At 43.5% G+C, this 60,948-nt stretch overlaps 1 protein-coding gene across 1 annotated transcript; it reads right to left on the minus strand.

Annotated features, from left to right (window-relative positions):
* Nucleotides 1-31,910: 31,910 nt before the first annotated feature.
* SPATA18 (spermatogenesis associated 18) lies at nucleotides 31,911-57,269 on the minus strand. Its single transcript, XM_066632912.1, has 13 exons — nucleotides 57,183-57,269; nucleotides 54,419-54,524; nucleotides 53,017-53,132; nucleotides 51,506-51,624; nucleotides 48,060-48,155; nucleotides 44,921-45,055; nucleotides 42,920-43,157; nucleotides 41,635-41,793; nucleotides 39,589-39,764; nucleotides 37,053-37,176; nucleotides 34,969-35,151; nucleotides 33,257-33,302; nucleotides 31,911-31,975 (listed from the first exon to the last, which is right to left on the minus strand). Exons 1-13 carry the CDS (start codon nucleotides 57,267-57,269, stop codon nucleotides 31,911-31,913), a joined length of 1,650 nt encoding a protein of 549 aa, XP_066489009.1.
* Between the last annotated feature and the right edge of the window lie 3,679 nt (nucleotides 57,270-60,948).

A 60,948-nucleotide genomic window follows, 5' to 3' on the forward strand; every position in this document is an offset into this window, starting at 1 on the left:
TGTTTTCAGATAGCGTGTGCTACCCCCCCACGCCAACTTCATTTATATTCACCAAATTAATGGACTGAAGCAAAGAACCACAGAAATTAATCCCAATATTAGACTGAAGGTCTTTCAAAGAATGGAGTATTATTGTTAGAGGACAGCCAGAGTCTCCCTTCTGTTTATTGACACAGTATAATTTAATACTGTCTCCTGCCCTCTAATTGACCCCCAGCTCCTTCAAGTTCTCTATCCGTGTTTGTGTTCTATAATTGGATTACTGGTAAAATCTGTACATTCACTGAACCACAGTGTCACCGTTATTGCTTAACAGGAGGACTGAGGAAAAATGGGTCAGGTCCATACAAAAATTCCAGAGCCAATTTTTGTCTCCTGCTGTTACTCAGTTGACTGCATAGCTTGAGGGCCAACAGAGGCAACACAGATGTTCATATATAATAGCTGCGGCTGCCACCTTGCTTTGGACCACCAATCTCCTCTTATCGAGCAGAAGCATTCCTACATGCAATTATTATTATTATTATTATTATTATTATTATTATTATTATTATTATTATTATTATTAACAGTATTTATATACCACTTTTCAACAAAAAGTTCACAAAGCGGTTTAAAGAGAAAAATCAAATAACTAATGGCTTCCTGTCCCAAAAGGCCTCACGATCTAAAAAGTTGCAAAAGAACACCAGTAGACAGCCACAGGAAAAGACACTGCTGGGGTGAGGAGGGCCAGTTACTCTCCCCCTGCTAAATAAAAGAGGAGCACCCACTTGAAAAAGTGCTTCCTACGCTCTCAGACTCCAAGCATTTGACATAAACCTCCAGGTCACTACTGCAAGCAATCCTCAGGATTTTAATGGGGCTTCCAGGAATTTTCAACATTACATCATATTGAAAATTCATCTCCAGGGGCTGCTGCAGCATCTGGCTTTTCTACAGTACTGTGGCAGAGGCAGCAGCAGCTGTGGCACTAGTGTGGGGTGGCACTCTAGGCTGCACCACCAGTCTCCAGGAATAGCTTGAGTCAGAGTTGGCAATCCTTCACAAGAGGGTCCTGCCCCCCCAATTTGGCTGTGGCCCTTCTCTGTGGAGTCCTTAGCATCATGGTTAATTTGGAAAATGTAGATACATGTAGTTGTTCAAGCATTCCTGTCTTTCAGCATAATTGGTAGCATATACATTTTTTAAAGGACGCTATGGAATTGCGTCTTGAAATCTGCTCCACAGGCCTGCATTGTTCCAAGCGAGGAGCATTCCCTTAAAGTGCAGGAAAGTTAACCCATCTTCCCTATTCATGAGCTTCAGGGACATAGATTTAGATCAAATTACACAAAGCAAGTTAGGAAAATTATGCCTAAATGTGTTATTGCAGGTTCAGCCTAGCAAGATTTGTCTGTCTTTGGAGCCTACGAGCCCTAAATTCCAGCCCCCCTGCTCTGACAATCAATTCATTGCTTCCCTTCTGGCTGTTCACTCCAAGAAGCCACAGCTGAAACAATATTTTCACAGAAATTATTCAAATCACTTTCTGTATAATCCAGATGATAGAAAGTCCTGTATACTTTCGTCGAATTAGTTCCCAGTGTAGCTTCCATTTTCATGATGCTTCAGATGAAGGCTCATTGTCTATGAAAGCTCATGTTACAATAAATTTGTCCTGCTGCAATTGTAAGTATCCTTAAGAGGAAGGAAGTTCCACTGAATCTGATGGAAAAGAGGAACAGAGCTGGGTATAATGTAGACCACCGCATGCTGATAACATCTCCCCTCAAACCTCCAGGAGATCTTACTCAGTATTAGAGCAGTTTAATAAATAGATCAAATAGCATCAAGGACAAAACACAGCTCTGAGGCCACCATAATATAATTACCGCAGGGCAGAGCAAGAGTTCCCGATCATTGCCACCTTCTGGAAATTGCCATCAAGGTAGTTGTTGGAGGAATCTCTTAAAACTGGTTTCCTCCTTTAGGTGGGGGAAGCAGAGTAGCTTCAGCAGCAGACCCCCCCCCCCTCTTGCTGGGAATCAACCCAGGGAGCCTCCCACACCCGGCTGACTGCTAATCAAGAAAGACAAACAACATTGGCTGGTTGAAGTTGCAAAGGAGAGTCATTTACTCACAATTCATTGGAAGTAAGGTTACAGCATCTGATTGAGATCAGAGGTACTCTAACTTAAAAGATAACAAGGCCCTGAAGCTGCCTTGTCCTGCATGTGCCATGTGGTCAAGATGGCGTCACCAGCAGAGCCCTGCTGCGTGGCATCTTGTCTGCTCAGTGGTCGTGAGGAAGAGAGAAAGAGAGGAGCAAAGGGAAGGTTAAATAGGGTCTGGGGCCACGCCCCCACATAGGTCATCCAAAGGGGACAGGTAGGGTCACTGGGCTATGGCTTAACCCTTTCAATGGACAGTATCCTGCCACCTGTGGAAGCAGACGGAGTTGTACCAACTCCAACAGTAGTATCATGTGCTCCCCTCAAGCAGTGAGAAATTCCAGGAGACGTATTACCCAAGTTGACTTTCTTTGGAGGAGCTCATTGGAGACTTACCATATCTTATGAGACTTATGTCATAAATCTCATAAGACTTATGAGACTTATGAGACTTATGTCAGACTTATGAGACTTATGTCAGAATGCCAGATGCAAGGGAGGGCACCAGGATGAGGTCTCTTGTTATCTGGTGTGCTCCCTGGGGCATTTGGTGGGCCGCTGTGAGATACAGGAAGCTGGACTAGATGGGCCTATGGCCTGATCCAGTGGGGCTGTTCTTATGTTCTTATGTTCTTATCTTTGTAATATTTGGTTTATTTAGAAATACACTATCCCCCCCCCCTTTATTCATGGGCTCTGTATCCATGGATTTGAATATTTGCGAATGCCAAGCTGGAGGGCCTCAGAGGAGCTCCCAAACAGTACTGGAGGGTCTTCTGGTTTGCCAGAGCTCCAGCAAACTGGAAGCACCTTTCAGTCGCTTCTGAGGAGGCCAGGCATGACCTCTGGAGAGCCAAGGGCAGTTCTCAGACAAGTAATTGCAGCACCTCACCCCCCCCCCCACACACACACAGAGTTTTCATTATCTGCAGAATTTGATGGCCCACTGTATGCAAGTTGAGCATCAGGTAGAAACATGCACTCTTTTGCAAGTCAGAAACAGAGCATATCAGATTCTTAAAGAGCGTTTCCACATCCAATAAGACACTTCTGTCCCTCAATTTATTCATTTCGTTTTCACACCCAGTCTGTCTCCAGAACTGCTTGTCTGTCCCAAGGTGCTTACAGTTTTTTTTATCTTTCTCCCTCCCCCCCTCCCCCCCCTATCAGCTAGAGTTGGAGAGGATGAGCAATCTTTGATAGTTTCTCCATATTCCAGGGAAATCTCCCATTGAAGAAACATCAATTGACCATTAAGAAATATTAGCTCTTTTGTTATTTTAGCTATTCAGAATATTAGCTATTCTGAACTGGCATTGTCATTGGACAAAACCTAGTTCCAGATCCATTCACAACAGACCCCAATTTTGTAATAATAGTAAAGTGGAGCACAGTGGACTAAGTGGTCCCCAGTTCTTCTCCCACACTGGCTGTCCAGAAGGGTACCATGGTCGATGGCACTGAAAGTCCAGGATAATTAATTAATTAATTTCTGCCCTGCTTTACCTCCCTGAAGGGCATTCACAGACTGCACTCCCCCCACCCCAATCTTTCTTTCAACTTAGGTAATCCTTACCAGGTCCAGGTAGAAATAAATCTAGATCATTGGCGTCACTGAAGAGTGTCTGGGGTTGCCTGGCAAACACCTGTTTGAGCACTATGATCCACATTTGTTACTGTCAAGTAGCTGTTATAGTTCTTAGACCTACGGAGAGTTCCTTAGGAATTGTTTCATGACAGCCACCTTCAAGGCAGCCAGTACCATTCCCTCTAGCATTAATTACTGTCTGGATCAGCCCCCTTCTGTTAAAGTTAAGCCAAGGTGGGAAAAGACAGGGCAGATAGATGGTAGATTGCACTCATCCCAAATAATTTGTCCACATCCTCTGGCCTCAGCAACCAAAACTCAACCAACAGCATTTGACTAGATCAGGGGTGCTCAATAGGTGGATCGCGATCTACCGGTAGATTGCGAGGCAAAATGAGTAGATCACGGAGTGCCGACCCCCCCTTCAGGTGCCTCTGGGAGGAAACGCCGGGAGTAAGGCCCATTGTACTCAATGGGGCTTACTCCCAGGTAAGTGTGGCTAGGATTGCAGCCTCACAGCCTAATCCTAGGCATGTCTACGCAGGAGTAAGTCCTGTTATACTCAGTGGGGCTCAAGGTACACCAACATACATTGTACATATAAATGTTATATGTTATGATGGCGCAAACATTGTAAAAAAATCTCTGGTAGATCTCCGGGCCTTGCTGGGTTTCAAAGTAGCTCTCGAGCCAAAAAAGTGTGAGCACCCCTGGACTAGATGGTGCTGTGTACTGTATCTACTAACTGTATTGTAGACCAGTGCTTCTCAAAGTGTGGTCCATGGACCAGTTGCCTGTCTGGGAGTCACTGGCTGCCTGTCTGTGGAATGTCTCCTGGTGCTTCCTTCTTCCTGAGCCTCCTGAGCCTTGCTGCACAACTTGGACATACACCAACTCTGACAAAAGGGTGATCCATGACAGTGGATCCTTTGAGTAGCATTGCTGTAGACAAAATGGCATTCACATAATTATGGAATTATGTGTAATTTTGTCTTCCAAGTTCCTTTGGAGCAGTTAACCCCATTCCAATGGGCTTGGCAAGCTGGTTGATGTAGATTCTGCTCCTAGACTGGATCTCATTTGCCAAATTTATGCAATACTGCTTCCTGAGTCTTGTGGAAACTGGAGCCCAACAAAGTCCCACTTCTGGACTGAATTATACTGTCAGACCCCCATGTTCTTGGTGGCCAATGCTTGAAAACTGATACTGAATTTAATGGTGATTTTACACACTGCAAAGAGGTGGGAATATAAAAGAAAGCATGAGGAACTCACACTTCGCCCTTTGTTATTTGCTTCTAGCAAAATATGTGAAAGAAAACTTTTGACTCCCCCCTGCAGAAAGACACGTGAACTGTCCTACATCTGTGTTCCCCTCTCCCCCACTTCTGCATAACACACGAAGCCTCCCTATGTTTTCATTTCATTTAGATTTGTCTGCAATACAACAGACATATATTACAGTGAATAAAAATAGTTCTGTGCATCCACAAAATTGAGGTTTGTACTGCAGGATCAGCAGCTATTACAGGAAAGGAACTCGCTGGTTAATCAGGGCCCATCTCCATACAGCACAATTGAGATACATATTTAAATAGTTGAGAACTGTCTCTAGAGGTTCTTCCCTGCACTTCAGTAGCCAAAATAATGAAATCTGAACTGTGGGTTCCCTATGGCTATTTCCTCCTTGGGTAAACATCTCTTGGACTGATCAGGATTCATCAAGAAGGTCACTTGGGCCCCCTTGCTGTGGGTAATTCATGCTGGAATAAGAAATTATCACCAGCTCCAATCAACATGTTCTTAATATTGTGCTTGCCCTGCAGTCTGAATGGGCTGGCTCACAGCCAGCTTGCCTTTGCTCTGAGCAATGCCTCTTCCAAAGGCAGCAGGAGATTTCTGACCACATTAACATCTTTTCATGCTCTTTTTGCCTGGATTTGCTGAGATGCTAAATATGCATCTTTCTCTGCATCCTCCAGTCTCCTGTTGGGTCACTTATCTCTTACAATCAAGACTCCACACTCAAGAGATTCCCCATGGGGAGCAATTATCTTGAAGGACCTGACTTACAAAAATATTGAGCAAGAACCTCTGTATCAAACAGACTCCCATTTGTCATTTTGCCGACCTCACGTATTGCTGAGGCCTGACTCACGTCTTGGCCTCCCTATAAACTTCCTGTTGTTATCTTGCCTTCCTTTCTTAACAAACAGACCAATTCTATCCAGCCCATAGCAAATAGCACTGCTGCCAGAGCACACACTGCATGCTATGGGGGTGACCAGATGTTTTCTTACCCATCTCACCACAGGCTGCCTGGCTGCCATTGGCCACCAGTTGCTTTGCTGGTGACAGTGGGTGGGGAGTGGGAGGCGGGGCTGGGATCCAGCAGTTATGCTGGATCCCAACCCCCATTCCCAGGAGGCATGGAGCAGTTTCAAGTCGCTCCGCTCTCCTCAGACTTGTGCCACCTCAAGAGGTGGCACAAGTTCAAGGAGACCCATAGGCGCAAGCAGCCCTTACCCAGAGGTAAGGGGAAATGTTTCCCCTTGCCTCTGGCTGAGCCGCTTGTGGCCACAATCCTGCGCAGGATACAGTGCAAGCCTCTTGGCTTGCCTGTTCCAGCGCAGGATAGGATTGCGCCCTAAAACAGTTTTCCTCTTTCTCTTCTGCTACAGTGCTTCTTTGGAGTATTTATATATTCCCTAGCTGAAATACAGAAGGACTGTGTCATTAAAACACCACAATTGTTCAGAGGTGTGTTTCTCTCTCTCTCTCTCTCTCTCTCTCTCACACACACACACACACACACACACACACACACAATGCAGGTATTACAGGGCTCCTGTACTGGAGGGGTTTCTCAAGATGAGGACTGATCCAGAGATATCTCAGTATGAAGAGCAGGGCTATTTGTTCCATACAGTAAGAAGAAATGTAGCAGGCACATTGTAGTTAATTTTAAATATGAAGGTTTTTTTCACCTTATCTAAAGATGCCATGCATACATCTGAGTCATGCCCAGCCCTGTATCTCAAGTCATAATAAGCCCATAAAGAGAGAATATGTGCAGCTAATGGAAAGCAAATGTCTGTTTTTGGCGTAGCCTCTGGCTAACGTCATTGCTAAAGAAATCAAGAAGTTGCTGTAATGAGAGAGCCAGCCCAGTGGAACAAACTGACTGCTCTCTGTTCTGCCTTGGTCTTAACTATCTGAGTGCTTCTCTGATATACAACATATGCTCTAAGCAACCTTATCTTAACAGCTCAGACACAAGAAAAGCCCACAGCGAAAATAATGCTCATATTCACAAAGGCATATATGGAAGGAAGCTCAGAATTTTAAAAACTCTAATAGATTGGAGGTTTCAATTAAACAGTGTTTTAATTAGGAGATATCTAAGCATGTTTAATTTTGAAGGGGGGGGAGTTTGCTGGCTCCTAGACTGATCTTTAAAAAAAGCAGTTCAAATGAATTGTTTGGAGGGGGATTTTTGTTTTGTTACAGTTTGGTTTTAAGTGGTATAATAGTTTTATAAATTTTTTGTTTATTTTTTAGTTTTCTTGTTTTAAGTGGCATCGCAATGCATTCTGGGGCAACCTTGGGAGGAGCCAGTAACTTCCGCACACTCCAGAAGTGGGTATTTCAAGTCTAAAAATAGTGCTGGATGCTGGGAAATGGCATGGTTTGACCATGTGGAGGCAGAATAAATCATTTTGGCACTTTTGTGTTTTTAAATGCTTTTAAAGTGGATCCTGGTATCCACAGGCAAGCATCATGAGTTATATCTGCACATGCCAGTCCTGCAGATACCAAGGTCGCACTGCATGTATATTTATATTGGGACACAAATGTCTGGGATGGAAAAAGAACAAATGCCAGATTATTTATATATCTGAGAAGAAATGGGAAACTAAGATCTCTAACCGATTTCTTCTGGAAAATAAACATATTTGTCTCTTAGTAAATTAAATCCCAGTAAATCCTTCCACACCTCCTAGTGCCATCTTGGATTAAAGCTTCTCAAACTTAGATAATTCTTTTATACAGAAAATAATATGTCTTACCTGAAAGTGCTTGTACATGGGATCTTGGTGTGGTCATATTTTGCTTTCTGGTTCTGGTACTGCAACTGTTCTCATTGATAGCTAAATTCCAGGGAGTTAAAAGATTACACAATTTCCATCCATCTATACCCCCCACAAAATATCCATAGTAAGAATTTGCTCTTTGTAACACCAAGAGGTAAATGGGGAGGATGCCATGCTCAAGTTAGGTTTTATTTAAGCCCAATACACAAGGCTTTTAAAAATACTTGTAGGCATAAACTTTATCTAAGGCTTCCTTCTTGTGAAGACACAGTGTGCATCTCAATGAGGCATGCAATGTGTTTCAACAACATCTTAAAATAGTTCTTTGGTTACAGGAGTCTGCCAAGGCCAGAATGAATACTTAGATTTGGAGCACCTAGACCTCCATTTTTGTCATTAATAGGTAGTTAACAAGGAAAACCCACAACTTCTAAATAAAGGATTATTATTTTTTTTTAAAGCCTTAAACAGTGGCTGGAAGTGGACAAGAACATTATCTTAGGTGAGATATTCATTTTTATGGTAGCAATTTTACCCGGCCAATATGATTTAGGATCCAACCAAATGTAATGTGAGAAATCTATGATTAAAAATCCCCATTTCTTTTCTTTCTCCAAAAGCAGCCACAAAGGACCCTGGTTCAGATCAGGACTAAGGCATAGATTGGGTTAGCCTATTGCCCCCCTGCTGATTTCTTGAGTTGCCCCCCCCTTATGCTACTATTAGCTGTGGAGGAGGAAACACACAGGCACAAGAAGCTCCGTTTAAGTCAGGGAATTGGTGTGATAGCAGAGGCTTTGACTCCTTCTGTTCCATAGCTGCAAATCAGGATATCTCCATGGCTGCTTCTGAAGGAAGGAAGGAAAACAGGGATCTCCCAGTGCCAAATTCAGATTGCTTGGGACCCTTGGGCAAAGTCCTGAACCACACCTGTCAAGGCAACCTTTCCCATCCACCCTCTGATCTGATGGTACATTGACACTGCTAGCGGTACTAAGTGTTCAGGGGACAGCCTGGTCAAGTAGGGCCTCTGATGGGTGTGAGCCATCAGCAGCTCAGCCAGCATCTAACCTGACCAATCTCAGATGCCACCCCTGGGAGTTCCAATCATAGAAGATCATGTCTTGTGTGGCCTTTAATCTTAAATTATGTGTCAAACCTAGTTCAAATTTTTTATGATTAATAACAGCAATATTACTAACTTAAGTGGGCTCTTAGGTGGCGAAGAAGTTTCTTTCTTTTTTTAGTCTTTCAATTTGTTTCATTCAGTTGCTCATTTATGTTGTTCCTATATCTGCTCTCTGTTGCATTATTGCTGTAGTTGGTTTAAAAATTTGTGTTAATATAGTTTATTGTTATGTTCTTGTAAACCACCTTGGTGGTCCTTTTATTGGGAACTAAGGTGGCCTGGATGTTTCAAAAATAAATAAATAAAACAATCTCCAGACATCTGTATTCTCAACGTTCATTTTATACCCAGAGATTATATTTTGTACCTGGAAATGTATCTCATTGTCCCTTAACTCTGCCTTGTAAACCCTATCCAGGTGCTGTCTTAACAGCTGTCTTAGATCATCTCTCCAGCAAAATTCATCACATGCCCTACAGAAAAAAGCTCTAAAAGTAATTCTCTTACATAGGACCTGCATTTCCTTCCCACTATGATACAGGTTCCCATGTGCAACATGTTGATTTATGTTAGAGATGTCAAGAGATCATTTCTGACTCTGCTTCCTGTAGGAGACTCGATGGGAAATGTAGCTGCCCGCATTATAGATATCCAGTTGTTTTATCTGCAGGGCAACGAAATTATCCACTGGCGTCTAACCTTCGGTATATGTTTCCTTCTGTTTTGTGCCGCAGTGTTTAATGCTTCTTGTACCCCATGAATCGCATCCTAAGATCAATACATCTTCTGAAAATTCAGAAATTCCGCTTGCTTTGTCAGAAATTTCATGACTGGAAATATCCATTATTTGAACACTTTAAAAAGTTGCCATGTAAAGTTATGTTTTTAAAGCAATTGCTCTTCTTTAGAAGTTGCAGCCTAGTTCAAAAAGTGACTCATGGCAGATGACACAAACTTTGCTTTTCTTGGAGTCAATGCACTGGACCTTTTGCAGCTGTTTCATATATGTTAAAACCAATCTGGTTGAAACCACAAATTGTCTCACAACATGAACATGTTCCTGGTTCTGGCAGCGAGCCAGTGAATGAGGTTGGAGGCAACAACAATAGGAGCCAAGGAACATGACAAGACCTTGGGTTTTTGGAACTGTGTAGAATTGTATGTTCATCTCCTGGGAATAACTGGCAATGGGAAGGCCTTGCATGAAGGACTAAACTGTTTGCAAACTGCAAATTCACAGAATATAAATCACCTTTGGCATTTTTAGTTGCCCTCAGTATAAGTTTAGTGTTTGTGGGAAGACTGACATTCCTAAAGTAACATAACTACATTTGAGCACCTGAGCAAGCACTGAATGTCAATGTACTACCACATGTAGATCCATTGCTGTAGTGTAGACATTCTGGTCACAGTTTATTTCAGTTTCTTGTAAACATACTTATGAAGTATTTGTTGTAGTAAGCTACATTTAGCCTCAACTTTCAGTAAATTATATCCTGGTTAATAATAATAATAATAATAATAATAATAATAATAATAATAATAATAATAATAATAATAATAATAAAGGTATTTATATACCTTCTTGGTCTTTATTCAAGACTTTATTCAAGGTGGTTTACATAGGCAGGCTTATTTAAATCCCTGTAGGGATTTTTACAATTGAAAGAAGGTTCTATCTTTCAAGAACCACAACAATTCAGATGTTTCATTCTGATCTGGTTTCACATTCTGGCCTCCATCCTCCCACGCTCAGAGCAGATGGAATAGCTCGGCTTCAGCTTGTCAGCTGCTTCAAGGTCGCACGGTGCCGGTGGTCTCGAACTGGCGACCTTGTGGATGTTATCTTCAGGCAAATGGAGGCTCTACCCTCTAGACCAGACCTCCTGCCTTCTTTAAATGTTTAAATGTTTGCCTTGTTCTTTAAAGTTTGTCTTTAAGACCTTCTTTAAATGTTTGCCTTGTTCTTTAAAGTTTGTCTACAGAAAACCTAAGGATAAAAAAGACATGAACCACCTCAGATCTCAAACCAATCCTGTAAAGAATTTATGGGCTGCTCCAGGTAAGTTAAGTACTGTGAAGTCTTATTTTTCAATACGAGTGAGCTAGGCATATGCTTTAACCCTCCCATTGAAACCAGTTGGATAACCTAAATGTGTTTGACTATAATAAAGTCCTATCTTGTCCAAAGTCCTATCTTGTATGTGGATAAACTATAATTGTGATAAATTATTATTACAATGCCCAGCACACATTTTGGTGCCTTAAAAGTTAGACCGATTCTTGGATATATTTGAGGCACTGATTCCAAAAATGGCAAAAATTTGCCCTATCATAGGGGTGGCCAACCTTTCAATGGTAGGGCTCCTAAACCTTTAACAATTGTGTAAAAGAGGAATTGTGTAAAAATTCCCTCCTCTACATAAGAACATAAGAACAGCCCCACTGGATCAGGCCATAGGCCCATGTAGTCCAGCTTCCTGTATCTCACAGCGGCCCACCAAATGCCCCAGGGAGCACACCAGATAACAAGAGACCTCATCCTGGTGCTCTCCCCTACATCTGGCATTCTGACTTAACCCATTCCTAAAATCAGGAGGTTGCGCATACACATCATGGCTTGTACCCCATAATGGATTTTTCCTCCAGAAACTTGTCCAATCCCCTTTTAAAGGCGTCCAGGCTAGACGCCATCACCACATCCTGTGGCAAGGAGTTCCACAGACCGACCACGCGCTGAGTAAAGAAATATTTTCTTTTGTCTGTCCTAACCCGCCCAACACTCAATTTTAGTGGATGTCCCCTGGTTCTGGTATTATGTGAGAGTGTAAAGAGCATCTCCCTATCCACTCTGTCCATCCCCTGCATAATTTTGTATGTCTCAATCATGTCCCCCCTCAAGCGTCTCTTTTCTAGGCTGAAGAGGCCCAAACGCCATAGCCTTTCCTCATAAGGAAGGTGCCCCAGCCCCGTAATCATCTTAGTCGCTCTCTTTTGCACCTTTTCCATTTCCACTATGTCTTTTTTGAGATGCGGTGACCAGAACTGGACACAATACTCCAGGTGTGGCCTTACCATCGATTTGTACAACGGCATTATAATACTAACCGTTTTGTTCTCAATACCCTTCCTAATGATCCCAAGCATAGAATTGGCCTTCTTCACTGCCACCGCACATTGGGTCGACACTTTCAGCGACCTGTCCACCACCACCCCAAGATCTCTCTCCTGATCTGTCACAGACAGCTCAGAACCCATCAGCCTATATCTAAAGTTTTGATTTTTTGCCCCAATGTGCATGACTTTACACTTACTGACATTGAAGCGCATCTGCCATTTTGCTGCCCATTCTGCCAGTCTGGAGAGATCCTTCTGGAGCTCCTCACAATCACTTCTGGTCTTTACCACTCGGAAAAGTTTGGTGTCGTCTGCAAACTTAGCCACTTCACTGCTCAACCCTGTCTCCAGGTCATTTATGAAGAGGTTGAAAAGCACCGGTCCCAGGACAGATCCTTGGGGCACACCGCTTTTCACCTCTCTCCATTGTGAAAATTGCCCATTGACACCCACTCTCTGCTTCCTGGCCTCCAACCAGTTCTCAATCCACGAGAGGACCTGTCCTCTAATTCCCTGACTGTGGAGTTTTTTCAGTAGCCTTTGGTGAGGGACCGTGTCAAACGCCTTCTGAAAGTCCAGATATATAATGTCCACAGGTTCTCCCGCATCCACATGCCTGTTGACCTTTTCAAAGAATTCTATAAGGTTCGTGAGGCAAGACTTACCCTTACAGAAGCCATGCTGACTCTCCCTCAGCAAGGCCTGTTCGTCTATGTGTTTTGAGATCCTATCTTTGATGAGGCATTCCACCATCTTACCCGGTATGGATGTTAGGCTGACCGGCCTATAGTTTCCCGGGTCCCCCCTCTTTCCCTTTTTAAAAATAGGCGTGACATTTGCTATCCTCCAATCTTCTGGCACTGTGGCCGTTTTGAGGGACAAGTTGCATACCTTAGTCAAGAGATCTGCAACTTCATTCTTCAATTCCTTAATAACCCTTGGGTGTATGCCATCAGGGCCCGGTGACTTATTGATCTTTAATTTATCAATGAGGTCTGAAACATCTTCTCTTTTAACCTCTATCTGATTTAACTCCTCGGTTAGGAGGGGCCGTTTGGGCAGCGGTATCTGCCCGAGGTCTTCTGCCGTGAAGACAGATGCAAAGAACTCATTTAATTTCTCTGCCATCTCTAAGTCTCCTTTTATCTCCCCTTTCCCTCCCTCACCATCCAGAGGGCCAACCACTTCTCTGGCGGGTTTCCTGCTTCTAACATATTTGAAGAAGCTTTTATTATTCCCCTTAATGTTGCTGGCCATGCGTTCCTCATAGTCTCGCTTGGCCTCCCCTATCACCTTCTTACATTTCTTTTGCCACAGTTTATGTTCCTTTTTATTCTCTTCATTAGGGCAAGACTTCCATTTACGGAAGGAAGCTTCCTTGCCCTTCACAGCCTCTCTAACTTGGCTGGTTAGCCATGCGGGCACTCTCCTGGATTTAGTGGAACCCTTCTTTCTTTGCGGTATACACCTCTGCTGGGCCTCTATTACTGTTGTTTTAAGCAGCCTCCATGCACTCTGGAGAGACTGGACTCTTTTTACCCTCCCTTTCAACCTCCTTCTAACCAGCCTCCTCATTTGAGGGAAGTCCGCCCGTCGGAAGTCAAGGGTTTTTGTTAGAGATTTGCCTGGTATTCTTCCCCCAACGTGCACAATTTTTAAAAGTCCAGGAGCCGTAAATTGAAAGGTTGGCCACACATGCCCTATCAGCTCACTCATAAAATATTTTATACAATATACAATTAAATTTCTGCACATCAGCATCTAAGCTGGGTATGCTATATCTCCAAAACTAGAGCAGATTCACAGGTGTTCAAGGTGCTCTTCAAGGTGTTTTGGAATTCCATCAAGGACACTAATCACCACTGATTACTTTGATCTTATTCCACCACAATCTTTGAATTTCTATTTGTAAGTTCATGTATTTTGTTATTTTTTCCATTTCTTTTTTTTCTACTCTACTGCCACCTGATACAGGCTGAGCCTCATTATTTGCGTGGGTTCCGCTCCAAGCACTCACATGGATGGCAAAAAACACACTATAGCAAATCAATTTAAAAAACAAAGTTTCTTTGCTCCAGTGATTTAAAAACAGCCTTGCTGACCTTTGTGATGTAAGACAAGAGTCATTAAGAAGACAATACATCAATCAGTCCTCCTCCAAGCGCTTACAAAGGCGCTTCACTCAGCCCCTCCCTTCACCAATGCAAAGTGATCACCTTTCTTTCGAGTGCTCAAAGGGAGGGGTCCGCTGCAGAGAGAAGGATTGATGGTTTGTCAGCCAGCTGCCCTCTCTCTCTCATTAAGGAGGCTATTGTTAAAGGACTGTTCAGTTTTTTAAACTGATTTTAAAGGGATGCATTTTCCCCTTCTCCAGGGATCAGCACATTCCTTCTCATTTGCAGGGGCCATTCGTGTTGAGTCAAATTCATGTATAAAAAATCCATGTATAAATAGGCTGGACCTGTATTCCTATATTGATTATTTTGACTTTCTTCTTTCTTCTTGACTTTATAATCATCATCATCCAATTTTCACACAGTCATATTGTTTTTGACTGGATTTTGTAGATATCCATCCAGCAAGTCCTTCCCAACGGCTTATTATTATTATTATTATTTTGCATTTGGAAATGTTGAAAAGTGTGAACACGTCATTACAATGGTAGAATTTTAGCTATACCTGCCTGTTGCAGTGCAACATCATTATGAGCAGATGTTGCCTTCAAAGAAAGAAGTAAAAGGGAGATGAGTGATTTTTAACATTCAGCTTCTCATTGCATTCGCACACTGCCGCATAGATCCATATCTGCATCTCCAACACAACTTGCTTTGACTGCTGTGACAATTCAAATAAGTTTCAAATGGTTTGGCCTTTGCTGTGTCCTGCAGCTGAAAAGGCTTGGCAAGAAATCAGTGGAAACACGGAGTATTTTAATTTTCTTCCTCACGTTTGCCTCTTGCCTTTTCATTCTTTTGGCAAAAATACCTTGGTCTTTGCAAAAGGCACAGTATAAAATGAAACCTAACTCCATTATTTATGTTCTGGCAACCAGCAGGAATTCTTTTACTCTCTCAAAATTATGCTGCATATAGCATTCTTTCATTATAAGAGGTGCAAAGGAGGCAGATTTTTTGCACAAAGAGAGCCCAATCTTAAACTTTGCGTGCCGGCTCATGGCCAGCGCGCACTGTCGCAAATGTGCCATAAGGCATGTTTGCGGGTCTTAGCACCGGTGCTCCACTGGCTGGCACTGGACTAGCACCGGGCGAGCACTGGAGCTCCGCTGCTCAGCAGTCGCACAGATCACCGAGAAGTGGAGAGGTAGGTGGAGGCGTGGGGGGAAGCGGGGAGGAGGCATTTAGGTGCGGGGAGAGGCAGATGGAGTGCGGGGATAAAGTGTTTCGGAGGGATGGAGTGGGGCAGGAGGGAGGCGGGACCAGTGGAGCTTTACTCCACCAGATTCAGAGCCTCTGTGTCAGGCTGGCCACCCAAACACGGAGGCTCTTGATTCTATGCCAACCTTTTGGTTGCCATACAAACAAGCAGCCCCATTGCGGGTCTACTCACTTTAACCAAGGGAAGGGAACAAAAGTCCCCTTCGCCCGAGGAGCCACTAGCGGATGCCTGGAGCATGCAGGATGTGGCAGCAGCCATTTTCGGTGCCACTGCAGCCCTGAGCGCCGGGCAGCTCAGGATTGGGCTGAGAGTGACCTAAAGAACGTCATGGCTTCCTGTCATTTTTGTCGTCCATTTCTAAACAATTGATGTAGACCTAAAATACTCTTCTTCTCTCAAATTTTCAAAAACTTTTTTATATGTGTCAGGATAAGCATGAAATGATTATCTATAAAGGGCATATCTAAAGATCACTCTAGACAAATATCAAAATTATGCAACTATCATGTTTGTAAATGCCTTCTGGATTGTACAGGCTGATTTATCTATCTGCTTTAGATATTTAGCAGAAATTGCAAAACACATTGGGAGTTCCCAGCATTATGCTAATTCAGTGGCATTACTAGGAGGGTGTGGGCTGCACATGGTGAAGCGCATGGAGGGCAACACCTCTACTGGCCACAATTTTTAAAATCTTGGTATTTTCAAATAATACCATCATGTATTATATATTCTATGTGTAGAATTCAATATGTGATTTCATGCCGAATGCAATGAAACAAACCGTGCGGAAATATCTCAATTCCATCAAAAGTTATAGCCAAAAAAATCAGTGCAGGCAGGGCAACGGTGCATCACCACATCCACCGCCCCAAGCATTGCCCCACCCATTGCATGGGACGAGGTCCATCATGGGAATGTTGTGCTGGCCTCCTGCACCAAGTGACACTAATCCTAGTGATGCCACTGCCCAAGTCTCCTGTTTTGTTGAAAAGGACTGCAGGGGAAGGAGCAAAGTAAGTGGCTGTGTGCTTGTTTCTGAGTGTTTTTGTGAGGGGGACAGCACACAGCTGCATGGTGTCAACAGGTCAAGGGCAGCAGAAGGCACTGGATCTGGTTGGGCCATCCTTGCATCTGATTTATATCCCTCTCTTTCCATTTGTTTAGAGATGCCACAGTGTTTTTTCTTCTTCATATTAATTATCCTGCCCTATACAATCATCATCATCATCATCATCATCATCATCTGGGGCAGGCTTCTCAAAACTCCAGTCCAGGGGCCAGATCTGTAGTTTGAGGATAGCCTTCAGCTTCATGAGCAGAGCTTAAAATTCCACCTTCACGCAGCTCATCTTTGGAGTATATCTGAGCTCCAGAATGCCCTGGACAGTCGTGTCTGTCCAGATGTCTTGTTGCATAATCTTCTGAGACACCGGGTAACAGACACGATTACCCAGAGCATCCCAGTTCCTAGATCTACTCCAAAGACGAGCCATGTGGAGGTGGAACGGTAAACTGCGATTCAAACAGGGACTGCATTTTCAAAACACAGTGGTCATGAGTTTGGTTACCACTGATTTGGGGGCACAAAAAAAGTCAAATGAACTTCATGTGACATTGTATATGAAAAAAAATATTAAAAAAGGAAAAAAGAGCTCAGATCTTCATGTAGTGGTGATTCTGACTGTGGATCTCTGTCCAAGAAGTAAACAGATGTTTAACTCTTGGTCCTGGAATGCTTTTGCAGCAGCTACCACCGCCAATGTCCAAATAAAACAAAGCCTTATAAACTGCCTAAGAGATGTTCACACCAGGTGTTTTCTCAGCATATGTCCGGGGACATCACATTTTCTATGCGTGAATGTGCTTAATTTCCATTGTTTTACTTCTATCATTGTTTGTTCACCATTTATAGGATTTTCTGCAATTGGCTTGAGTATGCTGCATAGACTGGGTATGTGTGAAAAACACACACTTATACACCTACCCCATATAACTTATTTTTAGCCTTATCCAAACTCATTTGACTTCCCTCAAAATGCTGACCTTCAAACCTTGCAAATTCAGGCTTATTCCAACTACATTTAATAAACAAACCAGTTATCAAAATGACAACACCTGTGTATTGCCATAGCTGCCCAGAACAACTCTGATGTTGAGTGGGAGGGGCTGCCTACATGGCATGTTGTCGCGTCTGCAGTACTTACTGCACTGCCCCCCCATAGCTACACCACTGCAAAAATGAACCCCTAGATTTGCTTCAAATTATGTTTCAAACCAAATTTCAATGTCTACTCTATAAATGTGAAGCCACATGCAACATTTTGCAAGCAAACACATTTAGGCCCACACACACATTTGGGCCCAAGGCATCCTCATTGAACTTATGTGCACAACATAGCCCGGTGGTTGCATAAAAATGTATACAACTCCAAACACCTGGCCTTTTGACAGATGCTTAATCCAGCAAGTCCTATATTTGCGTCATGATATGCTTGGTATACAATTTCTGAAAAGCCTACCTTCTACAGTTAATGGGCCAGCATGATACAGTCTTTAGGGTCCAGGTGGAGAAATGGTCTCCATTCAACTTACAGTATATAATAGATCTCCCAAGTATTCATGGAACTAGAAATGCAACAGGGAGTCTGCTTCTGAAACACTGCCAATCTATTAAGATGCATCAGACAGCCTTTCAAATGCAAAGCAACTACTTGCATACCTCGTCATTAAGATGTTAATGATGCACATTCATAGAAAAGGGATTCAAGTTTAATTCCACTCTTTCAGGCTGAAGGTCTGCACCCTGATAGAGAAAGCATTTCTTTTCCATCCTTTTCAACTCAATGAGGTCTTTATTTGTTTAACAAAAAAAGGAGGGAACAATCTTGATTTCTCACTTTATTCTGTATTGGGGAATGGTAAGGAAAATTATTTGTGTATATATACAAACACACACTAGTTAGCTATCACCTTCAGTGCCCACAGTAATTTCCAAAGTAACATAATAGTCCTTTTCTAATTTATTTTTGATTACTGAAATTGGAAATTCAGAAATCCCCTGTAAATATCAGTGAAACTGGACAGAGTTCAGGAGCCAAACTTATTTTCCATAAGATCGCAGTCCCAAAAAGAATTGAAGCTTTCATTTCAGTGAGGTGAGATCCTGAGCTGCCCAAGGCGCCCAGCTTCGGCGGCACCAAAAACGGCTGCAACCGCATCCTGTGTGCCTCGGGCTGTGTAGGGCGCAAAGCCCTACATGAGCAGACAGGATCCGGTAGAGCGGCGGATCCGGTAGAGCGGCGCTCCAACTGACCCGCCTCTCTGCCTCCCTGCTCTTTCCCCATCACACCACCTCCCCGCCCTCTCTCTGCCCTCCGCCTGCCTCCCCCCTCCCCGGAACACCTCCTCACCGCCCCCCTCACCGCCCCCACTTACCGTGCCACGTCTCGGTGGTCCGTGAGGCTTTACGGCACATTTGCGACAGTGTGTTCACTGAGCGTTGAGCACTGAGCTCAGGATTGGGCTCTCATTCTGTGACATGGAAGGTTCATGATTGGAGCTCCCAATATCATGTCTTCCCAGAAGCACCCTATAAAGCCCTAAATTTGGACCAGGTTGGTGGGAGGGGTTGTAACTCTCCCCTGCCTCATCCCATGTCACAGCCTTAATCCAAATTGCCGCACACACAGAGCAGCTATGCAAAGAGAAAAACATACAGGCTCAATACAAGTGAAATGAAAACCCAATCCAGTTGGGAGAATTTTGAATGATATCTGACCAATTGCCAATATGTGTGCTCGTTCTCAAATAAGAGTTCTTTCAACATGTCTCAGAGAAAATAATCTTGGATCCATTAGTACTAAATTGTAGGTCCCCAAAGAAAGGGTTACATTGCTACAATGTGACACAAATGGTGCCCTGGCACACAACAGGCTTGTGTAGATCATTTCAAAGGATTTTTTAGAAGTTAAACCCTTTGATGTATGAACAGCAAGGAAACGGGTGATCTCTGAACCAGAGCTCCTTAAAGAGCAATGAGCTCAAAATCTTCTTTTACAACAATTATCCCCAACTGAAATGAAGACCATTTCATGTACTGCTGTGGCTCATATCCATACCTTGCTAACCTTGACTATTCCAACTCTTCTCTCTCCATCTTCTGTTTATCATGCCAGACTTTAAATGTCTAACATCTTGGGAAAAGGGACTTGTCTGATGAAAAGCATTGTTTGCATTGATGATGCTGTATTCTCCTTATCTCATATTTTTGAAAAGTCTAAATGCACATAACTGCACTTGCTCACATTCATCCCTTATCTTCCTTTCTACTCCCATCCCTCCTGTATCTGAACATGGAAGTAGAAAGGATGCCAGCATTTACAACTCCCTTACTGTCAACTCCTTGGGGGCAGGAACTTGTCTATTTGCTTACACACATATAGTACAAGTATACAATCATACATACACACAGAAGCCCTGTGGAGAACAAAAAAGGTGACACGGTGAATGAGTACAGACATAACATGTTTTTTTCTCAGTCTGGCTGTCTTCCTCCACTGCCTTACTGCTTGATATGTAGAGGAGGAGAGTTGGTGGTAAGGCCACACCTGGAGTATTGTGTCCAGTTCTGGTCGACACATCTCAAAAAGGTGCAAAAGAGAGCGACTAAGATGATTACTGGGCTGGGGCACCTTCCTTATGAGGAAAGGCTATGGCGTTTGGGCCTCTTCAGCCTAGAAAAGAGACACCTGAGGGGGGACATGATTGAGACATACCAAATTATGCAGGGGATTGACAGAGTGGATAGAGAGATGCTCTTTACACTCTCACATAACACCAGAACCAGGGGACATCCACTAAAATTGAGTGTTGGGAGAGTTAGGACACACAAAATAAAATATTTCTTTACTCAGCGTGTGGTTGGTCTGTGGAACTCCTTGCCACAGGATGTGGTGATGGCATCTGGCCTGGACGCCTTTAAAAGGGAATTGGACAAGTTTCTGGAGGAAAAATCCATTACGGGTTACAAGCCATTATGTGTATGTGCAACCTCCTGATTTTAGCAATGGGCTATGTCAGAATGCCAGATGCAAGGGAGGGCACCAGGATGCAGGTTATCTGGTGTGCTCCCTGGGGCATTTGGTGGGCCGCTGTGAGATACAGGAAGCTGGACTAGATGGGCCTATGGCCTGATCCAGTGGGGCTGTTCTTATGCTTTAAATGTCCAAGAGAGTGAGCCCCATAGCACAGTACTACCTCCCCATGCTATGATGCAGCAGTGCCAACACAGCACCAACTCTATCCCATGGGGGAGTTTCACCTTTCGTTCTGCCAGACTCCAATCCAAGCCTCACTTATGCCCACTTTAAGCTAATTAGCTCCCCCTTTGTTCCCAACAATGGCCCCAGTTCTCTACAGCAGTACTGCTAGACTCCACCACCAGGGTAACTTGCCTATTTAAACTCCCAGTTCCTAAGGCAGCAGTCCTTCCAGGTATAGCAGCACACCTCAGCACTCCGCAGCCTATTCAAGTAATTCATTAGTCAGTGAACCAGATAATCAGTCCAAACTGTCCAGTAAGTCATTAGCCAGTCCATTGGTTGGTCAGCAGAGTCGTGGGTCAGTTCGTGAGTCAATAGCCAGAAAGTCAATTAGTCAGAAGGTCAGTCCACAAGGCAGAGCCATAAGTCAACAATCCAGTAGGTTCAAAGCCACAAAGTGAGTGAGTGAGTGAGTGAGTGAGTGAGTGAGTGAGTGAGTGAGTGAGTGCGTGGCGTGGCGTGGCGTGGCGTGGCGTGGCGTGGCGTGGCGTGGCGTGGCTCTCTCCACTACAGCCCACAAACCCTTCCTGCCTCAGGTGCTCCTTATATTCCTAAGGACCCTATTGCCTCTAGTGGCTGCAGCTGGGCAGCACACCCTTTGCTGAGAGCGCAGGCCTTAACTCTTAAAGGGGCTACTGCTGACACCACATCTACCTCCAATACACCTTCCTTTGTTCCCTTGCCCAGGGTAAGCCCCTGCTAGTTGGTGCAAGTCCGCATCGACCTGTGAAGGCAAATTGAGTCCAGGAAGGGGGTTTGGCTTCAGTGGATGTCATTGCCACTGAACCTACCCATTTCCTGATCTCATCAGCATCCAGAGTCCACTGGCCTGCACCCAGCTGCTCACTACTTGTGGCAGCACATGGGCTGGCCGCCATCACAAGCAGCAAGCGGCCGGATGCTCACGTCATGAGTTTCAGGGAAAGGGAAGAAAATTGTGGTACCTGTTTTGGTTGGGAGGAAAGTGGGGGCTTTGGCCAGGAGTGCTTCATGCACCAAGCGGGTAACACCTAATAACACTGCCTCAGGCATCACCCAGGCTTGAGCTGGAACTATAAAAAGCTTAAACAAACCAGGATTGAACCATGGTTTCAGATCCTAATTTGTTATCTAACTGTGGTTTAGGATAAACTACAGTTTCCTGGGCTCCTACATAATGCAGACCTGTGGTTGGTTGAAACAAAAAGCAAAAGGTTTCACTTTCCTCTTCCCATATGTGAAAAAGGAGAAGGGGGGGAAGAGCACGAGCATGAGGGGCTCTCCCAAATTCACCATGTAGCAGAGAAGGAAAAATAAGCAGCTTGATGCTACAGACATTCTGACACCAGGGGCAATCTAGCATTGCTGCCTCAGCATCACGGCCCTAGATCACTAAGCTCCACATCACTTTTAATCCCACCACAAAAGTTGGAAAGTTGTTCGGTAGATAGAGGGCTCAGTGCATAGTACTTTGGGGCCTTGAGCAGTTCTTGCCCAGACAGAGGATTAGATTCAAAATTCCTATCCAAAACTCAAGCAATGTCAGGGACCTGTCAGAGTGCATTGGCTTGGCTCCCAAACATTTTAGCGTTTTCCAACAAGAGGGAATAATGGAGAAAAACAAAATCTGGGTTTGTTGTTGCAACATCAATGTCTAACAAAAAAAGAGGGCCAGTGAGTCAAATTTCTATGCTGGTGGCTGCTCATTGTTTAGCTTGGTGTTTTGCAGCTCAATATACTGTATGCTCATTAGTCTACTCCACATAGGAACAAGTATGGTTTTGATTAGACTCGTAGCAAGCTGTCAGAAATGCAGACTCTGCCAAATAATCCCTTGTGGGTTAACTTGGGAGAGCCCATAAACTGTCTGCTGCCTGCCACAATTAAGATCAGAAGGAGACTTGAATCTCAAAGCTGCCAGTATTTGTGTACTTGATATGTTTGAGACCAGTCACAGAGAGATGTGGGGCCAAGTTCTTGTTCCTATACACGTTCCATGCCACCTGAATGTGTCCTAGGGATCCAATGAGATCTTCCTACAATCACAACGCTATCCCATGAGCAAGATATAAAGATACCTCACTGACATTGCTACCACTACTACAGAGTCCAGATCAGCTGTAGTATAGCCCTTTGTTCTTTAACTTGTGAGTTAGGACCCAAATGGGGACACTAAGCTTCATGGGGGGGGGGGTGCAGCAAAGTCTGTGCAAGAGAGGGCTTGAATCCAATCCAATAATGGTGCTGCTTTATCAAAACTGAATTCTTGATATAATCCTGCACAGCCTCTTCTTGCTATCTTGCCCTGTAGCTCCTAAGTTTGGCCCTACTCAGGCTGCTATCTCACAGGGTTGTTGTGAAGACACAAGAGGTAGGGGAAATGTGGCAGATGAGGGTGGCGGGTTGGCTGATTGGGTCCTGGAAGGGGCAGGATTGGTGGTGGATCCAAAGTCTCATACTGTTTGTTTGTTTGGGTCGAGGCACAAAAAAGACCACTGCTATAGTCCACTATAGGAACAAGTCAGTCTTGTGTGCTTCATGCTGTGAGAGCAGTTCCCAGTCTAGTAAAGGCATCCATGTGTTGAAGCCTCATTTCTTCCTCACTGAATCAGAGTGATGGATTTCTGCAAACCAGCAAGCCCATTGCGTAACAGGTTTCCAAAGTCTAAACCCAACCTGAGCCACATATAGTTCAATGTGTATGAACGAGAGAACTCCCCTTTAGAGTCTTTTTCATTTCTATTATTTGTGGAAGCCTTGATTTTAAAACTGAAATAAATACATTATTGTTCTTTTCATTATTTCAGAGAGCCAGGAAATTCAGTTTCCTTTTCAGCTGAGCTAACAACAGGTTCTAAAATGACTTTAAATTAAAAGACCACACAAAACACCCTTATTTTGGGGGAGGGAGGAGCCAACAGTGAACGAACAGACATGTCTCCAGGGGCTCCTGTGAGACAGTTTGTTTTTCTCCAAAAACTGCAGATCTGAAGAGGATCTAAATCAGGGGTGCTCAATAAACTCTGGTAGATCTCCGGGCCTTGCTGGGTTTCAAAGTAGCTCTTGAGCCAAAAAAGTGTGAGCACCCCTGATCTAAATGATCTTGTCAGGAGAGACAAGATTAGCTACAGTGCAAGATACCTGGGAGACTGAAAGCCCAACCGGGGGGGGGGGGCTTTCTTCTCAGGAGAAATCTAACCATTAGAGGCAGCAATGGGGGAGGTGTAGTGATCTGCAATTAAGCAGCTGGATCATGCTGAGATACGTATGAAAGAGAAAAGCGTGAAGTTCAAGCTGGAAATTTAGATAAGTGTTAATATTGTCCCCGGTTCTGATTGACTGATTTGGCTAAAAGCCCTGGATATAGTGGAGGCGTTAATGAGAGACTTTTTAAGGATTTTGGAAGTGCTCTTTCTATTTGTAGTGGAACAAATCAGTGGTGGACTATAAATACAATTACAATTTTGTTGTGGATTAAAATTCAGAATTATCTTTGGACATAATTCTTATTACATCTGGGAAAGTTTTGTCTTCTTTGTACCAGAATATTAGAAACTGTAAAATTGTTTTTTTTTTATCCTTCTTCTCTCTTCACTAACCACAATGGTTCCCCTGGGGGCTGGGGATAAGAATAGGCCCTCAATTTGGCTGTACTTGTCGTAAGAGGCGACTAAACAGCCACTGGATAGATGGGACTCGTCAGCCTGGGAAGGCAGCTCATCTGAGAGAAGGAAAACTCTGATCCCAAACCTCCACTGCCTTGTGGCTACATCCAGTTATGGAAAAGGCTTCAGGAGTCAACCTCGAGGCAAAATCCGGAGCCAGAGTCCCTGAGGCAGTTCATGGTTGAACACAGTCACGTTCTGGCAAATCCTGTGAGGCTGCTGGAACCAACCGTATTGGCTTCTGCCTTTCCATTGGACTATTTCAGCAACGTGGGGAGGGGGGATTTGCTGCATGGGAAACAATCTATCCTCCATATCTACCTTACCCAGGCTTTGCGCACTAGAGAGGACACTCTGTTCCAGAACCACCATTCAGAGCGCAATACCGTGGTCTTCCAAGACTGAAGGACGCCAACAACAAAAAACCACAATGGAATGTGAGATACAAGAGGAATTTATGGAATGTGCGGTTAGCAGAACCATATTGAAATGGTGGAAGTAAGGAGAATAATAATAATAGTGGATTAGAGAGTAATTGCAAGATGGAATCAGTTTCAGAAATTTGGATACAAAAAGTGTTGACAAACATGGAGAGATTGCTTGCAATGGGACGACAGCGGCTGAGTTGGTATTTGCAGATTCTAGCTGGTTTGGAGACTCTCTCCCAACCGATAGATGTGTGCAAGGAGGAATTGGGAGACGTGAAGAAACAAGCAGAAGATGAACAAGGGTGTAAGAAAGTGGAAAGGGTGATGGTGAGGGACGGAACAACCATCAGAAGGGTGGACACGGCAAGAAATTTACAGGATGAAGAGGAGGTGCTGATGGAGATCAAAATAGATAAGATGGACAGAGTAACATGGATGCACAAAATACAAAATTTATTGAATAAAATAAAATTGAATATTAATGAGTAATTGAATCAGCTGAGGATTGATAGAAAGTCAATATTTAGAAAGTATATTATGGGAAGTCTGAAATTTTTTATATATGGTATAAGAAATGTATAAATGATTAGAAGAGGTAGAAGTAGATGGAAGAACTGTTTTATATGTGGTTATTATTTTATATATATAAATAAACAGAATATATATATTCTGGTTTATATATAAAACCAGAATGGAATATAGTAAAGAATTGATCACAAGAGATTGTTGATTTTGTTATATTCTAATAATTAGACTATTTTGCTTTAATATTAATGAGTAATTGAAGTTAGTTTATGTCTGTTAGAAAGTGAATATTTAGAAAATATAGTATAGGGTATTAGGAAGAATTTATCATATATGATGTAAATAAAAGGATAAATTAATAAGAGGTAGAAGTAAATGAATAAGCAGATTAGGAGGTATAGTATGATTAATTAGTAATGGTATATGGTATTTAGCACTCTTAAATGTATATGTTTGTATGTCTGTGTGTGTTCTATAAAAAAAAATTTAATAAATATTTAATTTAAAAAAAAAACACCCTTATTTTGGATTGTTATAAATTGTTAGAATGATCCTGGCCAGTTCCACATTTCTTAACTCTACAGCAAAGTCAATGCGTACAAAGAATGATCTGTCCCTTATCTACTGGTGGCATTTTATTAATTATTCTCAAGGCTGATGTGGTTTTGGATGTGCATTTTAATTAGAAAGGACACTTGCCAGCAGCTGTTTCTCTTAGGCAACCTTTGTCATTCACTGAACTCTTCATTTCTTTTATCAAATTGCAAGGCACGTGTGCCTGTCTTTGAAAGAAAAGGATGAGAATAATGTCTTTTTTCTAGTACTGGCAGCAGCTGGGGAAGGAAGCTCGCCTGTGAAAATGTCATGTCCTGGGTTCATTCGTATGTCCCAGATGAGTTTGGCTGTTTAAATGAACTACAGTATATGCTTTAGTTATGCTTGGTAACTAGGCTGGCTGCCTTTGGGTATATTGAGAATAAGTACCAGTGAGATTGAACTAAAGAAGATATGAAGGTTTAAAAAAAACGCTCCCCCCCCCCCGAAAAAAGAACTCCACGTCACATGATCCAATACAAAGTGTTGTCCTCTAACTATTGCGATGTGAAGGTTTTCACGCTCTGGTGCCAAAATTATACAGGTGAGACCTCTTTATCTGCAGTTTCGGCACCCGTAGATTTGACTCAGCGCAAGTGCTGGACCCACACTTCTGGTCACATCTGAAGGTCCTTTGATGGCCCCCACTCGCGGATTCCATTATCTATGGCATTTGGTATTTGTGGGGGGGATGGATCCCCCATAGATACTGAGGGCCAACCTTCTGTTGGCCTGCAATTTTATGTATGTATTTAATGTGTGTATTTTATGTATCTATTACTCTTATGCTGATTGCTGAAAGGCAGAAATGTTCTCCAAAACAGAACTTCTTAATGAGCGACATCATTCAGAGAGCTGATGTAGCCTAGTGCTGAAAAGACTGAGCTCTAAAGCCCTGACCCACAGTTTGGGAACCACTGTTTTATAGGGTTGCTGCAGGAACATGTGTGAAGCACTTTGCACATTCAGGAAGCACAATATAAGTATTAAGTATTTTTTGTGAAGTGTTTTTAACTTTTTTAAATTGTGTTTTTAATTATGTTTATGTTGTTTGTATTCTTATATTTATTGTTGTAAGCCGCCTTGGGTCCTTTCTGGAAGAAAGGCGGGATATAAATGTAGTAAATAAATAAATAATAAAGTATTATTCAAAAAGTGAGAGGGTGGGCATGCATTGCTCTTGAAGGTGTTACAGCTGTACCAGAAGGTTCTCACCTCATTTCTTAAGGTTGCCTTTCAAAATAGTCACTTCTCTGTTTGAGAATACTTGGGAGTTCTGCACAGTTGTCTACATCTTTGTCTACCCTGTGCACAGTTCACCATTTAATACTCATTTCATGGGATTTAAGCAGCATGGCTTTTGCAAGACTGCTGCTCTTTGACTATCTTCAAATATTTATTATCCTCTGAAATATTTGAAATTGACTGTTGATATATTTGTTTTTAAAATATTTGCTGATGCCTTGAACAAGAGTGCCATCTTGTGGAAGCTGCTCTTTCTACATTTTTTTTTCCTCTAGGTACCTATTAAGACCCATTAAGGGCCTGTTTCACACATGACACTGACCGAAGTTTCTTTTCGGGGCTATGTTTTTATGGATACATGCAAACATTTTAAGTATGATCCATCTCTTCCACGTGCAGGTGCATGCATGGGAGTAAATCAACACATGACTCAACATCTCCACCACATGCACACGTGCATTGCAGTGCTTTCAAAGGGTAACCTGTGCATATCTCTCATGTAAGCATACAGCTAGCCCTCTCCTCCCAAGCACCCACCCTGCAAGAGAAATATCACAGCATACCTAATGGAATCAGACTGCATCGTTATTTTTCTTATTTGTCACAATTTCAAAATCCATCAATAAAAATTTTCTGTCAGAGCTGTCAAATGTTGGTGTAAATGTTTTAATACTAAAATAAAACAAAGCAATGCATTCTCAGAATAAAATCAGATACCCAAATACATCCAAAACTGTTCACAATATGTCTTTTAATATTGTCCCACAACTTAAGTAGAAATGTTCACAATCTTTTCCCTTTGGTTATGAAACAATGTACAGGTTTCTTGTCTGTGAGGCGCAGTTCACAGAACACAGTACAATGTAAACATACAATATTAGCACTCTGTTCAAATGGTGTGTGGCAAGATACCTGCAAACAAGATATGGGTTTTCCAACATCCCTTGATAAAAATAGGTAATTTACACACAAGCTAAGAAAACAATCCTGCAATTTAGACACCAATCCAAAATACATGACATGCAGTACATAAGTAAACTGAGGTCGCAATCCTAACCCCTTATGTCAGTGCTTTCCAGTACTGGCATAGCGGTGCCAATGGGACATGTGCTGCATCCTGCAGTTGGATGTCACTCAAGGAGGCCTCCTCAAAGTAGGGGAATGTTTGTTCCCTTACCTCAGAGCTGCATTGCCCTTATGTCAGTGCTGGAAAGCACTGACATAAGGGGTTAGGATTGCGCCCTTAGGTAAACCATTTTTGATGACACATTTACAGCACTGAGATTCTGAAGGATCTTTGAAAAGCTGCCAGAATATTGTTATTATTGCAGTTGGCATGTCAATAGATCCAAAATAAGGAATATTGTTACAGCTTTTGGACACTTCCACAAAAATCTACATTTCCACTACAGTAGTGCAGCTATTATTTCAAAAATCTATTGTTAATTAAGTTTGTACTGCTCGTATTACTGCCCTTTTGCCAGAGAAACAACTCTGTGAGGTAGGCCAGGCTGAGGGTTGATGACTTGCCTGGGTTTAGCTAACCAACTATCTCCAAGGCTGAGCAAACCTTTGAGCTCCATCTTCTCACTCCATGTCCCAGCCTCTTTTCACAATATAATGTCAGTTGCATCCTCTTGTGCTGTTTCAGGCCTTTTAAAGATATAGGCAATGATTTCTGGGACAACACCTGGCAACTACATCCAAATGGATACACAGGACCCAATAACAATTCCACATCTGGGTTTCTATCAGCACCTATTTATATGGGTAGCCACTTTGGCAGACTTCATCAGTCAGGGATGATTACATAGTCCAGGAGATTGGAATTTGTTTCAAATTTTTTTTAAAAAAAATCAGCTTTGAAAGTGCTGATGTGCAGGATCTGTTGATCGCTTACATGTTTATATACCTGTTCACAATGAATTTCACACACGTACACACAATCATTGGTAGAAATGAGGATCCAATTTACATCTCTTGCATTCTAAACAGAATTATACAGAGCATGAAATGCTCTGAATGAGCCCAGTATATTAGCATTATCACTCTAATCACAAATAACACTGCATTGGAAAATCACATAGCATAAGTTTCACTGATCATATTCATTTGTAGCCCTTAACAGCTGCTTTAATAAACAATACAATAATAAACAGCATGCACTTAGATCAAGTGTTTTTATGTTCTTATGTTCTTATATTGGTGGTAGGGGGAGGGCGGGGTGAGGGAGGAACAGGAAGGGATGGAACTGGCGGGGCCCTGCTCCACCAGATCCTGTACTCCTTGTCAGGTTGAAAAGCCCAACACAGAGGTCTTCCAGTCTGCACTAACAAAGCAGCCAGTGCAGAATGCAGGAGACCCATTGCAGGCCAGGTGATCTTAGTCAGGGGAACAAAAGTCCCCCTCCCCAAGGAGGCCTCCAGCAGCCTTGGCAGTGCCAATGGATGCAGCTGTAGCCATTCTGGTGCTGCTGCACCTTGCGGAGCCACCAGGGATAAGAATGGGCTGCCCATCTGCAATCTTATACACCCTTTCCTGGGAATAAGCCCCAATGAATACAATAGAATTTATTGCTGTGTAGACATGCTGGTGGTCACCCTGAGTAGACAGCACTGTTGGTCATTATACATAGTTAAGGTGCACTTCACACATTCCTTTTTTTTAGGTGTACACCTAGAACTTTTTTCCCAAATATACACCAACAGATGTAACATATAAATGAACACAAAAGGTTTTGGAAACATGTATCATACAGATACATTAGAGATGCAGTATTGTCTGCAGCTCACTATCAACTGAATACTCAGTAACAAGCTCAGGTTGGTTGCCATGTAAAGTGTAAATTGCAACTCTTTTAGAGAACAGTGCATACTTCATAATGTCTGACTCATCTTTAATTCCACTAGGATCTGCCTCCCTAATTAAAACAAATATTAAATGAATTTCAATGGATATGTCAAATAAATATAAAAGAACACTGCTGATAGTGTATCCCTAGCAAGTTTATCACCGTCTGATATGGTTCTCATGAAAAATGACTTCCTGCAAGAAGAATATTTTTTTACAAGGATAGAAGAGTTGTCCTATATCTTTGTAATGAACATGTTGGAGCCATATAATTTTGACTAAATTTCTTCATAATGAAACAAAGTTCATTCTCTTTCCCCTACACATTTTGAATTTATGTTTGGCACATACATTTGGCCTCCAACTTGAAGCATCCACATTCATTCTTAGAAAGCCTAATTATCACTGGTTATCACTGCTTTAATAAAAGACAATTTAGACAGTCAGAACAATAAAATGTTACATGTGGTGAACTTTATCTTTAAATACATTTATGCTCCATGTTTAAAAAAAAGAACAACCAAACCTCCCCATACTTAGAAAAACTAGCACCTCCAGGAGAAAAGTGACAGCATGATCCCTCCCTAATTATCTGGAGACAACTGCTAATAAAAAGTAATTCCAAGATCTGCTGAAGCACCAGGTTCAGGATCAGAAGTGAGACACTGGCCTCATTAGACTGATCTGATCCAAGTGGACCAATCCTATTGTCCTATGTAAAAGAACATGGCCCCAAACAGTCACTTGTGTTGCTTGTACTTAAGGCTGGTCCTACAGATGAGGTATAAAGGAGAACAAAAATCAGATCACTTGGAAGACAAACATGCTGAAAGCACCAAGTGTTATCACCAAAAAACAGCTCAGCAGGAATATGGACTTCCGAGATCAGAATAACTGATGTTAAATCAAAACCAAAGCCTGAAAAAGTTGTGCTTTTGTGATTGTGTTTAGATGTAGCAGAGCATTTTTAAGTCTCACTGAGACTTTAAAATGTTTAATTTCAGCTGGATTCTGTACTAAATAAGCACTATGACTACTTATTGTAATATTACCTATTGTAATCCTATCCTACTCCTCCCGCCCAATTTGTACAACCACGCCAAACATAGGCATGCTGTATCCACTGGGGTCGGGGCACATTGGGAGTCCTCAGCAGGGAAAGGGGATTTATATCCCCTTATCCTGCATAAGCCTCCTGACCTGTGATGGATCTCATTGGACCTAGCCAGTGATTTTGCTGCCACAAGGAGAAAAAGAGGGCAGGGAGACTGTGGAAAGGGAAACAGGATCAGGCATGCACCATCACCATTGGATCTGCCCCTTCCCACAGCTTCCTTGCCCCCATCAAGCCCAATCCCCACCCTGTTTCACCCTCTTCCTGTCCCTGCTGCTGCCTTATCTGCTCTGGCAGGTGTAGCCAGCTCCAGGAACAGACCTGGAGCACTCGTGCAGCAGTACTTGTAAAATGACTGCCAATGTCAGTAGCCATTTTGCGACAGTATAAATCTCTTCCGCTGTTGCAAAGCGCTATGTAGAACAGCCCAATCTTATGCAGGATTGGGTTGTCAGTGTCTTGTAGTGCTCAGGACATAACAAGATGGCAAAGTGTCAGATAATGGTAAGCCTGTTGGCACCCTGTTTCTTGCATCAGTAACTAGTTTCTTAAAAGAGTTGCTCTAAGAGTTCTGTAAATGGTTTTTTTTAATCAAATGAATATAATCTGTAAATACTTATGCAATTTTTTAAAATCAAATTTGTTTCACTTATTCCTAAAATTAAAAAAAAAACTAAAATTATAAAAAACACACAGCATCGATCCAGATTCACTCTCCATTCTGAGTGACTCGAAACAGTTTTTCACATTGTTTCAAATAAGGTTTGAGGTATTCTTGGAATAGAAGAAGGCACGACAGAAGTGAATTGATGCAGGTGGACAGAATGAAAAAACCATATCCAGTTAACTTAAATTCCTATTGGAGAAAAATATATATTTCAGCATATACTGTAACTTTTTTACTTCTGAATTGAAGTTGGCACTGCATTTATGAACTGTATACATAAATTGATCCAACTAATCAATCAAGACTAGTAGAAACAGTAGTATTAACTTTGGAATTGGCTTCTTTCAGCAAGTTGGGCCATATGATAGTAAATGGCTATAATCCAGCATGCAATTAATGGCCCAAACCTTTCAGGGCCTTAGGCCGCCAGAATGAATGATGATTTCCTAACCCAAGTCCATGCAGACTTGTGCCAGCAAAATCGCTGGTGCAGATCCAAGTAGACCCAGCGGGTCAGCATGGGCTAATCCCAAGAAGGCAGCCAGGGCCTGAAACTCCCCTGCAGGATACAGCATATGCCCTGTCAGTGCGGTTTCATCACTGCACGGGGAGTTGTGTAGGACTGGGCTATAACTGCACTGAAATTATTAATTTCCATGGACTTAAGTGTGTTTAGTTCTATGCTGGATTGCAGCTGTTTGACATCCTTCACTGTCATCTTCATCAGCAGCACCCCAAGGGTGAGACAACTGTTGCGGTTTGCATTGAGCAGTCAGCAGTCTGGGGTTGAGCAGTCCCTGCAGCCTGCCATGGACTGAGCTGCTTCGAGTTGCTTCCTGCTTGCTTTTAGCAAGTGGGAAATGAATCCAAAGGCTGTGAGCCTACCTCCTACTCCCATACCTTTCTCCTTCATATGGTATCTCTGTTTAAACAAAAGAGGAGTGCAGGGTATAAGGTAGGAGGTAGGCTCTCTGCCTTTTGGGGGTGGAAGTGGCGTCCCCTTCTGCCATCACTGATCTCCATAAAAACAGAATTACTAAAGGCTGAATTTGTTGTGGTGTAGTATAACTACAACGATAAAGGGTGTTGTGATCTGTGACAATTTGGATGAAGTGAGATCAAAGAATACTGTAAGGCAAGACAGAAGCCTTATATTTTTATTCATTTTAAGCAGGTTTCACCCTGCCATCAATAAAACCCCCTTCTCTAACAACACTTTTATTAAAATAAAAATGAAATGAAAGTCCCTAACATTAAGCAAAAATAATGGAAGAGCAATGTGGTCTTAAAGAAAAAAGAACAACCTGCAAATTGTTATAGTATCTGTTTACTTGATAATTCAAGCATTTAAAGCCATGATTGTCTAAGTTCTGAACACGCCCACTTACTTGGGCTTCCACTCCTTAACGGGGAAGGGCTGCGACTTCGAGATGGCTAAAAGACAAACAGAAAAGAGAAAATTTAATGGGTTGATTCCTCTTGACTCATTTGATCCAGAGAGGCATCTCACTTAAGTATATGTACCATTTATGCCACCATAAAAAGGACAAAGTTCACCATAAAAAGGACAAAGTTCCAAACAACACAGTCCTGGAACAAGCTGCAATCCCTAGCATGTATGCACCGCTGAAACAGAGATGCCTGCGTTGGCTCGGTCATGTCGTGAAAATGGATGATGGCCAGATCCCAAAGGATCTCCTCTATGGAGAACTTGTGCAGGGAAAGCGCCCTACAGGTAGACCACAGCTGCAATACAAGGACATCTGCAAGAGGGATCTGAAGGCCTTAGGAATGGACCTCAACAGGTGGGAAACCCTGGCCTCTGAGCAGCCCGCTTGGGGGCAGGCTGTGCAGCATGGCCTCTTCCAGTTTGAAGAGAAACTTGGCCAACAGACTGAGGCAAAGAGGCAAAGAAGGAAGGCCCATAGCCAGGGAGACACACCAGGGATAGACTGCACTTGCTCCCAGTGTAGAAGGGATTGTCACTCCTGAATCGGCCTTTTCAGCCACACTAGACACTGTTCCAGAACCACCATTCAGAGCGCGATACCATAGTCTTTCGAGACTGAAGGTTGCCAACTGAACTGAGCTATGCCACCATACTAGTATAAGATGGGGTAACTTAGGATTCCTTCTCAAATGAGGCTGTCAGAATGTAAGACACTGCAGTGTGGTTTCTTTCCACACGTCAGTGGTAGTGTGAGAAGCCTCTAGCCACATAGGAGAAGCCAGTATTGCAGCTTGCTCCTATGTCAACATGACCCTGGGGCTCAGTGGTTCCCAACCTATAGGAGTCCATGGACCACTGAGGCAAAAACTGGAATCATTGTGGGCCACATGCAACCCTCCCAGCCCACTGCACAAAGAAAATACAATTAAAATTGGTAGTCCATGGGAAAGTATATGATGTATATATCCAAGTATTCCCTTTCGAGCCCAATCCTATCACCACCACCCCCCAACGCTGATGCAGATGCACCAGAAACAGACACAGTGTATCCAACGGGGGGGGGGGGTGGCAGATCAAGAGGCTTCAGCAGGGAAAGGGAATTTAAATCCCCTTACACCTCTGTAAGCCTCCTGACCTGCAATGGGTCTCCTCAGACCTGCACCATTGATTTCACTGGCACAAGTCTGATGAGAGAAAGACAGCGGGGAGTCTGCAGAAAAGGGGGATCAGATCTGGCGCACACCATTGCTGCCATATCCACCCCCTTCTGCAGCTCCAGCAATGGATCTGGAGTTTTGCCAGCTTGCATGGCAATGCCCCTAAAATTGGTGTCAACCAAGGTCTCTTCTGCCATCACAAATCCCTACGTACAACAGCCCAGTGCCTACCTGGCACATTCACAGCATGAAGAGGGAAGGGATAGTACTGCTTGTCTCTTAAGGAAGCCAGTGCGCAACATGTTCCTCATTCATGCACATATGAATTGCTACCACATTGGGAATTCTGACCAGCACACAGATCAATTTACTGTATAACCATGGTCGCTCACTGAACAAAAGGCTGCCACTTATATTTACATAGCTTTACCCTGCTGAGACCACCCACATTGGTTGCCAGTTTTTAATCTAAATGCTGTCTTTAGTGCAATACCTGGGTTGACATTTTATCATGAATTACTACATTAATCAGGTCATTTGACTTTACCAAATGTAGGGAACGGCCCAGACTATGAGACGGAGGGCTCAAGCTGCGGCTACGGCTACGGCTGTGTCTGCAATTGTGACTCCTGCTACGGCTTCGGCTTTGGCTTCTTCCTCTACTCCTCTGAGACCACTGCAACAAAATATATAATATGACACAGGCCTATATTAAGCCAGGGGCATCCAATAAGGTTGCATTATATGACAGAAGGGTAGCTATGTGAGTGACAAGGCTCGATTACAAGAATCTGTTATTTTCCTAAATGATGGCCCCAGTTGCAAAAACTACATGGAGCACACTGGGAAGTTCTTCTGAACAAGCTCCCTTGAAGTTTCAGCTCTCAGTTGAAATGCCACAGAAATTCCAAATTCTATAAGGCAGTAAAATAATCCATATTTTTCAAAAGAGAAAAGAAGTCATTTAAGCATATTCTTGATTCAGTCTTTCCAAGGACAGTTCTGTGAGGAGGAAGACAAGATGCAAGTTGATTTTCAGTGCCCTAATCTAGAACCAGTGGTGTATATCTGCCTGGTGTACATCCACTTGCCATTACTGTAAGATTCTTATTCTTATTGTTTTGTATTGATTTAGTGGAGATGCTTTATGCAGTTTTAATTTTGTTACAGCCAAATTCTATTCAGGAGTTCCACTGTAGCAAAATGCCTGCCAATGATGTGCACAATACTCCATCAGTGGCCATTTTGGGAGCACTGCCACAAGAGGTGGTAGCACGGCCCAGACGACCCGTTGGTGGATCTCTCCAGGCATGCTGGAGGACTGCTCTTTGGCCAGAGAGAAGCATGATGCCCAAGCACAGGGCCAGCCCATCCATGAAGCCAACTGAAGCAACTGCCCTAGGCAATTGCTTGGAGGGGGCACTCATCTCTGTCTTCCTCCATGGCATCTCCTTCTCCTTCCATTCTTTGGATTGGAAAAGGAAAAGGGGGACAGAGAGGAAGAAGAAATGTGGGAGAAGAGTGTCAAGCTAGAACAGGGGTGCCCAAACCCCGGCCCTGGGGCCACTTGCGGCCCTCGAGGCCTCTCAATGCAGCCCTTGGGGAGCCCCCAGTCTCCAATGAGCCTCTGGCCCTCCAGAGATTTGTTGGAGCCCACACTGGCCCAACGCAACTGCTGTCAGCGTGAGGGCGACTGTTTAACGTCTCGCATGAGCTGTGGATGAGGGCTCCCTCCACTGCTTGTTTCACATCTGTGATGCAGTAGTGGCAGAAAAGGAAAGGCCAGCCTTGCTTTGTGCAAGGCCTTTTATAGGCCTTGAGCTATTGAAAGACCTTCATTCATTCATATAAGTTCGTCTTTAATATATTCATTTATGTAAACTTATGTAAATTTATTCAAATTTTAAATGTAAATTAATTCTTTTTTCCCCCGGCCCCCCGACACAGCGTCAGAGAGATGATGTGGCCCTCCTGCCAAAAATTTTGGACACCCCTGAGCTAGAACATTGGAGAGTGGGAGGAGTAGAGGCTGCCACATCATTGGATAAAGGGGGGCACCATCTGCATGCCAATGCAGATGTCAGGAAGTCTTTGGACAGCCTTGTCCAAGGACATCAGCAGGTGTGCAGACTGCTCCATTCAAAGAAGCTTCTCTGGGTTAGGGGCTACAGGTTGCATCCTAAGAATTGTTTGGTTCACGGAAGGAGTTCCATTCACACAGAGGGAGATGTGCTTGTTTGTATATAGGAGCAACAAAAACAGCTCCTGAGGACCCACTGGAACAGACTTTGGGGAGGGCAAAAGGGGCTGCAGCAGGAAAGGGTGATCATTGAAAATTACCCCTCCCTATTTGTGCAAATGGAATTTCTTCTGTGAACAGAGGAAGTTCTTAGGAGTCCTTAGCTAAAGGGGGGGTGGCACAGTAAATACAGCAGGCACTGCAATGTGCCATGTAAGCAGCCCCTCCCCCTCGCCATCGGAGCCATTGGGGCAGCGACAGCAACGTGTCTAGCTCTAACTACACTTCTACTTAGAATACAACCATAAGTGTTCTTGATGTTCAAGAAGAGCCCTTACCAGAGCACCTCTTCTTGTGACTGCTTCTCCCTTCACAATGACAGAATCATCTTCCATCAGAGCAGGCCACACATGATAGGCCACCAGGGGAGCTGTGAAGTCAGAGTCATAGCTGCGACGGTACCTAATCCCACACAAAGAAGATTCACTTACAACTAAGTTAGTAGTCCACGAGCCACAGATTCCAGAATATTTATTCATCTGTCACAATTGTAACCCGTGCTTCTTCCAAGCAACTCAGAACTCAAGACGTTGTCTGGTTTTATCCTAATGACCATGTAATATGGTAAGGATAAGAGACAATCCAATGCGCTTCATAACTGACTGGGGACTTGAAGCCAGATCTCTGGACTACGTCCAACACTCTGTCGCCTACACACATAGCATACTTACCTGTCACAAAAGCAACACTGACAGAAACACCATTTACTTCTACTCCTTTAAGTTAACAAAATCTGCTGGGGCTTATAATGTCATTCCTCTGCAAAAAGTGAAAATGTGAGAGTAACATTAGCTCTCCACCGCAACACCTGACATGCAGCCAAGATTGCCTCTTCTTCTATGTTTCATTGTGAATGTTAAAACAGATGACAACTGTCTGTTTCAAACATTATCCATGCACAGCTTGTACACCACAAGGACATACAGTGCTTTTGAACAGGGTTAAACCAAGCTGCTATGAAAGAAATCCTTCAGCATCATTAAACAAGCTTTACATTCACAGACTGAGAATGCATTCCAGATGGCTGAAGTGCAGCTGAACATCCTGAAGGGATCCCACAATGATGATTCCAACAGTCCACCTTGCACCAAGGACCAATGTAGGGGAAGACCTGGATCATTTTCTTGCTGACTTTGGTTTCTTTTTTATGTTTTGAGTATACTGTTGCTTCTTTTGCTGCAAATGTTGAGTTTCAGCTATTTTAATTTGCTGGAAGCAGCCTCTTGAGCTGCTTTTGCAAGGAAGGCACCATGCAAGCTTTTAAAGATAAAAATATATACTCATACATATAATATAAATAATACAGTATATATATATATATATATATATATATATATATATATATATATATATATATATATATATATATATATATCTCAACATATCACCTGCTCAAAGCAGCAGAAATCTGTATCAAAGTCTATGTACTTTTACATAGGTGGCCCCTTGAAAGACAACAAATGTTTTCAGTAAAATAAATGAATCTTTCTTAACTATGGAAAAACATTAGTCGTAGAACTTCTTCATGTCCCTTGAGTGACAAAGGGACCAGAGCACTTACAACCACTTGCCATGCTGGCACCAAGTTCTGGGAGGTCCTTTGGCAAAGCCCTGCCTTGGGATCCCCATGCCGCTCTGGTGTGCACACATGCCCCCCCCCCCCCGTGAGGAAGGAAGTAGGAACTGGGCAAGCTACGGGAGGGGGATAGGTAGTGGTAGCTGCAATAGCAGTAAGCTTGATCCTTGCCTGTTCCTTGACCAGGAAGAGAACCACAACTGTTATGGTCTTCTCCTTCCCTCCTTTTCACTCACAGAGGATGTGGGCAAGCAGAGGAAAGGGCCACCACCATCATCTTTTCCTCCTATCCTTCTCTGTGCACATGGAAGAGGAGGTGGGCGTCTTTGTTGCCACCATCACCTCTCTTCTCTTCCTCCATTTCTAAACTGAAGTGGACAAGGCAGGTATGCGCATGTGCACCTCCTGAGTAGGAACTGCTGCATAATGGAGAGGGTTGGCATCAGGGGGTCTTTTTCAGGTGCCATTTTCCCTTAGGATGGATTTGTTTCCTGAACAGTGTTCACTGCGGTGTGCATGGGCCGCTATTGGTAAAATGTGTATGAAATAACAATGAAAAATAACACTCAAAATTTATATTGTTTGCATTATAATTGTACATTAATGTGTACAATTTAATATTGGATAAACAGTCCACTCCTAACTAAGTGACGGGCCAACAGAACATCTATTCAGCCAACGTGCCGGGCCTTTATGCTGTCGCAAAAGTGCTGTAAAGTGCTTTGTGATCATGTGAAGGCTATGGATGCCTGCAGGAAGACCAGAGCCTTCCCACTGACGCTGGTGCTTCCAGAGACACCTACCAGACAAGATAAATCCAGGGCAGGGGGAGAGAGAGGGCAGGGGGAAGGGGTGAAACAGGGCAGAGGAGGGTGGCGAAGGGGGAGGGGTGAGTGGATCTGAGCTGGGAGGGAGTGGGATCACTGGTGCTGCTGCAAGCTGTATCCTATCCCCCCTCCTGAACCTGAGCTGCCAACAGGTCTAAGTGGACCCATTGTGGCTGCTGGGGCTTATGCTGACAAGACTTCCAGAAGCTGAAATTCCCCTGCAGAATACAGCATAACCCACACCGGCATCACTGCATTGGCAAAGGGCAAAGGACAGGGCTGTTAACCAAGCATGTACAAATCAAACTTACAAGATAGCCTCAACTTTGGTCTAAATAGACTATCATGCCTTTTGCGCTCCTCATTCTTGCGTTAGAAATACAAGACTACATATTTCAGCATTTCTCTTACTTGTACTCGCTAAAAAGTTCTCCATCTGTACCAAATGAAATATCTAGTGGAGGATCCAAAGTCTGCATTGAAAAGGCCAAGCGGCACAACTCTCGTATTAAACCACTGATTATGATAAAATCAACTTCTGGTGGGAAGGAAATCTTAGGATTGATGTTCATTGAACGAATGACTTCCTGAAAGTAAATGGAACATAATGTTATTTCCTAGAAAAAATAAACCATGAAATCAGAAAAACTTCTGCAAGTAGATACGCATGGAAGCCATTTTGGTTTTTTGGTTTTTGAGTCCATTCCACGCATGTCTTGTGGAAGAACCCCTTGCATGACTGCAATGCTCTTTCTCCTTACAGAAACTTCCAACTGTGTTCCGTGCCATTTTAGGATATAACCCAATGTCTGTGATTTTGAGTGATGCATCTCTGCTTTCCATGCTTCTGCTATTCCTAATCATTCTAAAGCAGTGTTTCCCAAACTCCTACAAGGGAGTTGGGAGCACTGTAAGTGTGTGCAGGGGAGGCGAGAAGGCAGTGACACGATCTCCAGGACTGCACTGCTGCCAGAGGGGGGGAGGTTTCCAATTTACCAGATGCAGGGCTCTTTAAAAAAAAAAACTTGATTGAAAGCCACTTCCTGTTCTCGATTGAAAACTGGAAGTGACCTTCAATCAATCTTTTTTTTTACTATTACAGAGGCTTGGGGAGCCCTGCAGAAGCATCTGCAGAGCTCCCCACACACCCCCAGAGGCCAGCACTTAATCTGTTAAATTGAAAAAACCTTCCTCCCCCCCCCCCATTCCCAGCACAATCCTGGGGATCGTATTACTGCCTCCCCCCCCTCCCCATCCCTTAAGGGGTTAGAGTTATGTGCTTCCCAGGCTGATGGGTCTAGAACCACTGTTCTAAAGGTTAACTTAAAATGCAATCCTATGCATATTTACTCAGAAATAAGCCCCAATGAATTCAGTGGGATTTGCTTCTGAACCAACATGCGTAACAGCGAACTATAATTTTCTTAAATTACTATTCTTCTTTTCTGCAATGACTCAGCAGTCTCTTGGGTTACATTGGCATATAAACATTCATAATAGCAATTCAGATACCAAATAAAAAGTTGCAAATACCAGGAAGGAAAGCTAGTCCTCCCTTAGTACTTCTCCAGCATCTCCAATACTTCTCCAGCAGTATGAATGGCCCAGCCCAGGGACTGATAGATTCAGTTGGTTGTCAGAACACCCTGGGGAATTTGACAGCTGATGCAAACCTTCCTATCAGAGACCTGGTTGACCAATGGCATGAAAAGCTCTTCCAGGACCTTGGTATAGTAGCAATTAGGTGACTTCTCCCAGGTTGTCCATCTCAAGTCTCCCTTGGTTTACCTGGGAGCACCAGAGGATGAAACAGCAAGGAGTAGAAGTGGATGAAACCTCACTTCCATTCCAACAAGTTGTTGTTCTGTTGAGTTGTTTATGCCACTGGTTGTGCCACAACTTTTGCTTTTTCCTGCTCGCTTATTGAGAGCTTGAAGGCTTTTATATATTATTCTATCCCTGTGTTAAATAGCTTCTTAGTTTCTATTTGTTATTAATGCATTCATTCTTTACTTTTATCTTACTGGGGATTTTATGTTGCTGCCATTTAAAGCAACAGAATTTTATTTATGTCACTTTCATGTTATGTCTGTGATTTTAGTCAATTGACTAGGTCAATTTTCCAATGTGTTTAGTAAGTAGCCTTGGGTACCTTGGCAGGGAGATGCCACATCAATATTAAAATAAACAGTACACAACTATATCACTGTATAAGAAAGCTTATTGAATGGCAAAGTTACAATAAGATTGCAAACCAATGCACGCAATTGAACAAACTGAGATTTCTGAGTAGTCATGCATACAAATGCGCTATAAAGCATTTCATTGTCTTGTTTTACATTTAAAAAAATGTATTGCTTTTTAGAAGGATTAGCTTCTGGTCCATCCAAATTTAGATATTCAAGTTTCACTAAGTAAGCAGGATATTGACAGAGCATAGTGTATTTTCAGACTTACGCTGACACTGGACTGAACATCATACAGATCTTCCTGGCGAATAATGTAGTCCATGACCATGTCTTCAAGTGATTCAGTTCCTGAGTAATTTAGGGACAGAGTCTTTCGAACACGCATTTTGAACTGTCTGAAGGCCATCTTTGCGGCATGGAAAGACTCCTGAAAATGATCAAACAGATATTTAAATTTAGCAGTTCAGGAGAAATGGAGGACATTTATTTCCAGATTACAAAATTCACAGGTTAGTTCATGCTGCCAGATGTGGAAGTTTGTCTACACTACCATTCTTATATAGTACCCACCTATTCCAGCTCCAGTAATTAGTACTTGAGATCTTCTGTCATTGCTCCCTAAACCTAAAATGTTACAGCAACATACCAGTCTATAATACCAGTCTATCACCATTTGAACACTATGTTTTATGGTGAAGGGCTGACCCAACTATTGCAAATCCTCAGCATAAGCACTTACATACAGCCTTTAAATCAGACTAATAATCATATTAGATCAGCTATTTTCAACCAACCATGGCACATTGGTGTGTTGTGAATGAGCTGCAGGTGCCATGGGAGTTTGGGGGATGGTAATTTATTAGTAGGGCCGTTGGGTGATGTGAGCCCTCCATCTGCAGCGTGATGTGCCTTGTCAATTTTCAAAAAATAGTGTGCCTTGACAATTTTAGCACCTTGTCAATGTGTGAGAGGGAAAGGGTTGAAAATTGCTGTATTTTACTTCTGTGCTGTACAATACATCTGTAACGGGGGAAAAAAAACACTTTCAGTTTGAACATCAAGCCTTAAAGGTCAAACTACATGTTACATTAAGCCCAGCATTCAGAGACATTCAGGGGATTAACACTTTCCCCTTGTGCTGCTTTCCTGCTGAAAATTGCTTCCCAAAGTTGGTAATTTGTTGCAAATAGCACCGTTGGGAGTCAACAGCTGCTTTGAAGCGTAATTTTCAAACAGAAAAATAGCAGAGAGGGAAAGTGGTAAACTCTCCTCTATACACATGTTGCATCTCAAGCCTCCCGTCCCCCCGTGCAGCCACCATGAATATTTTCCAACACAATGAGACCCTTGCTTCTTCTGTGAAGTCAATTTTGAACAACAGGATTAGTATAATGTGTAGTTTGGCTCTTGGTCCAAAAAATTCCAAGGCTGGAGAAAAGTTATTGAACAAGAATATGATAGCTCTGGCTAACATAAGAATAAGACATTTATTTACAAATGACTAGAGTATGAGCATGAGTGACACCAAAAGAAAACAGTATTATATTTCGTACCACAATGGCAACATAGATGATTCTCTGCACCATTTCCAGATCGTCAACATAACTCCTCAAGAGAGACTGAGCATCCAAGCGTTCCTGAGCATAAATGTCACTGAAACGTTCCACAAGGCGAGCATGACGAGAAGCATTTGTGAGTCTTGCTCGGCCAGGAGAGAAACTTCTCATTGGAAGTGGACTAGGTGATCTACTGTGGATCGACCTTGGGGAAGGAGATCTACTTCGTGCAAGCCTACAACAGAATTGCAAAACAGTGTGACAGAACAGGGTCTTTATGAAATTTTGCTCTAGACTGTTCTTAAAAACTACAATTTTAAAGAATAGAACTCTTGGAAGCATTATCAACAATGCAAATTCTGATGATGATGAATACTGTCTTTGTTTATGTAACTCCACTGTAAAGCACTATCTACACTGATGGGTCAAATTAGGATTAATGAGGTACCCATCTTAAAGTACAATCCTAACAACGTGCTTTCATGACTATTCCAGAGTTGGGGAGGCTGGTGCAAGGATATGTACCAGCCTTCCCATACCAGATCCCAGCCTGGTGGAGTGAGGTTCATGCCAGCTGAGGGCAATCAGCATGGGGGGGGGGGATGTTTGGAGAGGGTGGCAGGAGGGTGGGGGCAGGGGAGGGCGAAGGGGCAGGACCAACCATAGGTGACTTAGGATGGATCCTAACCCACCTCCCAGCCAACCTGATGCAGGCTGCTCAGATTTGCACCAGTGATCTTGCTGGCATGGAACTGAATAGCCCATGGGGTGGCTAGGGCATTACTCAGAGTAAGGGAATAAATATCCCCTTACTCCAAGTTGTGCAGCAGCCATATCCTATCCTGCACTGGATACAGCGCAAGCCACTTGGCCAACCTCTTACAGTCAGGGGCAGATCCAGTGTTTGTGTTTCGGGGGGGGGGGCATGAGCACTACCTTAACTCCAGAGCTCAGGACAACCAGGTCAGTAGACCTGGGCACCTGATTGAACTTTGGTCTCTGTGGCTGAGGTTTCCTGTGCAGGTAGACCTGGGATCCCACCCAGATGTACATCTGTTCCAGGCCTGATACACCTGCAGGTGTATCTTCACTGCTAAGCCAGCTACAGAGCTGGCATAAATCTGAGGAGTTCCATTAGGGACCATGTGGCAGCCAGGAAGGTACATGAAGTTTTTCTTTTTTTACCTTTCCAGGCTGGGCTGGTCCCCAATCAGCACAAAGGATGCAGGGGTTACTGCACGGTGGTCCTGCATTATGTACACCAGTAGAAGACAGGATTGGGCCATGTGAAATCCTAAGCATGTCTCTTCAGAAGTAAGCGCCATTGAATTTAATAGGACTCTCAGGTAAGTGTATATAGAATTTCAGCCAGAGATACCTGTTAAAGCAGTGGGCCTCTGATATTTAGTGCTCAATCCTATAGTTCCCCTCCTACCAATGCATCCAAGCCAAAACAGGCTGCACTGCATCCAATTTGGGGGGGGCGGAGGATAACAGAGGTCTCCTCTGAGCAAGGCTCAGCTGAGCCTACTGCACAATGAAATCACTGGCACAAGTCTGGGTGAGTCTGGGTCAGAGGATTGGGACTAGGAAGGGGGATTTGGCAGGCACTGCCACCAAGTCCACCTCCTTCCTAGACTAAATCCTCTCACCCCCTGCCCCCATCGCTACCCAGTTCTGCCCATCCCCACTGCCGCCCACCACCCTGTTCTTCCTGCCACCCTACCTGCATTGGTGGGTCTTCGTGGGTTCATCAGTGCTTGGAGGAAGTCTCCAGCCTCCCCACTAATGCTCCAGCAGCAAGTGACTCCACCTGGTGCCAGCAGCTTATCTGTGACAGCTATAAGGCAGTCTACACTGGTGGAACGCTTGTTCCACCAGCATACGAGCCCAATAGTATTGTGCTGTTAGCTATATAAATTACTTTGTGAACTTTTTTGGTTAAAAAACAGCATACAAATATTTGAAAGAATAACAGTAGCTGAAGATAGCCCCTACCTGCTTTGAAGAACAGACTTTTGAGCACCAAGGACAGCAATTTCCTCCTTCAGTACTTGAACCTGCCGCTCATAGTCACTCAACCGCTCCAGACTCCTCAAAGCACAATCCTCTTTTGCCTGTGAAGCCTTTAGACTTAAGCACATAGAATAAATCTGATCAAAAAAAGACATTTCTATCACATGCAATACCCTGCTTTTAAGTAACACTAACAAAACAGTAAATGCTAATACCCAGGGAGAGTTCCAGTTACTGATATAGTAATATCCCCAGTACCACTGGGAAATCCACCCCTAAAAAGGCCAGCACCACTTGGATGTTATTGAAGGAAACTGGAGTTACTGTAATAGGTTACAATAGCTGTCAATCACTCCAGGACTAAGTATGTTGTAACAAACAGCATGAAAGGAGGCAGTATTATCTGAGATTTAGGGGAGGGCACCAGGAGGCAGGTTGTGTCTGTTGTCTGGTGTGCTCCCTGGGGCATTTGGTGGGCCACTGTGAGATACAGGAAGTTGGACTAGATGGGCCTATGGCCTGATCCAGTGGGGCTGTTCTTAGGTTCTTATGAGGTATCAATGCCCACAATAAAGAGAGTGAAGTGACATTTGTCCTAGTCATGCAAATTGCATACATTTATATTTTTCTTAGTTTTACTCCTTCGTCAGCGACAAGCTATGTGAAATTTTTAAGTCCTTCTGTTATAAATTAAGCTGTTATAAATTAATTCTGTTACAAATTAACTCTTATTCCTTCAGATATGAATATGCATCATGGTCTAAGGCCTGGGGGTCCTTTGCAGCCCTCAGGGATCCCCAATCTGGTCTAGAGGGAGCCTCCAGTCTCCAATGAGTTTCTGGCCCTCTGGAGACTTGTAGGAGCCCATGTTGGCCTAACATGACTGCTCTCAGCGCAAGTCGACTCAGTCGACTGGGTGAAATATCCATGGAACACAATTGTGTGTCAAACTTCAATACGCTGTCAGCTCCTTGACAGCTACAGTTTCAATTAGCTACAGTATCAGTTTTGCTGAAAGCATGGTTAAAAAAGTCCATCACACACTGGATCTCTTTACACAATCCACTTCTATAGTGGCTCCTTTACACAGAGCAGTGGTTCCCAAACTTTTTTGACTGGCTGCTCCCTTGACCTACTGGACCATTGGCTGTGGCTCCCCATTAGGGCTACAATCCTATATTGTATAGGGCAGCAGATTTTTCACAAGGATTCTGCAGCTTCCCTTACTGGTTTCTGCAGCTCCCCAGGGAGGAACAGCTTACGGTTCAGGAACCACTGACATAGAGACTTTTAAGTCTTTTTCAGTTACTTTTCACTGGATAATGGAAGAAAAAAAATCAGAGAATGCACAAGCAAACCATCACAGTAAAAGTCAATCTGAAAATATCACTCTGCTGGAAGTCAGAAGAATTTTCTGCTGCAGAAAACAGAGTTTGCCAGGATATAATATAATGGATAGATTAAAGGGGAAATCCAGCTCTGAGGATTGGGTAGTAGAAATCATCTTGTCCTAAACTAATATCTCAATATCCTCAACAGTCATTATGAACACTGGCTCACCTTACTGTCTAGGGCAGTGGTTCTCACACTTTTCGCACTGGGACCCACTTTTTAGAACGAAAATCTGTCAGGACCCACTGGAAGTGATGTAATGACCGGAAGTGACATCATCAAGCAGGTAAATTTTTAACAATCCTAGGCTGCAAACTTACACACACTTACCCAGGAGTAAGTTCCATTTACTATCATATACACAGCAGCCTGTTAAAAGAACAGATCTGCAACATTTCCCCAAATGCAGTCATATACCATGATAGCATCAAGTCTAATATATTAAAAATTAAAATATTAAAATGAGTGGGGACCCACCTGAAATTGGCTCGCGACCCACCTAGTGGGCCCCGACCCACAGTTTGAGAAACACTGGTCTAGGGAAACTAAGAACCCAATCCTATGCAAGTGTACTCAGAAGTAAGTCCCGTTATAGTCAATGGAGCTTACTCCCAGGTTAGTGTGGGTAGGATTGCAGCCATAGGGCACAATCCCAACCCCTTACGTCAGTGCTTTTCAGCACTGGCATAGCTGTGCCAATGGGACGTGTGCTGCATCCTGCAGTTGGGTGTCACTCACGGAGGGCTCCTCAAAGTAAGGAAATGTTTGTTCCCTTATCTTGGAGCTGCATTGCCCTTATGTCAGTGTTGGAAAGCACTGACATAAGGGGTTAGGATTGCGCCCTTAATCACAATGATCATGTTATGCATTTGTCAGGAAAAGAGCCTAGAAATATAAATTGGAAGTGTCATCCAGTTTAAGGACAATACTGAAAGAAATGCCTCACTCAGCACAGATGTGAATTTGAAGACTAACATAGGAGACAACTAACAAAATAATTCCAAGTCACACAACACAAGGCCTGTCTAATTGCCGATTCTCTACACAAATCAGCACCACCACCAAACAGTCATGAGAATATATCTCATTTCTCATGCAGGCCAATCATGCTTCAAGAACAGCAAAATAAAACACTTAAAAAGACTGGGCTGTTCTATCAACACTCAGTGTCAATCAGATGATGGCTAGGCTGTATTTTGCAATGCAAATATATGTACAGTAATGGGGTATTCTGAAAACAAATTCTCTCTAAATGCTTGACCTGCATGAAGATCGTGGACACAGCTCCACTATACACAAGTAGATATGGCTTCTTCCGAGAATTCTGATTTCTGATAATGCTGAGAATTCTTGCTTGGGGGATTCTTGGGGGGAAATCACTGCAATTTAATCAGTTTTGCAATGGAGATATCCCTTCCATAACTCCTGGAAAGGATTCTCTCTCTCTCTCTCTCTCTCTCTCTCTCTCTCTCTCTCTCTCTCTCTCTCTCTCTGTGTGTGTGTGTGTGTGTGTGTGTGTGTGTGTGTGTGTGAACTGAAGTAACAGATCACTAGCAAGTTACTTTACATTTTCGGAAACTGGTGAGAGAGAGAGACTGATGTTTGGAGCACAAAGAACAGTAAATAATTTACATTACACAAAATGAACAAAGCAAAAAGATAAATCCAAAGCCAATTTTGCTGGCTACCTTTTAGCCATAAATAGCCCTGCATAACACAGTTTTCTTACTCTGTTTTCAGTTGAATAATTTCATCCTCTGCTGCCAAAAGAGTGGTGGCTGATTTGGTCTTTGTGTCTTCAAGAGCCAACTTGGCTTCTGCAAGACTGCAAGAGAAATCAATTCCTAGGGATACCTAGACAAGTAGGAATTCTCCTAGCATGGTAAGTGAAACAGGTTGCATGGTATCTTAGGCTAGTTTTTGCTAAAGGAAAGAAAAGGAAGTGCCTTCATCAATAAGTATCTTGTCAAAGGCTGCAATGCATTTATTTGGGAATAAGTCACACTGAACTCAGTGGAACTAACTTCTAAGAAGACATGCATAAGACTGCACTGAAAGCCACACAAATAGAGCTAAAAATATCAATAAACATCAAATCTTCCTCTTCTCTTCCAAACCCAGGGCCACTTCATGTGTTATATACCTTCATGTGTTTCATACCTGGTGCCATGCTTGGTATCAGGAGTCACCCATATTGGGCACCTGCCAAGGGCCATGCACACCAGTTCAATACCTGTGGCAGTGGCAGCTCCAATGCACCATGAAGGGTGGAACCACTATAAGACTTTGCTGCAGGGTCCAAAACATCCTGGCACTAGCACTGCTTGGAGCATCTCTAAATACATGGAGGTACAAGTGCTGTAATTTCTGAACAGACATGCACTTGTAGAAATCATAGCTTTCAATGTCAAAGTATACACAGAAAGGGCTTCACTCCACATGGCTATTCACTGGCATTTTGCTGGCAGAAGCCACAACTGTGCATATGCTGTTTTCATATAGTCTTTAATTACAGAATTCAGGTCCCAAGATTTTAAAAAAAGGCACATGTTTTATTCAGACCATCTGGTCCACTGGCATCAGCTCTCCCAGGTCTTATGCAGAAGTTATGCAGTCCTGCTCCTGGAAATCCTTTCACTGAAAGAACTAAGCTAAGATATTTGATGCAAAGAAAGTGCTCAACTATTGAGCCATGGGGCATCCAAAGATCTGACGCTGAAATTTCCTTAAATGTGAATTTCTCTCACAGTTCGGTAGCCAAATCTACCATCCCACATGGCAATGCTGTGGCACCAATGTAGCAGCCGCGGTATCCCATGGGGGAGTTTCTGCCTCTGGAGGCCTCCTCAGGATAAAAAATTGTTCTTTTGACCTGGCGAAGGCCCATACTGGTCCAACAGGTTTACCTGGACCTGCGCCAGTGAAAATGCTAGTGCAAGTTCATGTTGACTGATGAAGGCAGATCAGGCGTGGGAAGGGGGTAAGAATTAGGCAGGCACTGCTGCTGGCAAAACAGACCCTTTAGTGGAAGTGATTTGCCCTCCTTCCCACCTCCATCACCACCCTGTTCCAGCCACTCCACCCATTCTGCCCTCTCCCCAGTTCCCTCCTGGCCCTTATGCAGCCTTACCTGAGGCAGCAGGCACCTGAGGTCCATCAATGTGCAGACCTGGCCACTCGCCTCTTCCAGCACCAGAATGCGCTCTCCAGCAGAGTCGCATTTGCGACAGCTGCAAAGTGCATTATGCTGGTGAAGTATGTGTTCCTCCTGCATGACACACCTTTAGGATTGGGCGCACCATCTAACTACACTGTTAATGCATTCCACCCACTGACACCTCAATGACAGAAAATTTTCATATGAATAATTATCAGCCTGACTTCCACCCCATCGTTAACCATGCGTTAACGATGATAGATTACCAACACCTTCTTCATACAGGTCTTAACAAAGAAAGGAAACCAAATTCTTCTGTGCTGTTATGATAACCCATTGCTATTGCCTTGTACGTGAGTGTTAAAACTAGTGGAATAACATACAGAAACATTGTGGTCAAAAGTTATTAAAGTTAACAGATGCTAACCCATAACATAAGTTCAAAGGTTATTGCAGTATTTCTTCATATAGTGAAGTGATTGACATTTATCTACAGACTCAAAAGCTGAAAAAGTCACTATGTAGATGAATGTTCTATACACAACAATATAGAAAATAGTAAGTAAAACGCTGCTTATAAAAGTTGCTTGATAGTAACAAAGTTTGGAACAATCATTTCTAGTGTCGTGAAAGAATGAATGATCTCAAATGATGTCAGTAAAGAAAGTGTAAGGATATGCTGTGCTCCTCGGTTGTGGTTTTAGGATTCATTGGTAACAGTGGTGGGCATGGAGAGAGTCAGGGGGGCAAATGCCCCAAGCACTGTGCCCTTGCGGTATTACAGACCACTCTGAAATCTCCTGAGGCTTCCCACGCGGTCTTAAACACCTGGAAGGACTGCTTAATATCATTTCAGAAACCTCAGAATGCATTGGAAAATCGCGTCAATATCACATCGGAAATGTGTATTGCCACGCAAGGCTCTGCTGCACTGGGTAAGTATGGGGACAGCATGGTGCAGGGGGGCAGCGGCATCACAGACCTTTGCCCGGGGCTAGTCAAGGGCCAAGTCTGCTACTAATTGGTATCACTGATGTGCCCACTGTTGATATATGAGGAAATAAAGGTGTTTTCAGATGCCTTCTAATCTTGGACTTGCACACAATATTGTCCAAGCTCCTCAGTCAACATTAAAGAATAATTATATGATCCTATGATAGCTAAAGGTGTTTGAAAATGGTGTTATTTACCTTACTCAGAAGTAAGCCCATTGTGTTCAGGAAGATGGGCAGCCCAATTCTGAGCTGCCCGTCATGTAGGGCTGCTGTGGTGCCAAAATGGCTGCTGCATGCCGGGCAGCTACCGGTGGCTCCTCAGGGGAAGGGAACATTTGTTCCCCTCCCCTGGGTAAGGGAAGCAGCCCCGCAATGGGGCTACTTGATTCTGTGGCAGCTCTTTAGCCAGTGCAGAATCAAGGAGTCTTGCGTTGGGACACGCAGATCCAGGTCCAGCAGAGCAGAACTCTGCTTGTTCTACCCCCCTCCCACTCCACTCCCTCCCCTATCACGTCTTCCCCCCACCCTCTGCATGCCCCAGAACTCCTCCTTCCACCTCCTCCCACCCCATCTTATCTCTCTGCCACCCGGCACTTTGCATGGAGCACCAGGCAGCAGACTACGGGCCCAGTGCTGGAGCTTGCCCAGCATGGGCTTGCGCTGGGCTAGTTCTGGAGATGGGACTGCGGTACGGCTCGCAAATGTGCCTTACAGCATGTTTGCAACAGTGCACACCAGCAGTAAACCAGCACGCATGGGTCTGGATTGGGCCCTTGGGCAGTAAATCTATCAAAACATCATCAAAAACAAACACCTCTATAGCACATATTGCCATATATATTATAGTTTATATTGCCATAAGCAATTCATAATCACTTGGTGGTTAACTTATAAATTTTAAAGGCTACGTAGTTTGTCGCATTCTCTCTTTTTTCCCCCAAACAGAATTAAACATTCTTAAAACTCTTATAGAAACATGGCAAAAGGGAAGAATTATTGATGAAAAACTGTTAATTGTCCTACTCTTGCTGGACAAGACTGAGCTGTAAACGAGTGGCATTCAGTTCTTTCTCCAGTTGTTGTATTTCATGGTTCTGGCTGCTGGCCAATTCCCTCAGCTGTCTCTCTTTCTCCAGGGACACCTACAGTGAGGTATAAATAAATAAAGTTTGAAAGCTTATCATTTTGAGTCAGAATATTTTGCTAAGCAGTTCAGTTTCAGAAATGCTGCAGATATCCTCAGCTGATTTTAAATAAAGATGAATACAATGAAACGTTTTGTTTTGTGAGTTTTAAGTCTGCCACACATTGATTTCAGCATGCGCCCCATTAGAATACATATTTAATAGTTCCTCCTCTTTCCTTGGCTTCATATTTTTTGTTTTGCCTAGTTCATGAAGGGCATTCCATATCTCAGATTGTTTTGCTGCTCTACTCTGTATCTTTTCCCCTTGTGTTAAATACTACATTAGGTAGGATGCTTAGAACATTAGGAATACTCAAAGTGTACTGAGTACAAAGTGTACAGAAACACTTTATTATTCTGAATGCAGATAGGAATCTCTTTCACCCTGACGCGCTAACTTTCTACATGCAAGGAGTTTGTGGTGTGGGCTAGGGAATCATCCATTTGTGCAATCTTCCAACACGCAATCCTCCAACAGCTATCCATGTGCTTTACTAGACAGCACAATCCTATGCATGTCTGTTCCGAAGCAAATCCCATTTATTTCAATGGGATTTACTATCTGGTAAATGTGTATAGGATCGCAGCCTGTGTCAATCAGCTCCGATTTCATTTCCAGAGCACATCTTTCTCTCAAATACTTTATTTTGCTAATTTCTCTCTGAAAACCAGCCACTCAACCAAAATGCAACACAGCCACAGGTACCAACTGTGGCAGCTTTCTACAAGCAAACAGGAGATGTTAGTTTCTGAGAAAAGTATTTGCATTAATTGCTGAAAGCATGCTATTAAAAGTGCTTTACTGGCCAAGTCACATGAGAGTTTTGATCAAATGACATTTTCTGTTTTGTTTGCAATATGTTACCTTGAGTGCTGGGATGTGTACATGATGTGCATGTGCAGGACATAGTTCTGCATTCTAAGTTTGAATTCCAGCTCAAACCTGATACTGATCAAAGAACTGGGGAGGAAAATGTCAAATATATTGTGATATCTGCCTTGAAGGTTGAGATACCAGAATGAATATTCTGGTATTCACATTCAAGACACAATTCCACATTTCAAGACTCTCTCCACCCACACCTCTTTCCAAGGGTAGCAGGAAAGACACCGTAATATAAACATGGACATAAACACAATGGACATACCTCCCATAAACAAGGACATACCACAATGAATGTACATTTACAACATTATTCTCCTATTGCACATCAACTTGACCCTGTGCATACATCTTCATGGACAGTGGAGGAAAAAAATGCATGCACTGTCATGCACTATCTGAAGCAAAGCCTCTTAAACTGTATGATTTACTAGCTACTTCAAGATAAATAAATGTTTATCGTACCTGAAAAGGGGAAGAACTTCTTTCCAAGAGCCTTCCAGGAGGGGGGCTAGAAAAACAAGTTCCTAATAATGGCAGCAGACGAGATTTAATGGTTTCCACACCTGCATAATGCCCACCTGTAACAATAAGTGATAACAAAATGAATTTATATATATATATATATAATATATATATATATATATAATACACATATATATATAATACACATATGCATTTAATCCATCTACTCCACTGAAGACACAGTCTAAGGAAGCATTTCTCAATGTTTGTCCCCCGCAGTACCCATGTTTGCATGGTTCACCTAGATCCAGATTGGGAGGCCAGACTCAACACAACAATACCAGTAAGAGGCTCAGGCCGGATGGGAAGGTTTTTTTGAGCATGCTAAAACCACATGCTGGAGCTCAGCCCGACGAGCAGAGTCTCCTACTGCTTCCTTCACTGCCAAGCAGCAGAGGTCTAGAAACCTAGCACGGACACCACCTCAATTATCACCAGTGGCATGAGTACCGCCGGTTGAAAAATGCTGGTCTAGCATTTTTCTTGGACCCAGCTTTACTCCTGAATTCTCAGATAGAAGCTGTAGCCAGCAGTGCATTTGCTCAGTTTCAACTGTTGAACCAGCTCTGTCCATGACTGGAGAAGACAGATCCAGCTAGGGTCACTCCATCAATCTGGTGAAAATCTTTCTGTATTGAGGGTTTTTATTTGACTCCCTACATGAAAGCATATACTGTCCTGTAGTTATCTGTCATCTCTGTGTCTTGAGGATTGTCTTTTTTACTCTCTCTCTCTCTCTCTCTCTCTCTCTCTCTCTCTCTCTCTCTCGGAGCTTTGTAGGGAAAGATGGGATAGAAATATCTTACAGCCCAATCTACCTTATCCATCTTACAGTACAGGTAAGGAGCAGCCAGACTGGAGTTCTCTTCAGGGTAAGGGGATATTTTTCTCCTTATCCCAAGTAATGCTCCAGCATGTGTAATGGGGCTGATCGGATCTGTACCAGCTAAATTGCTGGCACAAATCCGAGCAACCCCTGGAGGGCAGAGGCCTCGGAGGAAGGATAGGATATGGAGGAGGCCCGCTCTGTCAATCCCACCCCCCCAGGACTGTTCCACCCCCATTCTGCCCTTCCCTTGCCCAGAAACGCCTCCTCCCCACCTCTGTTCCACACTCACCCTGCCCCTTGACACAGCAGCCACCTCTGCTGGCAGCCGGGGGTCAGGATACAGCATCAGCAGGATTGCGCAGGCCTTCCCACCAGCACTGCTTACACCCAGCTCACCAAATACAGTGCTTTTATGACAGCTAGTACTGGTGCAGCAACTGCTGTGCTGGTGCTGGTGAAGAACAGGATTGTACTGTTAATTAATTAACATATGAATGCATGGAACAACCTCACCTTCTCTCATTGTTTGATTGAGGATTGTGAAGATTTGCCCCTGAATCATGGAGTTCAGTTCCATAATATCACAACATTGGTTCATATTCTGATCACAGGAGTTAATCTGTAAATAAGAAATACTTTTATTACTGTGTTAAGGAGAATGTATTAATTCTCCTTCCCATACTAAGCAAAAAGTCAGAGGCCAATACTAAAGAAGATAATATTCTACAATGGAAAATAAGCCTACACAGAGCCAATAAACATGTATCAATAAGAACAAGGAAACAGCCTCTAATATGTATCATATCTGCCTATGTATCTTTGGAATTCTAATTAATCCTATTAAGCCTTATTTTATGCATATGATATGTATCCCTTTACAGTTAATTTTGGTTGTTTTGATATGTTAATAACACAATATAAAAACCCCCTTATCAAGCATAATATTTTGCATCTATAGCTAGGTTTTGGAAGCTCACACATGAATCTTGGACAAAAGATGCAGTACCTACAATCTGTTGACCCCATGAGCTGAATCCTGAGCTGATTGTAACAAGCATGTCTGCCATGCCATGACTGCAGCATTGGGTGCTGACTTGCATGTGTGAATAGGCATCCCAGGAATAGCACCCCAGGTAGGAGTCTCATATCAACTCACAATGGTTTTCAACTAAATCTGTTCAATCCTCAAACGCAGAGTATTGAAGTGATGCACATGGCTGTATGGACCAGCCCCAAAATCCCTGTGAGATCCAGTTAATCGGATCATCCATGAACAAGTTGTGTAGAGAAGGCATGTCAAAAAATAAAGAAGTTTATGCAGCCCAAGAGCGCTCCTGTGGATGTCAACTTCCAAAACAGAACTGGTCCTAATGATTGTTAGGAAAATATTACGATTGGATGAGGAGGTGACAGCCACATACTCTAGCAGAATAAATCTTGGACTTAGGTCAGAATAAGATGTTACAATCATTGGTAGGCACAGGTGAAAGGGCAGAGAGGCAAGTAGCTTTGTGATGTCAGGACATAGGTAAACTGCAGCTATTATTATGGGATGAGGAGGATCTAAGCTGCATGTAGATCATATCGGGGAGACTTGGGTTTATATTTCTCAGTCTCTGTTCCTCAGAGGTTGTGTGAGAATAAACTGAGAGCAACCATGAACACTACCCTCAGCTCCTTGTAAGGTTGCCAGATGCATGGGAGGGCACCAGGATGTAGGTCTCAGGTTGTCTTGTGTGCACCCAGAGAGATCTGGTGGGCCACTGGGAGATGCAGGAAGCTAAACTAAATAGGGCCTTTGGCCTGATCCAGCTGGGCATATTCTTATGTTGACAGATCAAAATGAGGGTATTCTTGAATATTTGTTTTCCTGACAAGATGCAATTTTGTACATTCCTGGAAGCTCTGTTAAAATCTCCAGGATTACTTTCAATAGCCAGCTGGAAACAGATGCGGATTCCTGGAGACTCCAGACCAGTCCTGGAAGGTTGGCCACACTAACTCCTTGGAGCGGTGGTTCTCACACATTTAGCACCAGGACCCACTTTTTAGAATGAAAATCTGTCAGGACCTATCGGAAGTGATGTCATGACTGGAAGTGACATCATTAAGCAGGTAAATTTTTAACAATCCTAGGCTGCAATCCTACCCACACTTACCCAGGAGTAAGTCCCATTTACTAACATTGTTAAAAGAGTATACACAGTGGCTTGTTAAAAGTACAGATCTGTAACGTTTCCCCAAAAGCAGTCACATACCATGGTAGCATCAACTCTAATATATTAAAAATAAAATATTGAAATGAATGGGGACCCATCTGAAATTGGCTCGCAACACAACTAGTGGGGCCCAGCCCACAGTTTGAGAAACACTGCCTTGGAGGAAGAGGGGAGATCTTAGAGCAGCTATTTCCAACCAGTGTGCCATTGCACACTGGTGTGCCACAAATGATCCACAGGTGTGCCTGTGGCGGGTCATTTATTAGTAGGGCCATTGGGGGGTGTGAACCCCCCTCCACCTGCAATGTGGTGTGCCTTGCCAATTGTCAAAACACTGATGGTGTGCCTTGGCATTTTTAGTGCCTTGTTAGCGTGCCCTGAGATGAAAAAGGCTGAACAACCACATGGGCAAAAAGTGCCCACAGAACTGGAGTGGAAAGTAAAAATGTGTTGAGTTTATGGTGGCAATTGATCAGTGGCAGCTTGCAAGAACCAATCACAGAGCAGCCTGGAGGAAGGAGACGCCATCCATCCCTCCCTGCAGAGTTCTGCAGCCCCAACACGTTGCCTTATCTCGAGTTTCTGAAACGATGGCAACCACAACACTCTGCCTGGCGCCGGGAACCTGCGTCCTTAGTTACTGCTTTCCCGGGAAATCACTGCACGTTTCCAAAGCATCGCTAGAGGCACCGAATACACAGTCACCTCCCTCCATGGACGTCCATCCTCCCAGGCAGCTCCAGAGCCTCCAGTTCCTATGGTGGGGAAACCAGTTTCTCAAATGATCTCCTTCCTTACCAGTGGAAACAAGGCTCAAAAAGCACACCCCCCCCCCATAGATCATAAAGCGTCGGTTCCTTACATTGGGGGGAGGGGGGAATTGATTTTCCCTGATCAATAGTTTTGCCTGATCAAGAAGTAGTCAACTGTTGCATTATACAATAGAATGGTTGGGGAAAGTCCCAGTGCGTATCCCCTGCCTCCTCCCCGTCATCGTTCAGGTTGCTGCCTGCCCAGGAAGACACGGATTTCTCAATCGCGCGTCTGAGCATACTCACGTGATAGTCTTTATACCAGTCCTCCAGCTTCTCCTGTAAGATCCTGCAGGTCTCGTTGCTGACCAGTCTTCTCAGGCTCTCGGCCATCGCGCCTTCTCGGGGTGGTGAGGCCAGGAGGGGTGAGCGAGCGAGTGGGTGGCTTTGGGAGGGGTCGCTTCTCTTCCCAAGGAACAACCGAGCATCGATGTTCCTCCCCCCGGGTATTCTGCTCTTGGTCACCCCGCGGTACCGACCTGGGGGGGGAGATCAGCGAGGAAATGCCCCCACCGACTGCTGGCGGTCCTGAGCTACCCTCAGCCTGGTGTGCCCCCCCCTTACAAACCTCCCCTATGATTGGAGCGTTTTATACTCGGCGATTGTTAAACAAACTGACGTTTGCTTGGCTCGGGTGCCAGGGACGCCACGGCTGCGCCAAGAGGGCCCTTTGGTTGTAGCAACGCTGCAAACCCCACCCACCCATGCTCTGTGCCCTGCCCTCCTGGCATCCTTCCTCTCCCAGGAATCCCAGTTGCACTCTATTGAGATCCAGTGGATCCAGCCCCGCAGGCGCACTCACCACGCCTTCAATGACACGGGAGGGGGCTTTTCAGAGTGTAAGGATGCCCTTACCGGTCTCACTGCTAGATGTCCCCCCCCCCACATGGTCTTCCCCACAGTGGTCTCTTCTCCCCTTTGAGCCTCTTCTCATCCAGAAGATCAGAGAACTATTGGACTCACACGTGAAGTGCAGCAAGCCCACCAAGTGGCTTTCATTCTGCATCCAAGATGCACATTTTTAATGTGGAATCACCAAATCCCCAGGAAAGCTTGGAGTGTGGAGCATTGATGAGGTAGCTACTACGGTGGGCATCTCTGGTTCAATCTGCACAACAGGGAATTTCTGATGTGGTCTTTGGATCGCTCAGTTCGAATTTCAGAGAAGTGGGAGAGAGGAATGTCGAAGAGGAGGAAGAGGAGAGAGGAGTATCCTTGGAGCAAAGTTCAGCTCTAGTTCCTTGCTGCAAAAACTGGGAAAAGGTGTAGGGTGTGAATTAAGGTGCTTTGGTGGCGTGGTTCTTCATGATCTCAAGCCAACGGATTTCAGTTAACCTCCTAAAAATAAACATTTAATCTCCAGATAACAGGCTGAGAGCTAAGGTTCAATGAAAGTTGAAAATGAACCACTCTTGTGTTTTATGTGGTTTTTTCCCCCTTCTTCTTAATATCCTATATTTGGAAAGAGTTCAGAACAACAAACCTATGATTTGTGACAAATTTGTTGGCATCCTTAGGTCTTGGAAGACCACAGTATCGCGCTCTGAATGGTGGTTCTGGAACAGTGTCCTCTCCAGTGCACAAAGCCTGGGTAAAGTAGATATGGAGGATAGGCTGTTACCCATGCAGCAAATCCCCCCTCTCCATGTCGCTGAAATGGTCCAATGTAAAGGCAGAAGCCAATATGGTTGGTTCCAGCAGCGTCACAGGAGTTGCCAGAACGTGACTGTGTTCAGCCATGAACTGCCTCAGGGACTCTGGCTCTGGATTTTGCCTCGAGGTTGACTCCTGAAGCCTTTTCCATAACTGGATGTAGCCACAAGGCAGTGGATGTCTGGGATCAGAGTTTTCCTTCTCTCAGATGAGTTGCCTTCCCAGGCTAAAAAGTCCCATCTAACCCGGTGGCTGTTTAGTTGCCTCTTATGACAAGTACAGCCAAACTGAGGGCCTATTCTTAGGAGAAAGGAAGTGAGCATTTTTAGCTGAGAAAACAGATCAAGGAAATTATGACACTTTTCACTTCTTTAACTTTTCACAGGCAAAGTGGGTCTGTCCCCTAAAAGCTTGTGCCACAGTTCATGTGTGCTCTTTCAGTGGCCCCCAGGATTCTTCATGGGATTTGCTGCCACAGGCTAACACAGCCATACTGGAATCCTTATAAGTTTGCAGCACAGAATACTGTGGCTGGCCACCTTGTACTTGATTCCCTGCTGGTTAGACCATTACAATTTTCAGAAGATGGGAACCTATATGGTTTTTTTGAAGAAAAGTGGGCAAACCAATTTTTCCAAAGAATCTGGAGATGCCAAAATTGAATCCATTGCTTGCCAGGCTATATTTGGTGGATCAAAAGTCAAAATCCTCAAAAACCAAAATGATCCCCAACCAAAAATGCCAGCAGCCATAACTTCTAAACAGAGGCTAAAAGCACAGTTTTTATATCTGCTATTATGTTTTCAATACCCACTAACACAAGTGCTAGAAAAAGAACATGGGTCCTGTAATGATGTTGCCTGAGTGGATATGGGAGCAGAGTTGGTGCCTGCATTTGTTGCAAGATTTGTTGTTCTTGTGTTAATGGACTCCATTTTCAGGCCTTATGCCTCTGGCTATTTGCAGGGATCTTGGCAATGGAGAATATCATGATTTGCAATGGAGAATATCATCCTGGCAACCATGGATGTAGTGCCCTGCTAACTGAATATCATTTATAAGTGATGATTCTTTTACATTTAGCAGGGGGAGAGCAACTGAGAGTCACTCCAGCATGCAATCTTTTCTAGTGACTGTTTGCTGATGTTTCTTCTCTTAGATTGCATGCCCTTTAGGGATAGGAATAATTATTTTTATGTATAAAGTGCATTGTGAATTTTTTTAAGCAGCACTCACTGTATATAAATATTCATTATCTTCATTATCATAGGGGCCCTATACAACAATATCCCTTACAAAAATGTGCTCCAAGTCATCAGAAATACTATCTCAAATTGTACTGCAGCTAATCTGACCACCAAGCTTTGCCGCTTTGCTTGTGCTCAGAATTATTTCAAATTTGGACACATACTTTCTGGGCAGTTTTGCTGTTATGGGGATTCACATTGCTCCAGAGTAGACTAACATAATCATGGATTATTTAGAACACTTCCTTAGCTCCAGTTCCTTTCTCCAAAAGACTCATATTGGTGACATCTACTGTATAGCATCTGGGCCTGTGGGTGGGAGGCACTTGAAAAATTCCACCAGGACACCAACAATTATTACCCCACCATCAGCCTGAGTCTTACTCACTCCATGGAGCAGGTTCACTTTCTGGATACTACTGCAGAGACTATGGGGCACAATCCTAACCAGGTCTGCTCAGAAGTAAGTTCTATTTTATTCAATGGGGCTTACTCTCAGGAAAGGATTGAGATTGTGGTTAGGACTGCAGCCTATCTCTTTTAATATAAGGATATTTTCCTTCCTATTAGGAATATCAAAATAATAATGTCTTTAGTCATGTACAGGAAAGCATCTGAGAGAGGAAACGATTAAAAAATGATGAAAAATATATCCTGAAAATGAATTACTATATTCCCACAAAGCACACAAAAATACCAGTAGCTGTAGTTGGACATCCGTCTGCAAAAACTGTTGAAACAATATAGGTCAAAAATCCAGATTTCCATGAACCTCAATTGGGCTTGGGATGATTTTTTCCCCAGCAAGTCCACCTTTATTTATTTATTTATTTATTTATTTATTTATGCATGCATGCATGCATGCACGCATGCATGCATGCTTTATTACTGAACCAAAACAGATGTATTCAGCAGAAGCAACACAGCCTCCAAAAATAAGGCTTTGGCAGCCTAGAACTTCTTTCTCATTTAGCCTTCTCTCCCAGGTACTGCCTTAATTTCGATTGTGAAATCTAGCGGGCCAGGGACCTTTTTAAATTATGCTTGCTTTTATTCTGTGCATTGATGGAGTTCCCCCCCCCCAGCAAGTGTAAAGTAGCTTACAATTTAGT

This window comes from Tiliqua scincoides, chromosome 6, assembly GCF_035046505.1.
Source record: "Tiliqua scincoides isolate rTilSci1 chromosome 6, rTilSci1.hap2, whole genome shotgun sequence".
Classification (NCBI taxonomy): Eukaryota; Metazoa; Chordata; class Lepidosauria; order Squamata; family Scincidae; genus Tiliqua; species Tiliqua scincoides.

Excerpts from the sequence above, each read along its gene's own strand:
- SPATA18 (XM_066632912.1), bottom strand. The coding sequence starts at position 57,269 with ATGGCCGAGAGCCTGAGAAGACTGGTCAGCAACGAGACCTGCAGGATC. Across the intron at positions 51,625-53,016 it reads GAAGTTCTTCCCCTTTTCAG|GTGTCCCTGGAGAAAGAGAG; the intron begins GTACGATAAACA and ends ACCTCACTGTAG. Across the intron at positions 37,177-39,588 it reads GAACTTTTTAGCGAGTACAA|GTACCGTCGCAGCTATGACT; the intron begins GTAAGAGAAATG and ends GTGTGGGATTAG.